This window comes from Silene latifolia, chromosome 3 (assembly GCF_048544455.1).
Source record: "Silene latifolia isolate original U9 population chromosome 3, ASM4854445v1, whole genome shotgun sequence".
In the NCBI taxonomy this organism is placed as follows: Eukaryota; Viridiplantae; Streptophyta; class Magnoliopsida; order Caryophyllales; family Caryophyllaceae; genus Silene; species Silene latifolia.
Genome location: NC_133528.1, coordinates 16,824,347 through 16,882,054, shown reverse-complemented (window position 1 = coordinate 16,882,054; position 57,708 = coordinate 16,824,347). Strand labels below are relative to the sequence as shown.

Sequence of the window (57,708 nt, the reverse complement as noted above, 5' to 3'; positions counted from 1 at the left end):
ATGTAAAGGTTGTATGTGGTATTTGTGTTGTGTTTACGGTGAACCTGATCACTCTAAGCGGGGCGCTGTATGAGGATCTTTTACAGCCATCTTAATTCCTTCGACAAACCTTTCTTGCTTTTTGGTGACTTCAACCAAGTTGAATTCTCGTCTGATAAGTTAGGTGGTAGTGATAAATTAATTAGAGGGGCAAACTTATTTTCCTACTGGAAGAATTTACAATGACTGATGGATATCCATTTAAAGGGACCTGGATTCACTTGGTGTAATAATAAGGACAATCTTCATCGAATTTATGAAAGGCTTGATAAGGGTTTTGCTTCTAATGATTGACTCTCTTTATTCCCCAATACTTTTATTAAACACCTGCCTATTCAAATTTCGGATCATGCACCTATTATCCTTGATACAAATATGATTCTCCATACAAAGAAGAAAATTTACAGACTAGAGGCTTGGTGCTTTGATCATGCTGAATGCAGTGGCCTGGTTAAAGATAACTGGGGAAGGACAGATAAGAGTGATGCTTCTCATGCTCTTTTGTCAAAATTACGTCGTATAAACAACGCTTTCAGAGTTTGGGCTTGTAACAAAAAAGATGAATGGGGTCTAAAGTGGAGTGCATTTGATCAAGACCTGGAGTCCTTTCTTTTGGATATTGAGAATGGTGGTGACACTATTAACTACGAGTTATGTCATAAAAAGCTGATGGAATTCTCTATTGCCGCGAGCACTTATTGGCGTCAACGTACCAAATTGAAATGGAATTGTGAGGGTGACACGTGCACTAAATATTTTTTCAATTAGGTTAAAGGACGATCTGGTGCTAATCTTATATTGGGTATTAATAAGGAGTCTAATGAATGGACTTTTGATATGAAGGAGATTGGTGGATTGTTTAATACATACTTCTCTAATATCTTTAAGTCTGATGCTGAGCCTGAGTGTTTTGAAGGTTACATAAATAATTACGGTTATTTATTTGATAATCTTAAGCGTAAAGTGGGTATGGAGGAGAGAGCCAAGTTGGGCCTTTTATACTCAAAAAATGAAGTTCGTCAGGCCGTGTTTTAATTGGGACCCCTAAAATCTCCGGGTCCTGACGGGATTCCTGCGGCCTTCTACCAGAAATATTGGTCTATTGTTAAGAATGATGTTATTAGTGGAGCTCTCAATATTCTCAATTCGGGTACTGTTCTTAAGGATTTTAATAAAAACTTTATTGTCCTTATTCCAAAAAATGATTGCCCTGAGAGAGTTGGGGATTTTCGGCCGATTAGCCTATGCAATGTTATTATGAAAATTTTCACAAAGTGCATAGCTAATAGATTAAAAGGGGTTATGGATGATCTGGTTAGTCCATTTCAAAGTGCCTTTGTTCCTAATAGAAGTATTGCGGATAATATTGTTATTGCCCAAGAAATTCTTCACGTCATCAATCATAGGAGTTATGGTAAGAAGGGTATGATGGCATTAAAGGCTGATATGAGTAAAGCATATGATAGACTGAACTGGAATTTTATAAGAGGGGTGCTTTCTTACTTGAATTTGCCAGACTCTATGGTTCATCTCATTATGAGTACTATTAAAACTGTTTCCTATGAAATCCTTATTAATGGTGCTCCTATGGAAAATGTTGAACCTTGCTGTGGGATTCGGCAAGGTGATCCTTTATCCCCCTATATTTTCGCGCTGTGTACGGAAGTCCTCTCCCAAATGATTCTCTATGCCCAGGATTGTAATCTCATTAAGGGTATTAAGATTTGTAAGAACGGTCCGGAAATCTCCCACCTTTTATTTGCAGATGATTCACTCTTCTTTTTACGTGGTGACTATGGGAATATGGACTTTCTTATGAACCTTATTGATGAATATTGTGTTGCCTCTGGACAATACCTTAATAAAGATAAGTCCTCTATTCTTTTCAGTCCAAATTGCTCACTCATGATGGTAAAAAAAGTGCTTGACTGACTTTAAATTTGCTCCTAAGCATGATCTTGGTAACTATCTTGGCTTACTAACGAGTATTGGGTCTTCTAAGAGGGAGCTTTTTAAATTTCTTGTCGAAAAAACTAAGCGAAGGCTATCCTCCTGGAATAATATTCTTCTTTCTTCGGCTGGTAAACTGACTCTTATTCGTTCTGTTCTCTCTTCACTATCCCTTTTCTCTCTATCGGTATTTCGCATACCGGTAAGTGTAACATCAAAACTTCAGTCTTTAATGGTGCATTTTTGGTGGAGTGGAACTAGAACTAATAAGTCTATTCATTGGTGTAGTAAAGACTTTCTTAGTAGGCCTGTGGTAGAAGGGGACCTGGGTCTTCGCAATATTGGTTGCTTTAATCAAGCCCTCCTTGCTAAATCTGCTTGGAGAATCGTATGTCACTACTACAAATACAGGCAACTACAACGGCCCTTTAACAACGCTTATTCACGAAAATCATCAAAAGACGTTGTAGAATGGATGGCGCGGATTTTACCAAACTTAATTACAACGGTTCTGTGTTGTTAACCGTTGTTATTGGTTTTAACAACGGGTCATGCTTTCAAAACCATTGTTAATATAAAAACTAATAACAACGGTTGAATCTGTAATACATTTTAACCGTTGTTAATAATTTGGCGCAAAATTAGTGAAAAGTAATTACAACGGTTTGTTTAGAACCCGTTGTTATTAGGTTGTAACAACGGTTGTATACTGAGTAACCGTTGTTATTAATGTAATGACACATCTTAAGAACAACAGATTGCTTTATTTTGCTATACGCTACAAAACACAAACACAAGCTAATACTGCTACTATATCATCCTCCATTCCTCCCTGATCGTCTCTCTGTCTTCATCTCCGTCACTGTTGTCACCGTCTTCTCTCCCTCATCGTGGCTATCAATCAGGTATATATGTTTCTTAGCAACGCTTATAGATATAGGATTTTTTGGGTTATTATCTAATTTGTTGATAATTTAACTTAATTGCTTTCCTGAATTTCGTTTATTTGTTTGCCTATTATTGGATTTTCTGAATTAGTTGCCTATATATTACGAATGTAGAAAAATGAGTCGAACTTGGATGATTGATGCAAATATGAGTGACCGCAACTATAAGGATGGTTTAGCTTAATTTTATGAAGTCGTTTCGAACAATTTGAAAGGTTCTTCTAGTATTGCATGTCCTTGTGAAAGATGTGGTAATATTAGCTATATGGCTTTTCCGGACGTTAAAACACACCTAGAAAAGTGGAGATTTAGTCGATCCTATACACGTTGGATTTTTCATGAGAAACCATTAGAGGACGAGAATAGCTCTGAAGAAGATGATGTTGAGGTACACGAAAGGTTAACTGATGATCCTGAGTTTGCCGAGTTTTTTGAGTTGGAAGAATTGGAAGCAGAGAAGTTGAATGTTGGGTCTATAGATAATGAAGAGAATGATGATGAGTCGAATGCTTTTGAAGATGTAGGTGATGGCACTATTAATTGGGATGACCTTAACAACATGTATGAGAAGTTGTGTAAGTCTGAAGCACCTCTGTATATTGGTTGTAAGTTCACAAAAATGTCGGTTGTGGTGAAGTTGTATAATATCAAGGGGGCAAATGGGGTGAGTGACACGTGTTTCACTAGTTTCTTAGCCTTGATAAAGGAGTTGCTTCCAGATGGTAATGTTCTACCTGTTAAGACATATGAGGCGAAAAAACTAATAAGAGGAGTGGGTATGAAATATGAGAAAATACATGCATGTCCAAATGATTGCATATTGTATCGGAAATTATATCAAAACTTAACCAATTGCCCTAAATGTTTGGAGTGTCGTTATAAGGATAAGGAAGGGATCCCGGCTAAGGTGTTGTGGTATTTTCCATTGATACCAAGAGTCATAAGGATTTATGCGAATCCCGATGATTCAAAAATGTTAACTTGGCATGAAACAGGAAGAATAAATGATGGAAAGCTAAGACACCCGGTAGATGGTATGCAATGGAAATCGTTTGACGCTAAGTATCCCGAGTTCGGCAATGAACCTAGAAACTTACGTCTAGCGCTATTCACTGATGGAATGAACCCACACGGAAACATGAGTAGCCAACATAGTACTTGGCCAGTAGTGTTGACTATTTATAACTTACCTCCATATGTGTGCATGAAAAGAAAGTATTTGATGTTGTCGTTGTTAATTTCCTGCCCTAAACAACCTGGAAATGATATAGATGTCTATTTGGAACCTCTTCTAGATGATTTGTGAATATTGTGGGATAGTGGGATAGAAGTATTTGATGCATATAAGAATGAAACTTTCAATTTGAGAGCGATGTTATTGTGTACAATATCTGACTGTCCGGCTTATGGCGACCTTTCTGGGCACACAGTTCAAGGGAAAGAGGCTTGCCAATTATGTGGGGAGGATATCGAGTTTGAATACTTGAAGTCTTCTCGTAAGTATGTGTATATGGGAAATAGAAGGTTCTTGTATCATGACCATTGTTATCGCAAGATGCAGAAAGCATTCAATGGAAGACAAGAACTTCGTCAACCTCCTACAATTTTGAGTGGGCATGAAGTTTATCAGAAAGTAAATCATATTGAGATAGATTATGGGAAGAAGAGCGACTCTAAATTGTCTACTCGTGGGTATAAGAAAAGATCCATATTTTTTTTGATAAACTTACATATTGGCACGACACGGAGGTCGAGCATTTGCCTCGATTTCATGAACATTGAGAAAAATGTCTGTGATAATATTATCAATACCCTTCTGAATGTTCCTGGTAAAACAAAGGATAACGCTGCAGCTAGGGAAGATATGAAAATGATGGGTATTAGGCTAGAGTTGGCACCACAGAAGAGAGGTAATCGTACATTTTTACCGCCAAAGACTTATACCCTTCACGAGAATGAGAAAAAAAGTTTCTGTGCATGCTTGAATGGAATTAAAGTGCCACATGGTTATTCGTCGAACATCAAAAGCCTAGTGTCGATGCAAGACCTAAAACTCACCGGGTTAAAGTCACATGATTGTCACACTTTGATGCAACAATTACTACCTGTGGCTATTCGTTCCATTTTACCTGAAAAGGTAAGATATGCTATAACTAGATTCTGTCTCTTCTTCCAGTCCATATGCGAGAAAGTCATCGATCCCGATGACGTGGATTCATTGCAGGACCTCGTTGTAACCTCTCTTTGTCAGTTGGAAATGTATTTTCCACCCTCTTTCTTCACTATCATGATTCATCTGACCATTCACTTGGTTAGGGAGATTTTGTACCTTAGGCCCGTGTACTTGAGATAACAGTATACTTTCGAAAGATTGATGAAAGTCTACAAGGATTATATATCTAATCGGTATCGTCCGGAAGGTTGTATTGCTGAACGCGCTATTTTAGACGAAGCTCTTTCATATTGTTACGCTCATCTCTTCCCTGAGGAGTTGATTGGCGTTCCTAAAAATCGTCATAGTGACTGGATGACCGGAAAAGGTATTAGGGGCCGGGTTGAAAAAATTGTGACACGTGAAATGTTGCATTTAGCACATACGTATGTGCTAAACAACGAAGATGAGGTGCAACCTTATATTCAACAACACAAAGATGAGTTCAAATACGATCACCCAAACAAGACCGAGAAGTGGATTGCAAACGAGCATACGAAGACGTTTGGAGAGTGGTTTAGGAATATTGTCTTAGAGTGCATGAATCAAACTGGTGATGACATCTCTTCTAGGTTACTACGTCTTGGTTTAGGTCCAAATGCCAGGGTCACCTTTTACAGCAGTTTTGCCATTAATGGATATACTTTTTACACCCGCGAGCAAGATGAGTTGAGCACAATGCAAAATAATGGTGTGAGTTCTGAATTTGAGGCAATGCACTTTGCTACTTCAAAAGATAAAAAGCCTATTTGGGAAAAATGCCTATATTATGGTGTTATTCAAGAAATATTGGTACTAGATTACATTGATTTCACAATGCCTTTGTTTCGATGTAACTGGGTTGATAACAACCTCCATTGTGTCCGAAAGGATAAGATGGGATTTACGTTGGTCAATCTGGGTAAGGTTGGCAATAATAAGGATGATCCTTTCATAATGACATCCCAAGCTAAACAAGTGTTCTATGTCACCGATCCTATGGATAAGAAGTGGTCTCATTGTGTCTTGTCTATAAGGATTAGAAGGAGTAGTCCATCCGATAATGGTGATGATGATCAGGATGTCGTTTTTGAGGGAATGGATCACTCTACCACTGTATCTTATTTCGACGATGTTAGACACTGATCATGAGGACACTGAAAGCATCTATATGCGTGATGACCATGGTGAAGTTATTTGGGTTAACGAAGAAACTATGACATCCAAGAAACGTCCCCGATCCTGAGATGGTTCATCAGGACACAGTGATATGGACGACCAACATTTTGAGTCATTTTCAGATCAGTAATTTGATGGTTTAATTTATTTGTGAGTTGTGGGGAGCTAATGGTGGATGCCTGAATTTATAGCAAGTTTGAGATGTGTTGTATGTGTAACACCCCATGTTAATTGAAGAGGTCCAGTGATAGACTTAAATGACTAGTGCTTAAAGGGATTGTAAATACTACTCATATTAACAAAGTGCACTTTCTTTTATGGTCATCCATGCAAAAGAACTCCACAGTTAAGCGTGCTTGGCTGGGAGTAGTCTTAGGATGGGTGACCTCCTGGGAAGGTTTCTGGGATGCGCATGAGTGAGGACAAAATGTGCTATAAAGGACCTGTGTTGATCTGTGGGCCATGTACACAGCCTGGTGAGCTATCATAAGTAACTGCTCCCGACCTGGTTTGGGTCGGGGTGTTACAAGGTTAAATAATTAAGCATATTGATCATACATCATACTTGGATAATAATGAACAAGGGGATATAACGATAATCATAACGAGATGGTATATTGCATTCTTAAAGAGATAGGCATGGTACATTATATTAAACATGCATTCAAGGGAACAAAACATGGATATGAGATTGGACATCGAATCATATGAAGAAGGTAAATAACGGATCAATTAAATAGAAAATACATGGATGGAAACCAATAGCCATTACTTTGAAAACCTCTTAACAACCGTAGCACGGGACGTGGCTACTAACGTCACATTCATACTTATGGCTTACATCTCACCATAAGAACGGATGGGAACATCAATCCCGGCGATCATATCGCAACTAGAGGCTTGCATCTCACCACTAGTATCCGATAGGACCAAGACTCTCACAAACAATAGGAGACGTGAACTCTCGTATATAAGAACACGCCAATGACCGTAACAAGCAAGACATTTACAAAGGCTTTGACTCAAAACAAGACAGACCCCTAGACTCCAACCTCTTGGTAGGACGACGATCATAATACGGTCCTAGTCTAAACCTGGATCCAGACTCTCGGGATGGACGTCACCCGATTCGACAAACGATATACCAATCGCATCCAAGACTCGAAACATGGCACACTCGTAACCAAAGGTCGATTAACCTCTAATCGGAAACATGGCACACACTCGTAACCAAAGGTCCGAAGAAAGGTGGAAGGATCTCCTAATTCGGAAACATGGCACACACTCGTAACCAAAGGTCCAAAAGAGGAAAGATGACCCAATCCGGAAACATGGCACACACTCGTAACCAAAGGTCCGAAAGGGGTAAATAAGGAATGTCAAGTAGTCACACAATGTAAAACGTCACACTCGGGTCACAAATACGAGCAACAATGATCATGAATATGAATAAATAACTCATTTCTTCAATATTTGTCCCTTGAATAAAAATGTAAACAAACGGAGATGAACCATTTATAATAAGCAAAACAAGCATCCAATTATAAATGACTCAATTTAATTTGATGGGGCATATTCTGCACCGCTGACCAAGTCAACATATCGAGCAAGGTCAAAGATATCCACAGCAAGTCAACGACTCATGCAGCCTAGCCGATGCAGCCCATCGGCCTGTCAGCCTGGGTCTCGGCATGGCAACTTGCCAGCCGGGACACATACCCACGTACTCACATCCAAGACCCCTCGGCGGTGAGTCAACAGGGCCCGCCGGCCTGCCATAGGTCCCTCGGCCGAGGGGTAGATCAGTCTTTCCACCTGCTAGCCACTTGGCCACTTGGCCACTACGTGACAAAAGGTGAAAGCCTATAAATACTCCTCAACCTTCATTGAGGAAAGGATCCAAGAAATACACAACTAAACCCTAATACACTATTCATCTGGTAATATCTTCCTTATCTCTCTACAATACACATTCAGCCAAGTAACAACTTATCCTTTAAGTTTACTGACTTGAGCGTCGGAGTGAGTACGCTTGGCACAAAGCCAAGCCCTCAGTTCGTTCATTGTTGCAGGAGAGGCCGAGAGGAACGATTAAGACCAAAGGAGAATCCAACTCAAGACATCATTCAACAAGCCACGGGTGGTAACTATACCTGCTCTGGAATTACACCCGGAACATAATTAAATAAGTAGAATAATTCACTCACATTTGAGATACGAGAAATAAATGAGAATGAACGGATTAAAAATTCATATTAAAGGTAAGTAAGGCATTTCATCAAATTTTGACTTGAATAAATAATAAATTTCGCATTTATAATTAATGTGAGAAAAATATATGAACGGACGATATTTAACGAACTAAGCTATATAGAGCATGAGACGGGAAATAAATAAATCAAACACGAATATAAACCGACTCGATAAGGCACGCAACACGAGGCTAGGCCACGGCTCAACCATGGCCATACCTCTACACGTGACTAGGGCCACAACTGCCCAGCCTTAGCCACTGCCTAGGCCAGACAGGCCACTGCCTAGGCCAGGCAGGCCATGGCCAGGCCACTGCCCAAGCCACAAGGCCACTGCCCAGGCCACAACCGTGCCCAGCCAGGCCGCTGCCCAGCCCACGGTTACCACTCTAAAACAGCCACCATCCAACCATAAACAGCTCCTACCACCACCTAAACAACTGCCAAAACAGAGCAGCCATGAACAGCCCAAGTACAGGCCGTGGACAACCCTTGTCGTGGCCCTACAACCGTGTCAAACAACCCATATTTCCAGCCCAAAACAGAACAATAAGAAGCATAAAGCCCTGTCCCAAACACAGTCAATTCCACACATTATTCCGAGACGGGAGTTACTACACAAACGACCCAAATTATTCTATTATATACTCTCAAGACGGACGCAAACGAGTTGGCTCAAACCACCAACCAAACAAAGACACCCAAACCCGTGCAACGACAGCCCATACGGCCATCATTTTCGACTGTCCAAACAGACCACACAACCCTTCATTCTGACTACCCAAAACAGCCATGAAGTACCTGCAAAGCTGAGTCAAAACAGTCCCAATTTCCTAATTTGAAAGGTGAGAGTAGTAAGCCTGAAAATAGGACGCACCTGCCCCAAACAGAGCTCAACACGGCCTGTCATGGCTTTCCAAATCCGAGGCCAACACCTAAAAGACGGATTTAGCAGATACTACAACTATCTAGCCTATATGTTTACGTTAACACAACATTAATATGGTGAAGGCACACATTTTTATCGACCCATAAACAACCCATAAAAACAGTCCCTCATCAGTACATAGCAGGCTGCTCAGTCGCGTTCAAAACCGTCCCAAACAGACTCAGAGATGCGTATAACCCGTCTCCAACCTCGACATGTACTTGTCTCAAAACCTGCACATGAAACCCGTCCCACCAATAGCATTTTACTGTCCTAAAACCAGCAACAAACAGTCCCAAAACCAGCATTATACTGTCCCAAAGTCGTCACCTTTAGCCATACATCAACCGCATGAACCATCCTCAACAATAGCCGACTAAACTACAGGAAACCATGCTAAACACGGCTCCAAACAGAGTACCCAAGCCGTCTATTCAACTCAAAGTTTCAACCCAAGACTGACATTAAAGGTGGTATTAGGACGGAATTAGCACGACTCAAAGGAAAATAGCACTAATCATTTCAGCTATAAACAGACCAGAAAACAAGCAGTAAGAAGGACGAAATATCGACTCATGTCGAGTAACCTATCACCGTTACCTTATAACTTCCTCAACGAGCACGATTTCTGACTCAAACTGCTCCGGGTCTTCAAATCCTTCATCAGAGATTAAGAAAAACAGATAAAGAAGCTAAAAGACGACACTTTTATAAGACGGCGAAAGACGAAACCACCACAAGAGCAAGAATTTCTTACCTAGAAAGAAGGAGGAAGGAAAGAGGAAGAGAATGGTGGAAGAATTATGGAAAAAGGTCGAGAAACGGAGACGGGATCGGAGGTTGAAGCTTGCACAGAAATGGCGATTGGTTCACTGATGGTCTATTGTTCTATTGTTGTTTGCGTTGATTTTGTTGCAGGTGTTACAACCAAAAAGTAAAAGGGGAAGGATGGTTGGTGGGGTTTAATTAAGTTCTTGCTTATGTGTATTTCGACATATTGTGGCTGGGAGAACCTTGAGTTACTCCCCACTGACTGTGGCGTTCATGTTTACATGAATGACAGGTTGTGAAGATGCTTACGTGGGGAAGACGTGTGGGCTAGCGAGAACTAAACCCTTGGACCTTAGTTGCTAGTTTAGAAACCCATTATATGTTTATTCGTGGGATATCTTTTCCCCACTTTCTAGACTTGGGTTGTAATAACCTAAATTTGTCTATTATCGTATTTGTTTTGGGGTGTTACCAGTGGTATCAGAGCAACCCTGCGACCGTGTGGTGATGGGAGGCAGTTGTTATACGCTCCTGGAGGCGGTTATTATATACTCCATTGTGATCACCCACCTAACGGGGGAGGATTCTGGGTTAGCGGTTATGCTCCCAGGCGCAACGAGGACGTTGCGTTCTTTAAGTGGGGGTGATTGTAACACCCCATGTTAATTGAAGAGGTCCAGTGATAGACTTAAATGACTAGTGCTTAAAGGGATTGTAAATACTACTCATATTAACAAAGTGCACTTTCTTTTATGGTCATCCATGCAAAAGAACTCCACAGTTAAGCGTGCTTGGCTGGGAGTAGTCTTAGGATGGGTGACCTCCTGGGAAGGTTTCTGGGATGCGCATGAGTGAGGACAAAATGCGCTATAAAGGACCTGTGTTGATCTGTGGGCCATGTACACAGCCTGGTGAGCTATCATAAGTAACCACTCCCGACCTGGTTTGGGTCGGGGTGTTACAGTATGTCTTTAGCTTTTGGTAGCTTTAAAAAGCCAATAGAACCAATAATGGTCATTGTTAATTAAATAAAGATTCCCAAATTTGCATGGCATGGTAAATCCTGTAGCTTAGATATGCAGTATGCATGCATACTGATGTTGTCTTATTTTCTTGATCTTATTATTAGATGTGATCCGGGTAGTCTTATTAGTATGGTGATTGGTCCCAAGCTTGGTATCCAAGATGATATTTTATTCCAGAATCATTGGAAGGCTCCTAATGCGTCGTCATGGGCTCTCAAAAGCCTTGTCTGGGGTTCCGATCTTATCTACAATAACATTGCTTGGTCAATTGGATCTCTATCTCGACTTAATGTTTGGAAGAGTAAATGGATAGAGGGTTGTAGTCTTCATGATCTTTGCGGGGATTCTTTTGACGTTCCTACTGACTCCACGCTCTTGTAGGTGACCTTTATGATAATCACAGAAGATGGGATCTTTCCTCTCTTGGTTTCGATCCGGGTGAGGAAGTTACAAAGAAAATCCTTGCAACTTATATTCCGTGTCAACCCTTGGATGACTCCTTCTATTGGAAATTTTCTAAGCATGGTGTCTACACTGTCAAGTCGGGTTACTATGTTGCTAAGGCCTTATCTGATGGACCTACCACGGGCGCTGATCGCTCTAGAATGCCTCCTACCATTGTGGCCTTCTGCAAATCAAAGCTGTGGAAGTTGCCTATTTCTAACAAACTAAGGGTGTTTTTATGGAAATTTATGGCTAATGCCCTTCCCGTGGGGTCTGAATTTCTCAAACGTAAGATGAGTTGGCGCTCCTCTTGTACTCTCTGCGATGGCTTACCTACTTGTGTGTAATCTATCTCTCACATTTTCAGAGATTGTAGCATTGCAAAAGCTCTTTGGTTTGGCTGCCCTTTAGGAATTAGAATCAATGGGGGTGGATATTGTTGTCAGGATTTGGGTCATAAACTGGGTCAAGTATTTCTTAATTGGCGCTCCTCTTTTCCCCCTTATCGCTACCCTTTGGAGAATTTGGTGTTGTAGGAATGACATGGTCTTCAAGAGTCGTCGCCCTTGGCCTATGGGTGCCCTCAATTCTATTCTTGGTGATATTGAGTGTATGAATGAGGTTGTGTGCAATACGGATGCTTGCCTCCTTCAAGCGTCTTTGTTGGACTTCTCTTCTGATTTTGAACTAGCAAAGAGAATTAGAAACTCATTTCCCTAATGGATTATTGGGGGACCTATGTGCGGAAATGTTTGTACTGTTATGTGTGATGCTGCTTGGAGGGCTGATAAAAGTTCTGGCATGGGGTGGTGCTTGTTGGACGGTGATGGGATTTTAAGGAATTCTGCGCATGCTCGCTCGTTTGCCTCTTCTGCCCTGCAAGCTGAAGGTCAGGCTGCAATCCAGGCGCTAAAATGGGCCTTGGAGGAAGGGTATCTTCATGTTAGACTGGTTACGGATTGTCTTGTCTTGGTTTTGCAGGTGGCCGGAGCGGATAAGCCTATTGCGTCTCTTACTTGCATTATCCAGGATATTAAATCTATTGCGTCTCGTTTTCACTGTTGCTCTCTTAGCTTTTGTCCTAGGGGAGTGAATAGGATAGCTCATAATCTTGCCCAGGAAGCTCTATTGTAAGCTATGTGTCACGGTCCGGTACTTTTGCCGGATCGTGGCGCGCACCCTTGCCCATCTCAAGGCAAGATGCAAGCGACAAGGATCTTCGAACTAGTGATGGATCGCTCACTAGCACGTTACTCGGGTCTCGGCAACACTCGACAGGATGCAACGAGAGCGTTAGGCTCTAGTGTTTGTCAGGCACTAGGCACTCGTAATCGGTCTCGGGGTGTGAGTCGGGATCCTAGTGTCGATCCCACAAACACGGCTTGTTAGTAAAGTGAAGGCTAAGAGTCGCTCACAACAAAGCAACAACAAGCAATACGAAGGCACAAGGTAGGAAGCATATTTTCATTCACTAGTACTCCCTAAAGAGGGAAATTCGATATTTACATCCTGGTAGCAGGAAACATTGATTTTACAAGTTTAGTTCAGAATGGAGATATACCTATTTACGGAAAGAAAAGCTATTCTAAAACTATGCTAGACTAAGAAATTACTTACTACAAATGTACAATGGAAATGAAATTACATAAGCATAAATAAATCTAAGGGTTCAAGTGTGCGGATCGTCACACTCTCCCCCACCTAATCTGTTGTCGCCCTCGGCAACACAAAAAATCTTGAATGGTGCTTCAGTGAGACATCCTCGGTGAGCTCGACTCCCATGCGGTGTTGGGGATTGGCTTGTACAACTCGGCTTGAATGTGCGCTTCGTCCCAAACAATGACTGACCTCTTCGTCCCCTCAAGGATAGGCTGGAGTTCCTTGACATAGAAGCTGCCGAACATCATGTTCTCCAAGTCCACCACGTGCTCCTTGTCTCTCGGGAAAGTCCACTTTGCCGTTGCTTGAAAAGACCTCTCTCGAGATTCCTTCAAGTACTGGCCCCAACGGACCTTCACCTTGTCTCTCGTCACTTCAGCACCTGCATTCAAGGGAATGTGAGATCTCCAGGACGCCGAATCAGCATTTCGGCGCGGCCCCCTGATGGTACGAGGCCTTATCTCTTGGATCGACTGACCCGCAAACCAGGACGTCGATTCAGCACATCGACGCGGCCCCCTGATGGTACGAGGCCTACTTCTTTGGGCATCTCGGCCCTCATTGTCTACTCCTCGTTTAGGGGGTAGACTCTTCTTTCGTCCCCCAAGCCACTTAGCATCGTAGTTAGCCCGGGTCTTGTTCGCCCTCGGCTCCACCGAACCTTTAGGCATTCTCCAAGGTCGCATCCCTTTTTTCGGCGTCGGTATCACCCTCATAGCCGAAATTCGATGCTGCCCCTTGTCTTCGTCGCCGTCTACCGTTTTCACTGCGATAGACCCCATTAGTAGCATCGATCTGTCACTCGGTTTCAATACGACCAAGGCTTTCTAAAAGAATTGCATCCCGAGTACTAACTTGAAGTCATCCAGCGGAACAGTGGTGAAGTCGAGCTCCCCTGCCTTCTCACCCACTTGGACCGCGACCTTCTTAGCCACTCCTTGGACGCGTCTCACTTTCCCATTGACCGCTTCGAGCAAACAGCATCCCGCAGAACTAGCCCCAACCGATCAGCTTCCTCTTTCGTAACAAAGTTGTGGGAGGCGTCCGAGTCGATCAAGGCTCGTGCTTGCTTCCCATTCACCATCAAGTCCACGTACATGAGCCCGTTGGATTTCTTGGCGGAGGAATCTTCGTACTTCCCCATCGCGCTGATCCTTTGAAGTGAGCCAATCCGTGGTTGGTCTTCACCATCACTCGAGTCTTCGTTACACTCTTGGTGATAGTCGGCCAACGCCCCATCAAGACGTTCTTGAGCCCCTTTCGGCATCTTCTTGAACATGGCATTGAACTCCGCTTTGTTCGGACAATCGGCCATCTTATGAGGACCCTTGCACACAAAAAACGCGAACTGTCTCTTCGTTGTGGAAGCAGTAGAGTTTCCCGCCTTCGAAGACGAGCTTGAGGGCGAGTTTGTAGTGCTCGCCGATTGGGCTTGACTTCCTTGCGAGCGGAACCGACTGTTCCCAACTGAAATGACGCTGTTTTGTGGCCTTTGTCCGTTGTACCCACTCTATGACGCACCAGTATTCGCCGTTGGTGCCACCACTCTTGGTGCCTCTCGCTCCCCGTGAAAGTCGAGCAGGCGCTCCGCAGCTGATATGGCCGAAGACAGAGTTTTGGGATTACTCGCCTCATGACCTCTGTTGTGCCCACCTCTTCAACCCATCAATGAATTCGAATGTCCTGTCCGTCTCGGACATTTCGGTAATCTCGAGCATGCACGCTGAGAATTCCCTCACATATTCCCGGATTGATTTGGTGTGCTTGATTTCCTTCAACTTCTTCCGAGCAACAAACTCCGTGTTCTCGGGGTAGAAGTGATCCGTTAAGATCCCCTTGAAGTCGGCCCACGATGTCACTGTAATCGTGCCCGCATCGATTTCCTTGTACCTAGCCCTCCACCACATCTTGGCATCGTCGACTAGATACATGCTTGCCGTGACAACTTCCGTGTCTTCGTCGAGCCCACTTACTCGGAATTATTGCTCCATATCGAAGATAAAGTTATCGACCGCTTTCGAATCCCTCGCCCCATCGTAGGCACGAGGTGGAGGTGCCTTACCTTATGGCCCCCCAAAGATTTCCCGTCGTTGGCTACCGCTTTCAAGAGTGTAGCGCAAGTGTTCTCTAGCTCCTCGATCTTTCGATGGAGGTGAGCTATCTCTTCCGCCCGATCGTCGGGGATTGCATCACTGATCACTTGGATCCGGACACCCATCTCGGTCATGGCCGACTCGTGGCCACTAACGGTCTTTTGCAACTCCTCGACGCTCTCCCCCATTCGCATCACGATTGTCTCAAGTAAGGGGAGTTTCTTATCGAGCGCTTCCTCTAAGGCGTCCACTCGGTCCTCTATACTTTCGCCCATTTTCTCGATCTCGATGAACAAATGCGGCTTGCAGAAACCCGTCCGAAGACCGGGCTCTGATACCAAATGTCACGGTCCGGTACTTTTGCCGGATCGTGGCGCGCACCCTTGCCTGTCTCAAGGCAAGATGCAAGCGACAAGGATCTTCGAACTAGTGATGAATCGCTCACTAGCACGTTACTCGGGTCTCGGCACCACTCGACAGGATGCAACGAGAGCGTTAGGCTCTAGTGTTTGTCAGGCACTAGGCACTCGTAATCGGTCTCGGGGTGTGAGTCGGGATCCTAGTGTCGATCCCACAAACACGGCTTGTTAGTAAAGTGAAGGCTAAGAGTCGTTCACAACAAAGCAACAACAAGCAATACGAAGGCACACGGTAGGAAGCAGATTTTCATTCACTAGTACTCCCTAAAGAGGGAAATTTGATATTTACATCCTGATAGCAGGAAACATTGATTTTACAAGTTTAGTTCAGAATAGCAATATACCTATTTATGGAAAGAAAAGCTATTCCAAAACTATGCTAGACTAAGAAATTACTTACTACAAATGTACAATGGAAATGAAATTACATAAGCATAAATAAATCTAAGAGTTCAAGTGTGCGGATCGTCACACTATGCTATTTGTTGCTGTCAAAAAAAAAAAAAAATCTCGATAAATTGTTATTAGTCTTAGCTGCGTCTCCTATTATGTCTTCTTAAGTTCTTCCTTACCGGTTGACTCCTATCAACCCTTGATGCAGGCTGATCGTCTGCGGCTAGGGAGTGAATGAGGATCGTAATGTGGGTGGGGGTATGGTGGTTGTTAGGGCCAAAATTACCGTATTTTGGCTAGGCTACGTGGCACGAGATAAGTGGTTAATTAATGAGCAATGAACCCATTACATACATGGGGAGTCGGGCCCATGGACCGAGCCAGGGAGGCAGGCCTGGAAGCAGAATAATTTGGGGAAGGACATCAGATAAAGAAGAGTTCGGCTTGGACTAAGATATTAATAAGATCCCGGGTAAGACAAGGAAATCCTAATTGTTGCCATATTCTGAATAAGGAAAGTCCAAACTCTACCTTGAGGATCAAGGTAATTGAGTAGGGAACCCTAATAAACCCACTAGGGTTTATTCACTATAAATACAAGGAAGACAAACAAGAGAAGGGATCCATATTGAACCACACAAGAACAAACACAAGCAGCCTGTGCACGACGCCAAATCCTCCCTTTGTTCTCATAACCAAACTCACGTATAAAACCTCTGACATAGTTCCACTCAAAGGAAGAATCCTCATCATTGAACAATGATTACTAATCATGGCCATATGAAGATCACACAAAATCCCTATTACCCACGTACAACATATAAACCCACAAATAGCCATTGACGTCTGATTTGCATCCCATCTGCACCGTTAGACAAGTTATTCATCATCAGATCCGGACAATTGTATATCGTAATTGTACTCCGATTATTACATAGTGGACTATTGGCGGGATTCCGACTCCCCCCGCGGTTGTTTCCCACATCGGGTTTTCCGCGTCACCAAAATCTCTTGTGTCATTATTACCTTATTTTGTCCTTTACTTTGCTTTCATCGTTACTCCGTCTTAATTACATACATATTCCGTCACAAATCACATATAATTTAACCCCCCGATACGAGGCTAAAAAGGGCAGTCACTTTAACCCTAAATTGGTAGAAATTTACCAAAACAGTTTGTCGCCCACCGTGGGGCATGGTGATCGATCTCTATAGTCAAGTTGTCATAAAGTCGGTATTCGGTGCCATGTCCCCTAGCGAGCAAGATCTCATCACTATCCACGAAGTCATCCGAAAGCCATCAGTAGATCTGCTTCCTGGCACCCTCCACGAAAGCCAGCAGTAGATCTGCTTCCCAGGATCCTCCGCTAGAAGTCGGCAGAGATCCGCTTCCCGGGCCTTCCCGGAAGCCGCCAGAGATCGCCTTCCGAGTTCCTCCGTGAAGTCCCGCAGAGACGGTCCCAGTCCCAGCAGATCTGGTCCCCGAAGTTCCTCCAGAAGTCATGCATCAGATCTACTACCTGAAGTCCCACTAGAGACCGGCAGCAGATCTGGCCCCAGAGTCCGGCAGCAAATCTGGTCCCCGAAATTCCTCCGGCAGCAGATCCGCCCCAGTCCCAGCAGATCCGCCCCGGTTCCTCCAAAGCAGCAGATCCGGCCCCATAGTCCTAGCAGAGATCGTCCCCGGGTTCCTCCAAGAGCAGATCTGACCCCATAGTCCGGCAGCAGATCCGTCCCCGGTTCCTCCAAAGAAGAGATCCGGCCCCATAGTCCCGGCAGCCAGACCGGTCCCCGGTTCCTCCAAAGAAGCAGATCTGGCCCCATAGTCCGGCAACAGATCTGGTCCCCGAAGTTCCTCCAGAAGTCCGACAGCAGATCTGGTCCCAGAGTCCGGCAGCAGATCTGGTCCCCGAAGTCCCTTCAGAAGCCTGAGTCCGACAAAGAAACTGTTCCGGAATTCCTCCTAATCCAAAGATGAGATTTGCTCTCCGGAGCCGTAGATCTGCTCCCTGAAGCCAAAGATCTGGTCCATGGAGTTTCCCAGGATCCTCCAGCAAATCCGGTCCCAGAATTCATCCCAATGCTGGCAGCAGAACTGCTTCCCAGAGTTCCTCTAAAGTCTTATAGTAGATCTGGACGCCAGAGTCCCTCCAACCTCTAGCTACCAGAGCATGAATGGTCAGTGCACTAGAAACCGCCAGCAGCGTACTAGCAACAAGCGTACCAGCAACAAGTGTACCAGCAGAAGATGGACCAGCAGGAATGTTCAGTACAGAGGTACAGACTCGAAGGTACCAGGCTGAGGCCAGATCAGGACCTCTAGAATCTATAGACCAGAGATCCCTAGACGTCGTGCTGGTGCTCCAATTGCAGAGAGACAATCTGGAGCTTGCAGTAAGCTGAAGACACCAGGCTATACCCTGAAAGCCTAGCATCCTACTACTCTCCCATGCTGACCAGAATAGAGGCAGCATCAGGTAACACCGTATCTCGTAGTTCTGTTTTGTTGGAGCTAAATTCCTCCCTGTTGCAGGAACTTTCAGCCAGCAGGAACCAGAATGACAAACTGAACAGGTGTCACTACAACTCCACTAGCCAGCGACCCTGGGGGCAGACCTCTGCAGAAGTGTTGTTAGGTTGTAACATATTTGGTACTAGTTCGTCTGTCCCTAACCCTCTTGCAGGATCAGAAAGCCTGGTGCAGCGACCACCTGTTATCACGTGGGGGCAGGTTCAGTAAAATAAGCTCCACGAGTCAGGTTCCACCCTTTACATCTCTATTTGTGCTAGAATAATTAACGTGACAACAGGTGGATCAGAACTCCGCAGCCTAAAATACTCAAAGGCGAAAAAGGCATGCCACAGAAACAAAAGGAGATCGCCTAAGACTCAAAAACACCGTCATGGTGCTCTTATCATTACATCGTACATAGAAACTACACTGTAAGAAAAACCCTAGTGGATACAATAAGCTCAGTCAACATGGGTAAGCTGAACCCGGAACGAACAATGCTAAAGATTCAGGGCACACAGGAACTATCAGAGCTCGCAAAGACACAATCGAAATATAAGAACCGGTACACAACAATAGCAATCACAACGCGGTCCGCCAGGCACTTGGATGCTGATTCCAATGGTCACTCTAATAGAGTAGTAGCTCATAAGGAGCTTCTAAAACGAGTTTCGTACCTAGTCTACATCTCGGGGAAAAATCCCGAAACAAAGCAAAATACAAAAGGCCAAGTCGCCAGAAACAAGAGTACAAACGGGCTTGAGGAGAGGTCCTCCTAACACGATTCTCTCCTCGGCAGCAGCTACACCATTTTTCTACCTTGCTGTGTTTGATCTTCTCTTGCAGGAACTAACTCGCTCGAAACATCGCGACCTCAGAACCTTTTTGGGGGTAGTCATCGACCAACAATTTTCGGGTGGTCGCCCAATAAGCATCATTTTCGGGAGCCGACCTCATCAACACCTGAACTGGTTCCCAAGACACTGAGATCTAGTAGAATAAAGAAGTCTCGACCGCCTATCTTCTCTTAACTTCCAGGAGGCAGGGAGTATGAGGAACCTGAAACGGAAATCCAGGAAGCAGGAGGAACCAGCAACAGAAATCCAGGAAGCAGAAGGAATCTGAAACGGAATTCCAGGGAGCAGGAAGTCGGAAGAAGGATGCAGGAGGAAGCAGAGGCAAAACCTGAGGAGGCAGGAAACGTGAAGCGAGCGATTAGCGACACCGAAACAAAGAACCAGATTAGTTGTCGTAGCAACCCTTTCGCCAAACCAACCCAGCAAAGAATCTAGCAAAGAAACCAGATGAAGGGCAGGACCCAGAGTAAGCCAGACTTCTGCATAGCCCATTTACGGGAGCCATCATCCAAAGGGAGCAGAGACAGGGGAACCCTAGTACTACCCCTGCTGTCCAAGCTAGAACCAGAAGAACCCTGGTACCACCACTATCGTCCAGCCTGGAACCAGAAGAACCCTGGTACCACCACTATCGTCCAGCCTGGAACCAGAAGAGCCCTGGTTACAGTACCTGGATCCCACACCTGGTCCTGTATCTGATATACCGCACCTAGTCCCGATGACGATCCCGCACTGGACCCCGTATCCGGTCCCCGCACTGGTCCCAAAGATCTGTCCCCATACCTGTCGGTAACCAAGGCTTCAGTTAGCGTCATACTGGTACCCAGCATATTATCTCAATAAGTCTCTGCATCCTGCAGAGACCAGGTACACGTCACTTGAAAAACTATTTCTTACACTTGTTATAGCTTTCTGTGAATTGCTCTCTTACTATTAGTCTCATCATATCCATGTGATAACTTACTACCTCCTGAAAGCCTATATGAGAAAACTAGAGCTATTAGGATAAATGAACAATGATCAATTGAACCATACGCCTAAGTGCTCACACCCTGAAGTTCGAACCTCGAATGACCGTTAAGTCACAACCATGGTAGACTAGCATCTGACTTTAGTCCTGCACCCCGGACCAAGGTTGATGAAAACATCAGCGACCTAAAAGGAAAATAGGAACCATAGTTGTACATGTCACACTAGTGGAATTTCCAATAAAAGGGACAAGAGTAGGCCTGGTACCCAGGTCCCAGCAGAGGGGCCAGGAGGGAACTTGATCGTCCGAGCCTGCAGCGACCCTGAGAGTCAGGCACCTGAAAAATATCTGAAACCAGGCAGGTCCCTAGTCGGGGGCCAGAACCCAGAACCTGGAGGCAGACGTCCTTACAACTTGGAGGTAGCATTCATGCTAGGTTTCTTATCACTTATGCTTTTCATTCATGTGTCAAAACCAACGGTAAACAAAGGATAAAAGATTCATGTCCATATGTCGCTCTTAAAGTAATTCATAAACTTCGTAATCTTGCTTCCCCTGTTATATATTGAATAACTATTGTCTTGAGCGTTGGAAGGTCGTTGGCTATGCCATCTGCTGGCCCTATTAGAATAATTTCTTGCAGGAGATCTCCCTACCAGCAGGAGTGGTTACTCAGGCTCCAGAACCTGCCACTCCATCCCCATATCAAATCGCTCCTCCTGCAGCATATAACGCAGAAGGCAGGACGCAGGATGCAGAACACAGAACGCGGAACGCAGAATGCAGGACGCAGGGCGTAGAACATAGAACGCAGAATGCAGGACGCATGGCATAGAACATAGAACGCAGAATGTAGGACGCAGAACGCATGATGCAGGACGCAGGACGCAGAATGCAAAGCGCTCCCTGCAAAAAATTCTCGGCCTGCAGAAACAGCCTCTCCGCGCACAGGTCGGGCCAGCAGAACAGGTAGCTCCGCCAACAGCTTGCAGGACATGAATCAATGGCATGGGATCAATTCAATCAACGTACCGCTGATACATAAAAGCTCCTAGCACGCTGAATTTATAGGAGACATGCAACAGCCAGAATGCTGCAGAACACATCTTTGCATCAGCTTCCCAAAGTGAAAAATCACAGCAACACGTGCTGCCACCAGCCTCGTTTCCTGAACACCAGAACATGAAATAACAAATGACAAAAAGAAATGACGCTACTCTCAGCAAGAAAGTAAAAAAGCAAGCATGAGTCTCATTCTATATTGCATGCCATCCACAGCAAAGCCGTGAAAGTCATGCAGGGGGCAAAGACTACATCCCTCACGCGACAGTCAGAAGCCAACGGTCCATCGAGCAATCTTGGTCAAACAACAAACTCAATGTTAAGAACCTGAAACGGTAGCAAAAAGAAAGAGCCACAACAGTTGAACTAAGAAGTGCTAACATACGCATGACATCGTACAAGCAATCAGAAGCAAGGGCATATGATAACAACGTCAGAATCAGGACTCTCGCAGTAGAGGACCTAGTGTTATGAAGGGTATTTGAAAATACCAAAAATCACAAGGCTGAAAAAATTTGCTTACAATCGGAAAGGACAATGACAGGCTGAAAGCGCCAGGTAATAGGGTGTACAGATTGATGGCCATGCAAGGTCAAATATTGTATAATCCCCGACAGTACTTTGTCTGACAAAGTGCCGAAATCTTAGTGTACAGAGTACCTTTCAACAGTCCATGAAGCAAAAACCTTTTTACTAATATCTTTTTATCGAGTCCTTTTTTGGTTTCAAAATTTATTTTTATGTTTATTATTTATTCCTTTTTATTTAAAACAAAATATTTTCTAAAACCCAAGTGGTACGCGATGTGGCTTCCTGGATCCAGATGTTGCTCTGGAACACCATGAGATAGCACCAGGTATTTGTACTATTTGGTCATCTTTCACGCTTCTAGGGAGAAAGGCTTTGACACTGATGTTGGTTGCTTGTCAGATAAGGCACACTTTGAGGGTCCAGCCCCTGCCATGTGAGGCTACGAAGACGTTTATCTTAAGTCAAGCCACATGGAGAACATACGCCGAGGTAGCGCGCAGGGTTCGGCATACTAAGACCACCCATACCTTAACGTTAACTCAGTAATTCCTTAGCTAGCTATGTCTTAGATCAATGGGTGCACGCACGGCTTTCAAACGTCTGGAACCACAAGGAACGTAACATTCCTTGTTAGTCAGAAACATTCAATGATGGGTACGCTCTAATCAGCTATCCTATTGATAAGATATTTTACGTCATGGGTAAAATATTTTATCAAACATCTGCCACCAGAGACAGAGGTTGTGCACCTGGAACCAGGTCAACCTCCTGGATATATCTAAGTGGGAACTAAACTCCAGACAAAGGCAAACGAAACCAAAGAGACAGAGCATATAGTCATGGTTGACATTGCATTCACGACATATGATAGTCTACAACATATCTAATCATCATATAGTCTACAACATATCTAATCATCATATAGTCTGCATTATACATTAGAGAGTCCATCCATGCACATGCATTGCTACTAATATTTTGCAGGTATCACCTACATAACAAGTGCATAGCAAACTTATGCCGAATGCTCCAACCACCAGATACACCCTTGGTGACCAAATAAGAGTATGGTAAGGACAGGTGGAAAGTGCTTCCCGAGATTCACCGTCGGCTCCCAAAGATCAACTTTCTCGGTTCCCGGTCGCCGATTTAGCTGAGCCGATCGTGGATCCCAAAGATCTCGCCACCTGGTCTCTAGTGTCAGGCATCTGCTCCCTGACATCCGCTAACAGGATTCAAGCGCCAACCGTCTGGTTCCTAAATTCAGCCATCAGGCTCCCAGCACCAGCCGCCTAATTCCCCACACCAACCATCAGGACCCCAACGTCAGCAATCAGGATCCTAGAGTCCACCAGTTGTTCTAAGCATCCTCCAGCAGAAATCTGCCTAGAGTCCGCTTGCTGTAAAGTCTGCTAACAGGAGTCCACGAGTCTACATCAATAAAAAATCACCTTACATCTACTTCCCGATCAGCCGAACCAAGGAGAGCCGTAAATCGCCTACAAGGACAATAGAGTACGATTCAGCGAGAATCAAGCGGGCCAGTGGTACCGGTTCAGGTACAGAGTAGGGATGCGGGGTATCTCAAGTATATCTAGCAGAGTCGATCCGTGCAAGCCACCAAAGACTTGCTCCATGAGAATTCCAATGAGACTTCTCCATCGAGTTTTCATCATCTGTTCAGCAAAGATCTGTCACGATGAGGTTGTCTGCATCTCCTTCCAGCAGAATAGCAGCATAGTCCAGAAGGATAGCAACGGTTTACCGGTAGCAGAATAGCGACAGTAGGCAGAGCTTGAAGAATCAATTTCCCTCCTCAACAAGGCTGAGAAGCGAAATTGGGGGCAACTGTTAGGGCCAAAATTACCGTATTTTGGCTAGGCTACGTGGCACGAGATAAGTGGTTAATTAATGAGCAATGGACCCATTACATACATGGGGAGTCGGGCCCATGGACCGAGCCAGGGAGGCAGCACGAAGCGAAATAATTTGGGGAAGGACATCAGATAAAGAAGAGTTCGGCTTGGACTAAGATATTAATAAGATCTCGGGTAAGACAAGGAAATCCTAATTGTTGCCATATTCTGAATAAGGAAAGTCCAAACTCTACCTTGAGGATCAAGGTAATTGAGTAGGGAACCCTAATAAACCCACTAGGGTTTATTCACTATAAATACAAGGAAGACAAACAAGAGAAGGGATCCATATTGAACCACACCAGAACAAACACAAGCAGCCTGTGCACAACGCCAAATCCTCCCTTTGTTCTCATAACCAAACTCACGTATAAAACCTCTGACATAGTTCCACTCAAAGGAAGAATCCTCATCATTGAACAATGATTACTAATCATGGCCATATGAAGATCACACAAAATCCCTATTACCCACGTACAACATATAAACCCACAAATAGCCATTGACGTCTGATTTGCATCCCATCTGCACCGTTAGACAAGTTATTCATCATCAGATCCGGACAATTGTATATCGTAATTGTACTCCGATTATTACATAGTGGACTATTGGCGGGATTCCGACTCCCCCCGCGGTTGTTTCCCACATCGGGTTTTCCGCGTCACCAAAATCTCTTGTGTCATTATTACCTTATTTTGTCCTTTACTTTGCTTTCATCGTTACTCCGTCTTAATTACATACATATTCCGTCACAAATCACATATAATTTAACCCCCTGATACGAGGCTAAAAAGGGCGGTCACTTTAACCCTAAATTGGTAGAAATTTACCAAAACAGTGGTTGAGGGTTGCTCAACGCCTGAGCCGTTCATTTGTTTTGTTATGGTGAGGGATTGCTTGATTGGGTCATGTTTGTTGAGCAGGAGTCAGGTAGTACAGTAATTTAACAAGCCAGATATATCTACCGTAAATGAAAAGTTAAAATAATTAACTCGTGCACCATAAAAAAAAACATGTTAATCATCACCGTACTCGGTATACTCCATTGATTAGTTCTTGGAATGGATCTCCATCTAAATTCCGGGTTTGTTAACTAACATTTTCGTCGTCCCGGTCATTTATATGTCTTTGTTTTTTATTTAAAAAAAAAAATTAGAACTGATCATATTTATTAAGTGAAACCAACATCCATTGTAACAAGAGAAGTTATGATCTCTTGAATCGACCCAACCCAATACCGCCCTAATTAAGTATACATCTATTGTTTGCCTTTAGTTTTTGACACAAAAATCAAAGAAGGAGGAAATCAATTATTAGATAACAAGTGAAACAAATTGAGTGTGAAAGATTCAATACCTATGAAAGGCATTACTAAAATAGAAAGACAAACATTTGACTGAGACAAAAAAAAAAGAAAAAAAAAAAGAGGCAAATTAATGATCGAGACGAAAGAAGTACTCCGTAAGATGCTAAAATAGATTTTTAACAAGTACATACATTGTAATAAATAAATACTCCCTCCAAACTACGGTAAATACCACAATGATTTAAAAAAAGTAAATAAATGAATGGAATGAAGGGAGTACATATATAACCGTAACCGAAGTACTCGTATTGCATAAACATAGACTTCATGTTTTAGGTAGGCCAATATCATAATGTAATTTGTTGTTCTATTTTAAGTTTTTGAAAAATAGATAAGTAAACAGCAACTCTTCTATAGGGCCGTCATATAGCATAGGACTGGCCCAATAGGAGAAAAGTCCAAGGAAAAACATTGAGATATTAAGTTTTTGATTTTATTTTGATAACTTTATACTTTATAATGAAAACTAACATATTTAAATATATAAGTTATTAATTTAAAATATTAGGTTATTAAAATAAAAGTATTATTTCATATTTTTATTAAGTAATTTTGTTGGGCCTTATGCTATTGGGTTAGTCTTACCTAAATATAAGTCTTATAAAACAATTTGTGATTATATATAATGATTGAAATATACGAGTATATAATATAATCTCATACGAGTATAAAGTATTTGTCTTCCTGACTCTAATGATGTAATAGTTTTAAAAATTTTTTAATGATGTAATAGTTGTTTTAAAAATTTTCTTAAAGTTTATGTGAGACAATAGGTCTCACTTAAGATGCCTATATTCGCCTTAAATGTAAAATGGGTTAAGAGTTCATTTCTTTAGATATTCTATTTTTTTTTTTTATTATCTTATTCATCTATTTGATCCGTTTTATTGTTTAAGACTGATATGTCCATTTTAAACAAGAATTTGAATTCGTCTAAAGCTTCATTTCAACTAATAGCTTCTAGTAAGCAGTAACCTATTTTATCTTAGCCTTTCTTAATTTATTATTACTCCGTACTTTCCTCAAAACTTGTATACTTATTTGACCTTAATCAATCATTATATGCTACAAGCCTACAACTAAGAGAGATTATTACTAATAATGCTTCATAATAACATGTAAGTTCAATGAATGTAATAACTAATAATGCATCAGTGAGTATAAAAGAGACGTATTTCACACAATTCTAGGATACTCTAATTTTCTCCACCGTCCTAGCTTAGGGCTAATTACTTTGCTTAATCTAACTATTAGTTTCACTAATTCTAGAACTAATCCTTTTGTTAATGTATAGCTGGATATTTGCATGCATGCATGCACCTCTACGTTTTCTAGGTTTTGTTATCAAATATACAGACAATTGACGTGTTACATATATTTTGGTTGCAAATGACACTTCATTACTACAGATACAGGCTATAACAACGGTTAAAAATCGTTGTTATATAAAAAAGCGGACGTTGTTAAAGCATCCGTTGTAGTAGGTTTTAACAACGGTTGGTTTTTCTAAGAAACCCGTTGTGAAAACTATTAACAACGGTTTAAAGTAGAAAAAACCGTTTTGGAAAGGGTGACTAAATTTTGGTGGTAAAGTTATAACAACGGTTACAGTATAAAAAACCGTTGTTATAACTAAAGACAACGGTTTTTTTTTAAATAACCGTTGTTTATTTACCTCCAAAAAAAAAAAAAAATTAAATATTACTAGATGCATGCATTATTACGGGGCCCGTTATAATTCCAATGCATGCATTATTACTGCCAATCCCTGCATATGAATGGACAATATATGGAATGAGAAGGGTTATAGGATTTGAAGCAGAGATATGATGACACAACTTCCTAAACATATATTAATTAAAAATAAATAACTCAAAAGACACATTACTTAGTATAAATACATGCATTATCTCAACTAACATTCTATTATCTCACTATATATCTCCAAACCCTAACTGTTAAAACAAACTCCAAACCCTAAATCTTTCAAACAAACTCCAAACTTCATCAACAATGAATGATACCATCCGTAAGACTGTTACTATGACCAAGCACAACAGGAGTTTCATCCGCCGGTTGCTAGACATCGAGGACAGGTACTAGAGCTACCTTGAGTACGCTCGGACCGCACTCAAGGACGCCAAAAAAAATGGCTTGAAGAGCAGCAGTTATTGCAGCTATATGACGATATAACAACTGCTGAACGAAACCTCCAAATAGCTAAGGAGGAGAGGATGGATATCATAGAAGAGAATGAGACTCTCTATGCATATCTAAGAATTGCATTTTTATCAATGTAATGTGTGTGTGTGTGTATATATATATATATATATATATATATATATATATATATATATATATATATATATATATATATATATATATATATATATATATATATATATATATATATATATATATATTAAGTTTATCATGCATTCCTCTCTATCATCTTGCTTCTTATTTGTTTTATTTAATTTAATTTGTTTTACAAGCTAATAAACGCAGAAAAACAACAGTGACAAAACACATGCAAATGAAATAATTAGAGAAAGAAAATGATTGAGATGACAAAACCTAAATTAAATCATGCATATTTACCTGATAATTAGAGAAAGTAAGAGACGATGAAACCAACAGTGACGGCGAGATGATAAAGCGACGATGAGGAAGAGAGAAAGAGACGATGAGAAAGTGTGTTTGTGTATGTTTATTGTGTTTGTGTTAGGGTTTGTGTGGTGTGGCTGTAGCTGATCTGTGTTTGTGTGGTTTATAGTATGGAAAGTATTGACAACGGTTGTTAAACATAAACCCGTTGTCATTACAGAAAATATTAACAACGGGTCCATAGTAAACCGTTGTTAAAAAGTATTAACAACGGGTTTATAAATAACCGTTGTAATTACTTTTCATTAACTTTGCGCCAATTTTGCGCCAAATTATTAACAACGGTTGTGCATGTTTGACCCGTTGTTAAAACGTATAACAACGGTTATGGAATCATAACCGTTGTAATTAGTTTTAGTAAAATTCGCGCCATCCGTTCTACAACGTCTATGATGATTTTCGTGGATAAGCGTTGTTAAAGGGCGTTGTAGTTGCCTGGATTTGTGGTAGTGCTTACAAACGAGAACGATTCCGAATGTAGGATGCTATACGATCATTTGTGAACCAAAATCATTTTTTTCTCATTTTTTACCGTAGGATTATTGAACGATTCTATGATTATCATCTACTCTTGATGTACGATTCCATGTTAATTTTGGTTTGCGCTTAGAAAGAAGAGACATGCAAATATATATTCTCCTTTGATTGAAGTATATGCATGAGTTTGCAGAGGAAAAATATGACGTCAAAGGTTAAAACACTTGTGCCAGTATAAATTAATCGATTTAAATCAAGCATAAAATAAGCGACACAGTGTATTATAGTGGCGGAGCCAGGATTTTAAGTTAGCGGAGGCGAAAATTTTCAGCGGGGCCAGAAGGGTAATATTATAAGGGACCTTGAAAAAATTCAAAAATTATAACTAAAAATTTCGTAATTTTCAAATGTCAGCGGGGGCGACCGCCCCTGCTAGGTTCCCCTCACTCCACCACTGAGTATATTTGAGTGACGTTATGACCAACTTTTATGAATTCCTTTACACAAGCATATTAGCATGGTCAGCATAACAATCACAGACGATTTCGGTTTCTCCAAAAAAAAAACAAAATCATCTTTGGTGACACCTGCAGAATTAGGCGAGTTAAAATATTTTTGAAGAATTGTCTTTTCCAGAGAAGAATACATTAACAATCTACATAATATAAAAGATTGGTTTTTTTAAGAGTTCTCGTTGGTTGTTAAGTTTCAACATGTGGATCCCTCCATGTTTTCTATTCTATTTAATTACCTTCTCTCCTCAACTCAATTCCTCATATTCCTATTTTAACTATTTATGTTCAAACACATAAAATATTGCGATTTACATACACTTAACGGGTCAAACATGTCAAATACCTAAAATATAATTCTAATAAAATACGAACACCTAATCACACTCAATTATATGCTCATGTATCTTATGACAGTGTCTGCTATTACGACCCATACATTTTTTGTACGGGTATAAAACTAGTTTTAACTTATTCCGTACACGAGTACGACCTGTTCTTTTGAACTTAATTTCAGTTCTTATAAGTTCAGTTCAGCTCCATTAAGTTCAGTTCAGTTCAGATCAGTTCAGTTCAGTTCAGTTTATTTCAACATTAATAATACTATTCTTATTTTATATTCTTACTGTTATCATTATTATTATTATATTAATCTATTTAATATTTTTGTTATTATATTAATGTATATTTTTTATATTTATTATATTACTATTGTTTTTATTATTATTTTTATTATTTTATTTCCATTTAATATATTTATTTATTATTATATTATTATGATTAATGCCAATATTAGTGGGTCTTTTGCCAAAATAACCATTTTAGTAAAACTAATTACCAAATTAACCATTTTTAAAAATTATTTTCCAATATAACCATTTTTACTATACTTTCCTATTTGACCAAAATCAAATCTATGAATAACATTCTTTTACCAACTTCATTGTGGCAAAAATCTTCATCTCTCTCTCTCTCTCTTGCTTCGTTCCAATTTTCATAAATGTTTAACAACATTGTTAATTTTTTTTGATTAAAGACGGGTAGAAACCCGAGACCTACAGAGAGTAGGGTCTCAAAACAAAATACAACAATAAGACCAAAGAAAACAACTATCAAACAACCAAATATGACGGTCGGTTTCATTCCTAAATGGTTCCATTCTTTCCACCCGGCCAATCTTCAAAATCATACATTCCAGCATTAATATTTTACTTCCTTGGCCTTTCCCCTGGTTTTCTTCATTGTTTGGATTATTCTGCTTTGACTGTGTTGTCCTCCGTTGAATCACAAGGCTTTTCCAGGATTTTTGCATCATATTCTGACGAACCAATAGTTCAATTTCTGATTTTGCAAATGTGTCTCCATTGACTTCGGAGGTTTCGTCTTGAAGTCTTTATCTTTTTCTTCTGGTTTTACAGAAATTCAGCAGAATCCCTCTTTTTCTGACTCTTGACTATTTAGAGAAGTTTTCGGGTTCATAGCTGTGACTTGATCTTCTAGTTTTTCAGAACTGTCTATAAACCCTTGATCCACGGCTATGTTCAGATTCTCCATAGAATTTTGACTTTCAGAATTCTCAAGAGTAACAATATTATCTTTGGCACTATCAGTTGGGCATACCCATGCCACACCCCCGTATTTGCCAAAATTAAACCACAGACTTCATGAGAACTGACAGTGTAGGCGCAGGTGGTTTGCCGTCTCCATGTAGACCCCTAGAAAGGGGTACCTCATCTCCTCCCAAGTTGGTATCAACCACTTTAGAGTTATATCCCTGCCTGGTTCATAGAATTGGCCACAAGTTTTACAAAGACAGACTATAGAACCCCGGAAAATCTTGCTGTAAGGGTCACTTCCACTTACCAATCCACTCAATTCAAACAAAATCCCAGAAGCTTATTATTGAACCACTGCCAACTGTACCATACAACCTTGTTTCGACACATTCCACGCCACTCACCTCACTTTCCCTTAAAAAAATTACAATAATAGGTCTTCAATGGAGAGCTTATCTCCTACACCCAACCCCAATGACCTGCCGAACTCCTTGGCTTTTATTTCTTCCAATTCTGGATCTGACTCAAAATCATCATCAGAACTTAGTTCTTTTACACCTCTATCCACTTCAAAAACGTCTTCAGACCAACACTCAATACTATCGTTAAATTGTGCATCTGCAATTTCATCACTGAAGTCTTTCACCTTCTTCTTCGATTTCTTGGTAGCACCTCCAGGATTTTTATAGTTCCCAAATTTCTTAAGCTTTCTTTTGGACTTCTTGGTATTTATGATTTTTTGGAAGCCCGGAGGGCAGTCATCATCAGACAATATCGTGTTGTTTGAGTTTCCTAGACTAGCATTAAAAACCCTCTTATTTGAAATTAATTCAAACTCCTCATTAATGTCATAATTGACATTTCCAATACAAGTAATAGTCCTTTCAGAACCATTTGGCTCTTCCCTTCCTACTGGAGATTCTTCCACAACAGTCCCTGACACCCTGGCACACCCCTCCACAGGGGTAAGCTGTCCAGACTGAGGTTCAAGTCTTACGGACAAGGTATCATCCCACTGATCAAAAGACACAAGATTGCGCACTGGTTGATTGATGTAGCATGTAGTTAGGTTTGTCCCCTCCCTAACAAATATAGATTTCCCGATAAAATGCTCATTGATATTAATGTACAACACTTCAGCAATATAAGACATGATATTGGTATCAATCATCAAACGGCAAGTCACAAAACTGTCTGGATTTTCGCAGTTCACATCACAACACACAAGCACACCAAATTTGGCCGCAATTAACTCAAAAGTTTTTCTGGACCAAACCTGAGGAGGGATCCCCATTACCTCAATCCAAATTCTTCTAGTATCTCCTTGTTGATAAATATCCCAAGGAAAGACTTGACTAAAGTATTGCATAAGAAGTGATTCTTTCAGTGAGAGGGCATGTTCCATATCCGATTTCTCCAGAAAAGTAATAATGAATTTGTAGGGGCCAAGGTCGCGTACCTTGGAGATTGACCTCCACTGATTTGTCAGGATTTGAGAGAGTACCTCCACCGACCTTGGTTCTTCGCTTTCCCCTATCAAACTTCTCTCCAATTCCTCCACCATATTTGGATTAATCTGCACATTCACTATCTTGTCTTCTTCAATCGGCTTAAAACTGTCCTGTGAATCCGAATGGTTCTTATGTTTGGGTTTTACCACCTCTTTCTCCACCTTATTCGGGCCATCATGCATGTTTGGGTTGCTCCAAAAAAACCCCTTGTTAGCTCCAGAATTATGAGATCGTTGTTGAAATCTCGCTTCTTGCACGAAAATTCTCGAGTTATCAACCCATCTCCCCCGCATCTGCTGAATTGCTGTTGAGGCATTCCGAGGTCCCTTCATCTTCACAAACCCAAAATAATTAGGATTATTAGCCCTTCTCTTACTGGAAATGAATACATCAGAAATCTCCCCAAATTTCATGAAATGTGATTTAATCGTTTCCGTTGTTGTGTTCCGATTGATGTTATCCACAAATATTGAGACGATTTCATCTTTCCTTCTCCAAACTTTGTGTCTTTGAAAACCCCCTTTCAATCTCCATTGATTCTGGTGTCTTCTATTAAAGTTCCGTCTTCTTGCAGGAAAGTTGCGATTGTAGAAATAATCCCTTCTAACCATTCTAGATCGGCCATGAAAACCACCATAGGATCCCATTTCGCTCCTCATAAGTGGCTCCCGGAGACCAGACCACCAGGGTGGCTGGCGAAACTCCGATGACCACAAATGAGACGTCCCATAACAACATTGTTAATAATCAGAGTAATATTTGCTAATGTATCGCATTCGAATTCTCGTCTCCTAGAAAATAACCCATCTTCTCCTAACTTTCCTTCTATCCCTCTCATCGATATTACAATTGTTTGGTTATTTCATTCCTCTATATATCACGAGGTATTTATACAAGTTCATCCAAAATACTCTAAAGATATCTATTGAATGTCAAAATAAATACTAGTATCAATTAATCATTGTTATACCTAATTCAGTAATTCATATGACTCTCCGTTAATAATACAACTATTTCTAACCCTGCAGATATGGTTTATGATTGCAACTTTTTGAGTCCAATTGGATCAATAGAGCAACAAATCAATAACCACTGTAAAAGTTGTGGTGCTGACTTCCGACTTGTAGTTAATCCCAATTTGAGACGGCCATTAATAAGTTTACGACTAGAAAAATTGCTCCACGCTCAAATACAAGACTATGTATAAGAAGTCGAGAACTGCAAATTATTGAATTTGCAACAATATTTATACTTAATAGGAGAGTATTATTTATTGCAATGGCTAAGGTTAAAAAATGATAAATGATTGAATAGTTTTAGAAAATGGTTAATTTGGTAATAAGTTTTACTAAAACGGCCATTTTGGCAAAAGACCCAATATTGGTAGTATAAAGTATTAATATTATTATTATTATTATTATTACATTATTATTATTATTATTATTATTATTATTATTGTTATTTTTACTTTTATTACTATTACTATTACTATTACTATTACTATTATTATTACTATTATTATTATTATTATTATTACTCCGTATTTATTAATATATTCAGTTTGATTAATATTATTAATAACATATTTATTATTATTATTATTTGTTAAAATTATTTATAATATTTATATTATACTTATACTTATCATATTTATTTTTTAGTTATTATAATTAATATATTATATTATTTAATATTATATTATTATTAATAATGTTATCATTTATATTACTAATATATTATTATTATTACTATATTTATTATTATATTACTAGTTTTTTTAATATATATTATTAGATTATTATTATATTATATTAATAATAATGAATAATGAATAATATTGTTATAATATTTATTATTATTGGTATTAATTTTATTATTATTATTATAATCTTTTATTTTTATTTCAGTTTAGGTCAGATCAATTCAGTTCAGTTCAGTTCAACTTTAGTAAGTTTAGTTTAGTTCAACTCCATTAAATTTAGTTCAATGCAGTTCAAAAGAACATGGCCTAATAATTGAAAAACCCTTTACATACAATGTCGGTGATTTTTTTAAACAATGGCAACTGAGGTAAACGCCTTCGAACGATCGAACACTATCTTACTTTGAAAATAAACAAGCAAGTTTAACAACTGGATGGGCTACTAATCTGACTTTAATCTCTAGTTAACTACTAATTACCAGCTGTAATCATTTGTTTCTGATCAATGACTGTCAAACGTCAAGGGTAAACTAGGGTTATTCATAGGCTACATGACCCATTTGTCTCACCATCTTTGACCTACAAAATAAGTAGTACAAATAATGTATTCCCTCTGTCATTTGTTTACACTATTTGTGGATGGTGTTATTAAGAAACAGTGGACAATTAGTTATGTTGATCAAATTACCTTTTTTAAAAATATTTCTAATATAGAAAAGTAAATAAATAAATAAGACAACTATAAATGGAATAGATAAATAAATGATCAATTTGTGATAAATGATGAGAAGTTGAGAACTGAAGGAGTATAAGAAACTAAATACTCCATAGCAAGCTTGATCTCCTATCTTATCTTAAACTTTGTTTTATATCTGATCACCTTTAGAAAATAGTTTGAGTATAATATTTCATTTGGGTCGATTGTCTATAGGGTAAGGAGGACGGTCCTTTTGGAGGATACAAAATTTTTTCTTTGAGTATTTGCATATAATTGGGATTCGGGAGTGACAATCTCTCACAAAGCTAGTGAAAGTCTGATTTTCAACACTTATAGCTATTTATAATTTTCGTAATCCTTTTATTGACATAAATGACTCTCTATTTACCAGGTAGCTATAGTTATATCCATAAATCCATAATGAACGTAAGTAGATAACCATTTTATCGTTAAAAGTGGTCATTTTTATTAGCGAACTATTTCCACATCACTCAACAATTTATTATTTTCGGTACCTCCATTACTTTAAATTGCGAAATGATTTCACAATAAACTTGTTATATCACGCACTTACTCATCCGAAATATGTGAAAACGATTTTTTACGAGTAATCTTATACGTTGTATAGAGGACTATAGGAGTAGAAGAAGAAAGAGGATGAGTACAGGGTGCGAGTAGGCAACGACAAAGATGATATACTGAAGTGGTTTAATTTGAAAATATTACCAAAATGACCGTTTTAGTAAAACTTATTACCAAAATAACCATTTTCTAAAACTATTTCTCAAATTAACCAAAACTCACATGAATTCTTTCAAAACTATTCAATCATTTATCTTTTTTTAACCTTAGCCATTGCAATAAATAATACTCTCCTATTAAGTATAAATATTGTTGCAAATTCAATAATTTGCAGTTCTCGATTTCTTATACATGGTCTAGTATTTGAGCGTGGAGCAATTTTTGTAGTCATAAACTTATTAATGGCCGTCTCAAATTGGGATTAACTACAAGTCGGAAGTCAGCACCACAACTTTTACAGTGGTTGTTGATTTGTTGCTCTATTGATCCAATTGGACTCAAAAATTTGCAATCATAAACCATATTTGCAGGGTTAAAAATAGTTGTATTATTAATGGAGAGTCATATGAATTAATGAATTAGGTATAACAATGATTAATTGATACTAATATTTATTTTGACATTCAATAGATATCTTTAGAGTATTTTGGATGAACTTGTATAAATACCTCGTGATATATAGAGGCATGAAATAACCAAACAATTGTAATATCAATGAGAGGGATAGAAGGAAAGTTAGGAGAAGATGGGTTATTTCTAGGAGACGAGAATTCGAATGCCATACATTAACAAATACGAAGTATTACTTTGATTATTAACAATGTTGTCAAATATTTATGAAAATTGGAACGAAGTAAGAGAGAGAGAGATGAAGATTTTTGCCACAATGAAGTTGGTAAAAGAATGTTATTCATAGCTTTGATTTTGGTCAAATAGGAAAGTATAATAAAAATGGTTATATTGGAAAATAATTTTTAAAAATGGTTAATTTGGTAATTAGTTTTACTAAAATGGTTATTTTGACAAAAGATCCCATTTATTTACTCTTTGCAAAAAGTAAACGTAAAGAACTCGGAACAGACGAAGTAGAGAGTAGAAGAATTAAGAGGGCGAGTACAGGGTGAGAGATACGAAGTGAAGAATTAAGCGGTTTGAGGATTGCGCCGTTGGTTTCATATGAATATGATAGACATTGATACAATGTTTGCACGAGTGTTTTAAGCTGTACCATTTCGTCGCCCCCTGAAATCTTAATGTCACCATTATATGACACGTGTATCTACGTGATTCGTCACATTACTAGGGATGCTCTTCCAAACATATATAGACGATGGCTTTCATGTCAATTCATACGTACGCCTATATTTATGCCAACATTTTTATTCTCAATTGATTTTGTGCTACCGTCGCTACTTTCATATCTCAACTTTGTTACTCATTTGTTGGGGGTACAAGAAAAATAATTAACAATCTAATTAAGACAAAACGTATGTGATTTATTAACGATGAGTTAGCTACGTGCCTATATTTACTGATAAAGAAAATGAATGAAATTGCATATTACAAGGCTATGCCTTTTTCTTGCTGAAAAGATTTGAACTAGACTTAATTGAGTTAAACAGAACTGAACTGAATAAATCTAACTTGAAGTAAACTGAACTAAAATAAGAATTAATTTGTAAAGAGATAAGCTGAACTGAACTGCATAAAGCTTAATTGAACTGAATAGAGCTGAATTGAACTGAAATTAACTTTAAAAAAAGGCCTATAAATATAGCTAGGTTACGAGTTAGAGAATTTATATAATACCCTCTAAAATGTGTGGAAAAATCTAGAAACCAAGTCCAAAAGGATTGATGACCCTGTAAATCTGTAATAGGACATGCGAAAAAAAAAATAATCCATTTAACTATTTAAGGCATAATCTAACATCATTTTAAACTATTTTTAATGATGGAGAGTGATTTTTTTTTTTGACAATAATAAACCGATTATATTAAAGAAACCAACACACATACATATAGTTAGCCTGTAGCCAGACCATTGAGGATAAATGACAAACAACGCACAAATTTCTCGGAAGGAATTCCACACACTAATTGGTGTTGGCAATGATCTTGCCAGAACTGAAGATAGTTTATGACAAGTAACCTGAAAACAGACAAAGCTGAATCCCGTAGACTGAGCATACCGCATAGCCAACAGAAGAGCTCTAGAAGAGGCGACAAAAGATGACCTTGCCCGGAGAACAGTAGACGTAGAAGATCCCAAAACAGAATCAGAAAAGAAGCAAGTGAAACAATTCGGTGCTGAGGCGCGCTGAGTTGAGACATAGACCCAGACCGCATCTTGTTGAATTAAAGACACAGAAGAGGAAGCCAACAGTGAAGAACGAACCTCAGTTAACTGGTTATGTGAATTAACCAGTTCATCAATAAGTCGACATGTAAAATCGGGATCAACGGTATGGTCTCGAAAAACCACTAAGTTCCGAGTAGTCCAGATGGCTTGAAGAACACAGCAAAAGTATTGCCAAATCCACTTCTGACTAGATACCAATGACTGACGATGAAGATATGATATGAAATCCGCAATACAATTTGTAAACGAGATAGAGGGGTTAGCTAAGGAATTTATCCCAAGCGCGGAAGATTTCCATATATGCTGTGTAATCGAACAAGATCTAAATAAATGGTCCGCTGATTCAGGCGAAGCGTGACAAGATCTGAAAAGGGGACGCAACTTGAGTCCGCCACAGCTGACAATAATCAGGGGATGCAACTTGAGAAGACGGCTGGTGAAAAACAGCAGCATACATCCCCTTCAAATCAGTTCCCAGTTTTCGGCAAGGTATGCATGAAGTCTTTATTAGTGAAATTTATATGAATTCTATTAAATTTCGGGATATAATATATAATGTATGTGTATTCTTCAGGCCATAAACAAGAAGGTAGTTATTCTTACTAACCCTAATTCCGCGAAACCTGTGCGTGTTGGCCGGGGTCTCATAGACTTGCCCACCAAATCAGCGGAAACTTTATTGGTTCATGGCGAATCACTTTTGCCGAGTCATATAAAAGTGGAGATAATTGAAGTCTTTGAAGGCCATGAAAAATTTCAACTGCCCGTCCCAGTTCGTGACGACATTACCATTCTGGCAGATGCGGTTGGAAGTTTCATCCAATGGCCTAATTCTTACATCTTCCTGGCTCGTTCGTCTCCGCCTCAACCGAAAGCAGTTGGGGTTAGAAAAATACCTTTATATGTTAAATTTTTATATGTTAAATGTTGTTATATGTTAAATTTATATGTTATTTTTTTTGTAGGGAACAAAAAACACGGATAAGCCGGATAAGCCTAAGTCCCCAGACATGCCAACTACCTTGTCGAAACAACAACTTGATGAGGTATTTAATTAACTTCTCCATTTTTTTAAAAACCTCTCTTTATTTATATTTTTTCTGTATTTCTAAAAAGCATGGAAATTTTGTGTAGGGGACAAAAAAGACGGATAAGCCTAGTCCCCAGACATGCCAACTACCTCGTCGAAACAACAACCTGATGAGGTATTTAATTAACTTCTCCATTTTTTAAAAAACCTCCCTTTATTTATATTTTTTCTGTATTTCTAAAAAGTATGGAAATTTTGTGTAGGGGACAAAAAAGACGGATAAGCCTAATAAGTCCCCAGACATGCCTACTACTGCCTCATCATTGAAAGAGCAAGTTGATGAGGTATTTAGCTAAGTACTCTTTTATTTTTATTACTCCAACTAGGATATGTTACATTTGGATTTTTTATTATTTTATTTATCTACATGTATTGGTTGGTAGTAGCACAAAAAGAGAAAAGCATTATTTCCCCGAACTGAAAGATGTTAGGAGTATAACCTCCACTAATTTTTTTGGGAGCGAAAACATGAAAAAGTAAGAACGCTGACGATGAGACAACTGTATTTGGAGGCTAGCCGTCGCATAGCAAACGAGCAATTGATAATTATTTCGCTCGATGAGGATATTTTGTAACACCCCCATACTCCAAGTGCCTTACCAGGACCACTCAGGTATGAAGACATTACCATCTCGGTTACCTGAGGCAATGATAATCAAACAACAATAACGAAACAACGTTTATTATAAATAGTTTAACGAATAGTTACAATCCATGAAACCAACTAAAAGTGCAATACATTATTCTCAAATGACTGTTCTAACTGAAATGTAAATAAACTAAGGCTACAGCGGAAGACTCCTATCATCATGTCGTGGCATCCCAGCTATCCCAGTACTCATCTCAATACCTGCTCAATATCTGCTCACCATCCCCGAATGGATCACCGCAGGTTTACAAAACAACACCGGGGTCAGTACTAATCACACAATCAATATAGATAACAATAATAAGATAAACAGACAATTGAATCACACACACACACACACACACACACACACACACCAACTCCCATTATCTCAATATCGATCGTCCACCGGACCCGCCCGCCATGGGGGACCGCAGCCGTTCCCACCTAAGCCCCGCTCATCATACGAGCGATAACCCTGTCCCATTAATGTGCACATCCCCTTCCGTGGCGGGTTCCACGGAGGGCGAAACTAGGGCGTGAAGTCACTCCCGCAAGTGACCCCACTCAGCCGAGAACGCATCTCGAGAGCCATAGACAACCAATCACAATCACAATCACAATCACAATCACAATCATCATATCAAACAACTAACTACAAGACATCACCAATATCCCATTATGGGACTAATACGAGTAGGAAATCCTACCGGAAAGCACAACAAGCGACGGTATCTACAAAGATCAAAACGCCTCTTCTACGAATCCTCCTCCTATCATATAACACATATAGGCTATACATCACATACTACACACAAAAACCCCCAATCCCTAAATTAGGGTTTAACCAAACTTAACTAAACATTATAAAAATTATATTAAAAGCTTACCCTTGACGCAAGGAACTCAACGACACGAACAACGACAAGAACTGACCGTCTGGAACTCCGGAATTGCTAAGAATGCGATTAGGAAGATGAACTGACTGCTTTCTCTCTTAAACAGGGTTTTAGGTTTTGCAAAAGTGATTTAAAACAATGACGATTATGTTTAAATACTTTAATCGCATAATTAACAAAACCCGAGAAAACTCCCCGTAACACCGGACACTCGATCGAGTACCCAAGGTACTCGATCGAGTACCCCCTTACTCGATCGAGTACCCCAGCTACTCGATCGAGTACCCAACAGGTCAGAAACTATTTTATTTCGCAACTTACCCTTACTCGACAGAGTAAGGGCTACTCGATAGAGTACCCCAAGACTTATAAATACGGAGTATTACAGTCTTCCCTCCTTAAAAGGAACTTCGTCCCCGAAGTTCAAACCACTACTAAACAAAGGTACTCCCATAAGCTTCCCGACTCGGAGGTCAAACAAAATTCAACGTAAAACATGATACTAACCCAACTCATCCCGACAAACATACCGACACAACATATAAAAGGGTTATAAAACTCTTAAAAACTCTCGCGATCATCTCCTACCCCCCTAAAAGAAACAAGGTTACGTCCCCGTAACCATACATACCTGATCAAAGAGGAAAGGGTAACGCTCTTTCATAGCTTCCTCTGGCTCCCATGTAGCTTCCTCGGTCTCGTGGTTAGACCAAAGGATCTTAAGCAAAACTGTCTCACCACTCCTAGTCTTTCTAACCTTTCGGTCTAGAATCTGCTTAGGCACCTCAAGATATGATAAGGACTCATCTAGCTCTAAGCTCTCTGCCTCCAACACATGTGACGGGTCACTCACATACTTCCGCAGCTGCGATACATGAAACACATTATGCACTCTCTCCAACGCAGCTGGTAAAGCCAGACGATAAGCAACTTCCCCAACTCGCTCTAAGATCTCATAAGGCCCTATACACTTCTGACTTAGCTTGACTTTCTTCCCAAATCTCATAACTCCACGCATCGGAGACACTTTCAGAAGAACCTTGTCCCCAACTTGAAACTCTATGTCCCGACGATGTAGATCTGCATAACTCTTTTGTCGATCCTGGGCTGCTTTCATCCGTTCCCTGATCATCTTAATCTGTTCCACCATCTCATGCACCATCTCTGGTCCTAAAACCACTGCCTCAGCACTGTCGTCCCAACAGATTGGACTCCTACATCTTCTCCCATACAAAGCCTCAAACGGTGCCATACCAATACTGGTGTGATAGGTGTTGTTGTAGGAAAACTCTATCAAGTCCAACCTCTGCTCCCAGCTACCACCAAAATCCATCACACAAGCTCGCAACATATCCTCAAGAGTCTTGATTGTTCTCTCGATCTGCCGCTGTCATCTGTCGCGGGGATGAAATGTCTTTGTACTCATCTTCAAAGTCGTTCCCAACGATTCCTGCAACTCCTTCCAAAACCTCGATATAAACCTCGCATCTCTGTCAGACACTATGTCCTTAGGGACTCCATGTAACTTAAGCACGTTCTTTCGATAGGCCATAGCCAATTGTGCCTTAGTCCATGTATCTTTCATTGGAACAAAGTGAGATGACTTGGTCGACGATCCACTATCACCCAAATCATGTTGTTACCTTGTTGACTCTTAGGCAAACCCACAATGAAATCCATGGAAATGGATTCCCACTTCCACTCGGGCACCTCTAAAGACCGAATCTTACCTTGTGGTCTTCTCTGTTCCCCTTTAACTCTCGGCATGTCAAACAACGGACACAAACTTAGTGTCTCTTTCTTCATCCCAGGCCACCAAAACGTTTTCTTCAAATCCTTGTATAGCTTGTCTCCACCTCGATGAACTGAATATGGTGTGCAATGCGCCTCTGTCATGATCGTCTTTTTCAACTCCTCATCATTAGGAACACACCACCTACCATCAAACCTCAAACTACCATCTGTATGAATAGAAAACCGGGACACTGTCCCTTTCTCTACTCCAGCTCTCCACTCAACCATCTTAGGATCCAAGGCCTGCTTATCCCGAATATCATCATAAAACTCCAGATGTACTGTCATATCACCCATGGCATCTCCTTTCTGCATCATATGTATCCCAAAGCTCGCTACCTCATCCCTCAGCCTCATCAAAGATAGAGCTGTACACAAGGAATGTACACTCTTCCTACTCAAAGTATCAGCAACAACATTGGCCTTCCCTTCATGGTAGATAATCTCCATGTCGTAATCGCCAATCAACTCCATCCACCTCCTCTGTCTCATGTTCAACTCCTTCTGCGTGAAGATGTACTTAAGACTCTTGTGATCAGAAAATACCTTAAAGATTGCTCCATAAAGGTAATGTCTCCAAATCTTGAGAACAAACACCACTGCACCCAACTCCAGATCATGAGTAGGGTAGTTCTCCTCATAAGGCTTGAATTGCCTAGAAGCATAGGCAATCACTTTACCATTCTGCATCAACACACATCCCAACCCATTCTTCGAGGCATCTGTATAAACCTCGAAATTCTCGCTCCCTTCAGGCAATGCGAGGACAGGAGCTGTGGTCAAACGCTCCTTTAATGTTTGGAACACCGTCTCACAACTCTCATCCCAACGAAACCTGTTCTCTTTCCTCATCAACGCTGTCATCGGTCTAGCTATCTTGGAGAAATCTTTCACGAACCGTCTGTAATATCCAGCTAAACCCAAGAAACTCCTAACCTCAGCAACATTCTTTGGTGCTTCCCACTTTGTCACTGCCTCAATCTTCGCCGGATCCACAGCTACCCCATCTTTAGAGATTACATGCCCCAGAAAAGCAACTTTCTCTAACCAGAACTCACACTTGGACAGCTTAGCATACAACTCATGATCCCTCAAAGTCTGCAACACGATCCTCAGATGCTCCTCATGCTCCTCCTTAGTCTTAGAGTAGACTAAGATATCATCGATAAACACTACTACAAACTGGTCCAAGAACTGTCAAGATTCTATTCATCAAATCCATAAACACCGCTGCGCATTAAATAACCCAAACGGCATCACCACATACTCATAATGGCCATACCTTGACGTGAAAGCTGTCTTTGGTATGTCCACCTCTCTAATCTTCACCTGATGGTACCCCGACCTCAAATCAATCTTAGAAAAGACTGTTGCACCACTCAACTGATCAAACAGGTCATCTATCCTTGGCAAAGGATACTTGTTCTTTATCGTCACACGGTTCAGCTCCATGTAATCTATGCATAGCCTCAAACTCCCATCTTTCTTCTTTACGAAAAGAACTGGTGCTCCCCAAGGCGATACACTTGGCCTAATGTATCCCTTCTCTATTAAATCATCCAACTGCTTCCTCAGTTCCTCCATCTCCTTAGGACCCATACGGTACGGTGCCTTAGAGATTGGCCCCGTCCCTGGCTTCAACTCTACGGTGAAATCTATCTCTCTCTTCGGTGGCAACCCGGGAATCTCCTCTGGAAAAACATCTGCAAACTCTCCCACCACTGGTATCTCATCAACTGTCGGACTCTCTATCCGGTCATCTCTCACATGACACAAGATCAACGGACATCCCTTCCTCAGATAAGACTTCAAGGTAATAGCTGCAATCAACTTAACTTTGGGTTTGACTAGAAACCCACGATAAGACACACTAACACCCTTTGGACCTCTTAAGGACACTTTCTTTTGATGACAGTCTATCTTAGCCTTATACTTTCCTAACCAATCCATCCCAACTATCATCTCAAAACCATTAAAAGGAAACTCTAGCAAGTCTACAGGGAAATCAACTTGCCCAACTATCAAAGATACATCTCTAAACAACCTCCCACACGATACAGACTCACCCGAAGGTATGAAAACTTGCTCACTAACAGACTCATATACTCTCAAACCCAACTGTTTTACATGACTCGAAGACACAAACGACTGAGAAGCCCCCGAATCAAACAAAACAAACGTAGGAATACCATTAACAAGGAATGTACCGGTGATAACGTGCGCATCTTCCTCACCGCTTTCTTCTCCATCATGAACAACTTGCCACATCGGTCTTCCGCCCACCTCCCCGGACAAGATCGGCCGATGCGGTCGGCTTAGCACCCGACCCTTGATTGTTGTTGTTGTTCGTCGGTGTCTTCGATAAGAATTACCGCCGTTGCGGTTGCCTCCACTCTGTAACTCGACTTCCCGGTTTGGCCATGATCCAGCCGGTCTGTTGCTCGCGAAGCTCTGCGCAGGTCTCTGGTAAGATCCCGGTGCACTCGTGCACTCATGTCTCTTGTGGCCTACACCACCACAACCAAAGCAGGTCACTCCCCAACTATTACTCACACTCCCACGGCCACGCCCAAAGGAAGCTCCAGCACTGAACCCTGACCCAGAAGAAAACCCCTTAGACTGATTGTGGTTGCCTTTCTTGTGATTAGATTGGCCACCACCCTCGCTCTCAGACTTCCTCTTCTCACCGCTAGACCTCTCCTGAGCCATCTCCACCAGCCTCTCTGCTCTTCCAGCCCTCTCATAGGCTTCCTTAACATCAGTAAGGATCCCCACGGGTAACTTATCCATAATCGTGGTAGTCAACTCTCTCTCAAACCTCAATGCCAGGTTCTCCTCGCTCAAACCCATATCCTCAGCATACCTGGACTTCTCATTGAACTGTCTGTAGTACTCGGCTACCGACATCTCAGCGGTCATCTTAAACTTATCGAACTCTTCCCTCAACTTACTCCTCACATGCTCCGGTACAAACTCCTTCCTTACAGCCCTACGAAACTCCTCCCAAGGTATAGCAGGTAAGCCTTGGTTGGTGTATATCTCCTTAGCACTTACCTTCACTGAATCCCACCACTTGCCTGCTGCCTCCCTCAGATAGAACGCAGCCTGTTCCACTCTCATCTCATCAGGACAATGAACCAAGTCTAAGATGTTCTCCATCTCTCTCAGCCAACTATCAAGAAGGTTAGGTTCCCCAACCCCCTTGTATTGCTTCGGGTTAAACCTCGCAATGTAGAGGCTGATTTTAGAATGATCAACCTCCTTCTCCTTACTCTTATCCTTGTCCTCATTCACTCTCTTCAGGGTCTCAGTAAGAGCATCCTGGTGTTCTAACATCTTAACGATGTCATCCACGGTCATAAGCTCAGCTCTCGCGTACAAAGCAGTTCTCTTGGGCGGCATCTTGAAGCTATATAAGAAAGGGGTAAACATAAACACGCATACTAAACCTCAAAACACGAAAACACGATGCCCAGAACCCACTCGATCGAGTTCCCAAACACACTCGATCGGGTAACGGGCTACTCGATCGAGTGCCCCACGTACTCGATCGAGTACCCAAACTCCAGAACCAAACAGACCTTCTGATCTCTTACCTACTCGATCGAGTATCCAGGCTACTCGATCGAGTGACCCCCTACTCGATCGAGTACCCCTAGTTACTCGATCGAGTGCCCCAAAACTCGATTCTGGACTCAAAATCGCCAAAAACCCACCCGATCGAGTCAGTCCCACTCGATCGAGTAACACTAATACGTAAGAGCTACCCGCATATTACGTCATATGCTAACATGCTAACTTTATAAATCACATATTATATCATAACAATCATGCTATTACTTGCCACGTTGTAAAACATTCAACATGTTATCATTTCATCGACAGTTTCTATATATATATATCATCACTTTTCTTTCACCTCTCAACTTCCAATTCGAACATCCATCAATCAACACATCCATCACATTTGTAAACAAGTTAACCAAACACACATACGACAAACACTTCCCCCATATGACCGGTTCAAAGTTGTAGGGCGACCCCCGCGACTTTAGGACGTCTCCCAAGCCTTTGCACTAGCTCCTACAACTTTTACCCCGGGTTCATTTTAATTGACTCCCTATGTTCATTAAGTTCATTGGTTACAGGTTTCAGGATCGTCGCTCTGATACCATTTGTAACACCCCCATACTCCAAGTGCCTTACCAGGACCACTCAGGTATGAAGACATTACCATCTCGGTTACCCGAGGCAATGATAATCAAACAACAATAACGAAACAACGTTTATTATAAATAGTTTAACGAATAGTTACAATCCATAAAACCAACTAAAAGTGCAATACATTATTCTCAAATGACTGTTCTAACTGAAATGTAAATAAACTAAGGCTACAAAATGAAGACTCCTATCATCATGTCGTGGCATCCCAAATATCCCAAAGACTCATCTCAATACCTGCTCAATATCTGCTCACCATCCCCGAATGGATCACCGCAGGTTTTACAAAACAACACCGGGGTCGGTACTAATCACACAATCAATATAGATAACAATAATAAGATAAACAGACAAATTGAATCAACTGCACACACACACACACACACACCACCAACTCCCATCATCTCAATACGACCGTCCCACTGGACCAGCCACGCGCTGGGGGACCGCAGCCGTTCCCACCTAAGCCCCGCTCATCATACGAGCGATAACCCTGTCCCATTAATGTGCACATCCCCTTCCGTGGTGGGTTCCACGGAGGGCGAAACTAGGGCGTGAAGTCACTCCCGCAAGTGACCCCACTCAGCCGAGAACGCATCTCGAGAGCCATAGACAACCAATCACAATCACAATCACAATCACAATCACAATCATCATATCAAACAACTAACTACAGCACATCACCAATATCCCATTATGGGACTAATACTGAGTAGGAAATCCTACCTGGAAAGCACAACAAGCAGACGGTATCTACAGCTGTATCAAAACGCCTCTTCTACGAATCCTCCTCCTATCATATAACACATATAGGCTATACATCACATACTACACACAAAAACCCCCAATCCCTAAATTAGGGTTTAACCAAACTTAACTAAACATTATAAAAATTATATTAAAAGCTTACCCTTGACGCAAGGAACTCAACGACACGAACAACGACAAGAACTGACCGTCTGAACTCCGGGAATTGCTAAGAATGCGATTAGGAAGATGAACTGACTGCTTTCTCTCTTAAACAGGGTTTTAGGTTTTGCAAAAGTGATTTAAAACAATGACGATTATGTTTAAATACTTTAATCGCATAATTAACAAAACCCGAGAAAACTCCCCGTAACACCGGATACTCGATCGAGTACCCAAGGTACTCGATCGAGTACCCCCTTACTCGATCGAGTACCCCAGCTACTCGATCGAGTACCCAACAGGTCAGAAACTATTTTATTTCGCAACTTACCCTTACTCGACAGAGTAAGGGCTACTCGATAGAGTACCCCAAGACTTATAAATACGGAGTATTACAATTTTAGGGATTGAGCGCGAAACAATTCTGTCATGGGTGGTCCTTCTGGCCTTCTCGAGATTGATGTCCAACACCTATTTGTTTGGATGAAGTAAGTTTCTTAATAAATCATTTCATATTCTAATATTCTGACTAGATAGTATTTTAAATACCGGAATTAATAACGTATAATGTAGGTTCTTGAAATCGAGAGTGATCCTCGAGAACAAGATTCCATGTGATCAATACGGATTCCTGTGCCCCTATATTTTATCTATGCATATCACGTTGATTTTGTACGAAGATCGGGTAGATTATATTGCTCGGGAATTGGCGACAAACAAAAGGCTCATTTTTGCCCCTTATAATGAAACCAGGTAATAAACAAATTAATATTATGATTTCACCTACAATTGCATTTTTTTTTTTGATGACGAGGGGGTTGAGTCCCCCCGGGCCCATGCATTCCCGCACCACCACATGGACCATGTAAGCCACCCCCATCGGGGGCTGCAGTGGCCAAGTGATCATCGCCCCAGCTGGTAGTCGAACCTGGGACCTCTCAACTCCTGCATTTCTGCAAGCTTCAAGGTTTAACCCAGCTACCACTGGACTAACACCACTTGGTTGCAATTGCATTTTCATAACTAATATATGTACTTGTTAATAATATGATGTCTCTTGATGTAGGAGTCATTGGGTGCTAGCAGCCATCATGCCGACCAAGAAGAATGTTTTTTGGTTGGACTCTTTGCATAGAGAACCAAACGAGACCTTTAAGGGCTTGATTATTAAGTAAGTTTATAATACTGATTTATTTATAATAACATTAAGTTTCAATTTTTATTTATAGCAAAAAGCTCATTTTGCCCCAAAAATATGGGTTTTTGCCTCTTTTTTTTTTTTTTTTTTTTTTTTTTTTTTTTTTTAATAAAAAAAGGGCCTTTGAGAAGAAAAGAGCTAACGAGGATCAACCCACGAAGTATTCTGATGATGGCCTTACTTATATTACGATAACAAGGGTACGTGCTCAAATACAATACCTTAAGTGCAAAAATTTGTCTTTAATAGTAATACGTGCGCAAATACAATACCTAAAGTGCAAGATTCTGATGTGGGCCTTCTCGTCTCTTCGTTTTTTTATGTAATAATAGGTCCCTCGCCAGCCGGATAGCATACAATGTGGATACTACGTTTGTCGGTTCATGTTGGAGGTTATTATGCGAAGATATATCCTTATTCCAGAAGAGGTTAGTAATTTAATAATGTGTTTATTACTTTTTTAAAATTAGAGCTGATGTTGTCTTGCTTGCTGCTATACCATGATGTTGCTATGCTGAATGATGTATGTTGTTACACTAATGAACAACACTAATGTTGCTGTCAAACAATAATGTCTTGTCTTTGTTTTTTCCGCAGTATGTAATCAACGCGCCACAAGTACGCCTCAGTACAAAGGGCACCAAATAGACGAGGTAAGGGACTTGTTGGGCAAATACGTCTTAGAACATTGCAATGAAGACTAAATGCATGATACTTAGAGCTTAGATCAGCTTAGTAAATTTTTTGTTGAAGTTAGGGAATGATCTTTGTAGATAGAGCTAGGGGGGTGCACAGTTTTAGGAATCTTAGTTCATGTAAAGTGATCAAATTGTTAGTATGAATTAATCTGAAAGTGAAACAAATTGTAAGTATGATGTCATTTGTTGTGGTTGAATTGTATCTATTGAGTTCGATGAACCCGCTTTGATTTATCTTTCTTCTTGATATATCTTCTGTCACGATATATGCAGGATTTTGAATGGCATGAAACAAATTTAATTTAAAAAAAATTACGAAAATGTAATAAAAACGGTTACTAAAACAAAAACCGTTGTAAATACCTTTCCCGCGCATAATATTCAACAACATGTTTTAAAAGAAGAACCGTTGTAAATACCTTACCCGCGCATAATATTCAACAACAGGTTTTAAAAGAAGAACCTTTGTTACTAACAATTTCAACAACGGTTATATTCCGTATACCCGTTGTTAAAAGTCTCCACAATTTTGGTGGGAAAGATACAACAACGGTTTTTTATATTGTAACCGTTGTTGTAACTTTCCCACCAAAATTTTGTCAAACTTTCCACAACGGCTTTTAACCGTTGCGAATAATTTCCACAACGGTTTTAGTAAATAACCTAACCGTTGTAAATACCTTTTACAACGGCCGATTTAACAACGTCCGCTTTTTGTTTTAACAACGGATTTTACCCGTTGTTATAGCCTGTATCTGTAGTAGTGAATTGTCATACGACATCTACAACATGTGTCAAATTTGACCTGATACAACTCGACTAAAACCAAATAAAATAAAATTTCGTTCAAAGAAAGATTTGTCAACTTGAATTGCTTCAAAGCACGTCCTCTATCATATCGCCGCAAATAGCTTTTCACCAGAGGATGTAGAATCTTGAGCCTTGACAGAGACGATTTCACCTGACCAAATTGATTGCAACCAACAAATCGACAACATATGTAATACCATATAACGATCCATTACGAAACTGATCTTCCGCATCTTCACTATATGAGGAACGACCAAAGCGCCCTTATCTATATTTCCAATAGAACTAAAATCTAGATAGACAGGGGCTGAAAAAACTCCGAAAATAAAGACAGACAAACGAATCTCACCAAAAGGGAGACTTTTATTGATTAATTCATAAAGTTTCATACTAAAAATTGATAAATAAAGTTATTTGGGGGGCTTACCATCACTCAATAGTCGATAGAAGCCCCAGATTTGATTGATGGAGGCTAGGGTTTTTAGAGAGAAGAGAGGGAGAGAGGTTTTTTTTAATATTTAATTAGTACTCCCTCCAATCCAATCCAAACTACCCATTTGACTTTTCACGGTCTACAAGACGACATTTTAACCACGTTTTTCTTCATTTATATATTATTTTTTTGTGTCGAAATTATAATTTTTTGAAATCTCTTTTTATAACGAACTTAAATATGTCAATTTTACGTACAAATTTTAAAAATTTGATTAAATATAGTCGATGTCAAAATTTAACAAGGTTGACTTTAAAAAGTGAGTGGGTAGTTTGGATTAGATTGGAGGGGGTAATTACTTGTTAATATTACTCATTCACTTCCGCTGAAATTGTTTGCCTAAGTGCAAATTTTAGTTCCGCCACTTTGACTATTAGTTCTGTAAATGAGCCGAGCCTGTTCGACAAGCAGGCATAATCGGCTCGGTCAAAACTCAACTCGAGATCGGTCAAACTACGATGAAGGGCTCGAGCCAAGGTGAGCTTAAACCGATCGAGCTGAGCCCGTGCATACACTAAGGCAGCTCGAAAGCTTGTGGCTCTTTTTTTTTTTTTTAAAAAAAAAAAAATTAATGTGACTTAGTTTTATCATTAATATTTACTTTAAATAACATATGAAGTGTTATGTTAAACTAATAAATGAAAAAAAAAACTAATTTAAATTCGAATTTCTAACTTATTAGAGCTTATGTTAGAATTAAAATAATGCTCAAAAAATGTGCTCAAACAAAGTTCGAGCTCGGGCTACTAAAATATCGTATAAACCGAGCATGAGCTTTAGTTTCTCGGGCTCGGACTCGATTTGTGAACTCTTATAATACCATGCAAGCCGAGTTTGAGCTATTAGTCTATAGGTATTCGTTTTCGAATATGGAGTATTAGATGGAACTCCTAAACCTCAGCTGGTTTCATCGTTGCAATTGAGAGAAACTAATGAGTCGGCCATATAAACATTTTGGTGATCATCATGTATGAGATTGACTTTATCGATTTGTCGAAACCATAATCGAAAATTTATAATCATTTTAATGAAGAAAATACTTATATAACCATTTATAAAAACGCCACGTATACTATATAGGAGGGCCATGAAATAGCCATACTATAAGACGTAAGAAATCATTTTTTATAATGTAGCAGTTTTCCACTATTATAATTAAGTACCAATAAGTCTTATTTCGGACGGTCTGAAATAAAACGTACCAAATGTTATATTTTTTTAATAGAGTGTAACCATTATTTAATGAAAATTTTTTATAACTAAAGTTATCACTTTTTACCCTGAAAATGATGGTAACATTTTATCAGAAAATAATAACATTTTATCGTAAAATAGCTACATTTGGTCCGTCTTATTTTAGACGGGAAATAAGAATTTGCGTATACATTGAACTTTTTATTAATAGTACACGACCAAAATCTACTATAGCTTAAACAGTTGGGAACAAATAAAAACAATTTAGCTTGTTTTCTTCTTACGACATGAGACTCATCGTATCTTTTTAAAGAAGCCTATTTCAGATGCGTTCAAACGACAAGACAAAACACAATACATTTTTGTAAGCCATTCTAGTTTAGATTAGATGGTGATAAAACCTTAAATATATAAATTAAATCCTTTTTGTTTACCAAAGATCTACGAATTATTTTCACGCAAAATGCTCCCTCCATTCTAGTTAATGTTATTTATTCGGCTTTTTTGTGAGAATTTCAAACGACCGATAGCTATTAAGTAGGATGGAGTCTAAGAAGGTACTCTGTATATATATGGTTAAAACGTAGATGTAAGGTCAGTGTCGGAAAGAGGGAGGATTATCAGGTACTATTGCCCCCTAAACAATGAAAACACGGTTTTCTAATCCAAATTTAAACGAGTTATTTTTTTTACTAGGGTTTCATATTTCATCATTAATTTAATTTTAAAAACTTTTAATCTATATTTAACTAAGTACCTTGGAAACCTGACTCTGTTTATTATGCAATAAGCTGATATATAAGACCATAATTTCTCCAAACAAAAGTTAAAATAAATTGAACAGATAATAAACCATGCTAAATTAACGAAAACTAATTGTAAGATAGTAAATCGGACTTAATACTCGGTATATAAAATTCGAATCATTGCCATCCCTATTGAATAACAAACTAGAATTACCAAACTATACGATGTAGCTACAAATTAAGCTAGTACCAAAACAACATCACGAGCAATATTCTGTAGATTAGTAGATGCCTTTTATATATAAGACTCAAAAAATCTCTCAAATTAGAAAGCCACAAAAACAAAGTGAGAGGTTGATTCATATTTCATATATTAGACTTAAGTAGCCAAACCACTTTCTTTTGCCGGCCAATAAAAGAAAGAAAATGGCATTACATCAACAACACCTTTTTGCCCTTAATAATACTTTACTAGACACCTGGTCTACCCCTATTACATGTCTTGATGATATTATTATTCCTCAAATTTATGAAAATTATAATTATAATTTTATTGATGATTATAATGGTATTAGCAATTATAATAATAATAATAATAATAATTATAATTATGATATTACTAATGTCGGTTTTTCGACGTTGAACGAGTATGAATGTGGATTGGATGATTCTTCACCGGAATTGGCAAAGAGTAGTGAAGGTGATCATGGGATACCTATGGCTGAGGTGGTTATGAGGCCGAGACGACGACGTGCAACCGCTAAGAAGAATAAGGAGGATATTGAGAATCAAAGGATGACTCACATTGCGGTTGAAAGAAATAGAAGAAAGCAAATGAATGAGTATTTGAAAATGCTTAGATCTTTGATGCCCGATTCTTATGTTCAAAGGGTACGTACACATTATTATTCTTTTCTCTCAATCTCAAAATTTTAATTGCTTAGATTCATAATTTTCTCTTACCATACTCGTATATTCTTTAAAAAGGTGACACCCTTTATTGCTAATTCATTTTAACTAGTCATAGTATTAGTGTGTCTTGTCTAAGACTATAATTCATAATATCATGTCTTAATTTTCGTGACGGGCCGGGTTTATTAGGGAATTGATCCTCGAACCCACTTCATGTAGCTTTTTTAAAGCTTGCTTCCAAATTTTATTTTGACACACCCCTTGAAAATGATTGTTCACGTACGACTGTACGTGTGTCATAAGAAATTTAGGGGGGTAAAATTTTTAACACCATTTTCCTGGAATCTTGCAAATTGTGCATAGTACATGTGAATATATGATATATAGGTTAGCGGAAAATACTTGTGTTCTCCGGAAGGACGTCCTCCTTATATTTATAGAAGGAGTATCAAAATGGAAATAAGGAGTATGGTGCTCCTCCTTTAAGTGTAAGGAGGACACAAGTAATTTTCGTAGCTTAACTTGCAAAATGGAGCTCAATTTTATACAAGTACAATCAAGTCGATAAATAATTCGATCATGGTAGAAATAAGTATTGTTAGGGTACTTAAACATGTTCTACTAAATTAAATTGTGTAATACTCGGTACTTATCTTCTCCGATCACTATTTTCACTCGATTAAATGTTAGAGATTGTTTACTTTTAATTAAAATACTTCTCACATTATAAATAAAAAAGGTAAATATTTGACTAAGACAAAGAGATATTCTGTGTATAAGATTGACTATATTGCTATATGGAGTAATTATGTATATGGTCTTACAAATTTATTCCCTTGTGTTAATTTACACAAACTAAAGGGAGATCAAGCATCAATAGTAGGAGGAGCAATCAACTTTGTGAAAGAGCTTGAACACAACCTACATTACTTGAGTGCCAAGAAACATATTATGGAGAATTTATCCAATGATAGCTCATCAACCTCAACTTTACCTTTCCAAGAATTCTTCACATTCCCACAATACTCGACTTCCGGTCACAGTCGCGATAACAATGATCAAACCAATTTGATGGGTGCAATAAGCCAGCAAATAGGTGGAGGTGTCGGCGGTGTGGAAGCAGAAGTGGAGGTGACAATGGTGGAAAGCCATGCTAACCTCAAGATAAGGATGAAGCAACAACCTAAGCAACTCTCTAAGCTTGTATCTGGCTTGCTTTGTTTAAGGTTTACTATATTACATCTTAATGTCAACACTGCTGAAGGACTTGTCTTTTACTCTTTCAATCTCAAGGTTAGTGCTAAACTACTAGTCTTTTTTTTACTGTCTGGTCATTTGTTTACCTTTGGTTTTGGTACAAAGATTTAAGAAAGGAAATAGGGTTAATTATTGGATGACAAATGAACCAAATTGAGTGTGGGGTATCATATTGTCTATTAAAGAGACATTCCCAAAATAAAAAGGTAAACAATTGACTAAGACATCCAAATAAAATAGGTGAATAAATAAACGGAACGGACTAAGTATATCATTAATCCAGTTTTATTTAAAGCTTAATTAATACTCCATAATAGGTGAGTTTATAAAACGAAATAATCATATCAAAGACTACTTTATTTTATCTTTATTATTAATAGGGGACACGAAAATGTGACCATTATTTGGGGTACGGTTAAAATTTCGAAAATAAAATGATAAAATGATATAGTTGGATATAAATTGTCTAGCTTCAAAGTATCAACTCAGGTCATAACTATCATTTCACTTCCAATTGTATTAATAAAGGACACAACATGCGTCACGTTCATTCCCAATGAGAGGTACTCCGTAGTACTCATGACTTGAAACAGTGGTGGAGCTAGGTGGGTTAGCAGGGCCGCTCGCGCCTCCTCCTCTGGCGGTTGAGATTTTCGAAATTTAATTAAATTTTTTGAACTTTTCGAGTGTACCATATATTATTACCCATCCTCTCTCCCTAAACTCAAATTCTGACTCTACAACTGACTTAAATGCGAATTCTATTAGAATATCATCCCATTTCATCATAATGATAATAACTGTTAACCATTAAACTATAATTTTGTGAATATTTGCTTAATGAACAATTAAGGCTTAGCCTTCACATTTATTTTCGTGTGCATGCAGGTAGAAGATAACAGCAAAATGAGTACGGTGGATGAAATAGCAGGAGCTGTGTACAATTTGCTGTGTAGGATTCAAGAAGAACAGGCTTCTCTCATTTATTAATTAGTAATTAAATTGCTTAATCAATATTTTTTTGGTATATTATTTCGTCGAAACATGGTTTAAATATCCTCAAGTGTCAAAAACCTAATAAGCTCTCGTCAAAATATAATTAATCATATATGACGATTGATGTATAATTATTCTGTATTTCAAACTGGCAAATTGTGACTAGTTTTATGCTTTTGACTCAACTTCCTTGTTTTTATTAAGTTTAGTGCAAAAGGTAATTAAGTTTAGTGCAAAAGGTAAGAACTAAGAAGCTTGTAAGAAAATATTTCAAGGTGGTTTGAAAGCCGGGGGGTTTAACTTACCTTACTCATTCGAACGAATGAATTAGGTTGGTCCTACCTAGATGATCAATCTAATTTTTTTATCTTATAAAAAAAAGTAAGAAAATATCAATAGTTTTGTTTTTTTAAGAATCATGATCGGTTGAGATGTCTTAACCCCGCAAGCAGACCGTAGTATTTGTAGCACTCGAGGATCAAATTCCACAAGGAGCGATACGATTACTAGTTGATTCTAATAAAAAAAATGTTTATCTAATAACTCGATCAAAGTGACAGTTATTTTGTCTAACGATCTAAATGACTAGATGAAATGCAAGTAAAACTTGATAATAATAAATTTAAGGCTTATTTAATGACAATACTCTAAATTATGGAGGTGCTTTTCAAAATACTCCAAGTTCTATTTTAACTATTAGTAAAACAACAATTACACCTCTTCTCTATGAACAGAATTGGTGTTTTTGTAACTTGTTATAGCAGGTGAGTATGAGCGCGAACCTACACTTTACCCTTTTATGAGTCTTCATCGTCCTCCTTTGCTCCATTCTTCCCTTCACCGTACTTTTTTTTCAAACCATTCAGTGAGCTTTTACATAACTGAAAATCTCATATTCAATTCAATTAAAATTTCTTATTATGCGATATCCTGAACATGGGTTTCCCCACAAGGGAATCCAATATTGTCACCTAGCTTCACAATACGCCTCGCTCGAATCCTGCGCCGAAGTCGGAACCCACAACATCTCCCCATCAACAGCTTCAATCCCAGCCAATCCACGAATGGGATAACTTTAGTCACCGCTGTGGTAAAAAAATTGACACAAAAAGAGAGAAAATTTCTCATGATCAGGTGAAAAAAAAGGAGATTTTGAAGGTTTTTAATTTATTGGGGAAAGGAATTAAGAGATTACTAGTTTTAAACCCTGCAAAAAATGCACGGGTCGTAATAACATGCGTTATTATTGGATGCATGAACATATAAATGAGCGTTATTAAATGTGCAATTTACTTTAAAGAGGACATAACTCATCAACAATAATAATTCAAATTCACATGTCAAATAAAAATGATATACATTCTCCACACCATAGAAATTGTTAGAAATTACTTCTACAATAACAGTGTCCAGTCTGGCAGTCTATGTCCAGTCCTTCTACTTGGATCACATTTGGGTCAGACCCCGTCATTTTCAAAATATTTTAAAAAAAATACTTGTTTTCAACTCATTTCAAATGTTTTCAAAAATACAACAGTTTGCATTCATCATAGCATCATATCTAGGACATGCATTTGCATTTTATGTGTCATATATTTCTCACTAACTACTCTAATTTTTCTCACTAACTACTCAAGTCGACTACTTTGTCATCCATCTTCCAGATTCATCCAAAGCGGGGGCTTTCTAATAAAGTCCCATCTTCCCGTAAAATAATTTTTTTTCCGAATTTCAAAATCAATGATAATGAAAAATTTCAGCCTAATTTTCTGCGAAATAAAATTTTGCAATTCTCTAGCTATTTCGTGAAATAAAATTTTGCGATTTTCAAATCTAGCTTTTTTTCGAAATAAAATTTTGAAATCCTTTGATCGGCAGGCCCTGACATGCATTTAGTTTTTAAAATAAAATTTTCTAAACTTGCCCTTTTGCGAAATAAAATTTTGTAATTTTCAAATCAATTGGTCGGCAGGCCCTGACATGCATCTGAGTTCTTAAAATAAAATTTTCTGAACTTGCCCTTTTGCAAAATAAAATTTTTCAATTTTCAAATCAATTGGTTGGCAGGCCCTGACATGTATTTGAGTTCTTAAAATAAATTTTTTGAACTTGCCTTTTTTGCAAAATAAAATTTTGTAATTTTCAAACTTATCAGTCGGCGGGCTCTAACACACATCTAAGTTTGTAAAATAAAATTTTACGATCTTATCCATCATTTTTCAAAATAAAACTTTGAATTCCTTGGTCGACAGGCCCTGACATGCATTTGAGTT

The 57,708-nt window shown here is 39.5% G+C and overlaps 2 protein-coding genes across 2 annotated transcripts; one reads left to right on the top strand and one right to left on the bottom strand.

Annotated features, from left to right (window-relative positions):
- Positions 1 to 30,192: 30,192 nt before the first annotated feature.
- LOC141645968 (uncharacterized) lies at positions 30,193 to 32,908 on the bottom strand. Its single transcript, XM_074454109.1, has 2 exons — positions 31,024 to 32,908; positions 30,193 to 30,938 (listed from the first exon to the last, which is right to left on the bottom strand). Exon 1 carries the CDS (start codon positions 32,884 to 32,886, stop codon positions 31,141 to 31,143), a length of 1,746 nt encoding a protein of 581 aa, XP_074310210.1. The 5' UTR covers positions 32,887 to 32,908; the 3' UTR covers positions 30,193 to 30,938; positions 31,024 to 31,140.
- Positions 32,909 to 52,500: 19,592 nt separating this feature from the next.
- On the top strand, positions 52,501 to 55,620 carry LOC141647310 (transcription factor bHLH94-like). Its single transcript, XM_074455441.1, has 3 exons — positions 52,501 to 53,161; positions 54,044 to 54,475; positions 55,328 to 55,620. Exons 1-3 carry the CDS (start codon positions 52,697 to 52,699, stop codon positions 55,427 to 55,429), a joined length of 999 nt encoding a protein of 332 aa, XP_074311542.1. The 5' UTR covers positions 52,501 to 52,696; the 3' UTR covers positions 55,430 to 55,620.
- Positions 55,621 to 57,708: the final 2,088 nt, after the last annotated feature.

What these genes read in the sequence shown, in the direction of transcription:
- LOC141645968 (XM_074454109.1), bottom strand. Translation starts at nt 32,886, where the DNA reads ATGAGGAGCGAAATGGGATCCTATGGTGGTTTTCATGGCCGATCTAGA.
- LOC141647310 (XM_074455441.1), top strand. Translation starts at nt 52,697, where the DNA reads ATGGCATTACATCAACAACACCTTTTTGCCCTTAATAATACTTTACTA. An exon ending in CCGATTCTTATGTTCAAAGG is followed by an intron (nt 53,162 to 54,043) that starts GTACGTACACAT and finishes CACAAACTAAAG; the next exon opens with GGAGATCAAGCATCAATAGT. An exon ending in TTTACTCTTTCAATCTCAAG is followed by an intron (nt 54,476 to 55,327) that starts GTTAGTGCTAAA and finishes GTGTGCATGCAG; the next exon opens with GTAGAAGATAACAGCAAAAT.